At 42.1% G+C, this 72089-nt stretch overlaps 1 protein-coding gene across 2 annotated transcripts; it reads right to left on the reverse strand.

The window, feature by feature from the left end:
* Positions 1–19096: 19096 nt before the first annotated feature.
* On the reverse strand, positions 19097–46794 carry KCTD7 (potassium channel tetramerization domain containing 7). Of its 2 annotated transcripts, none has more exons than XM_063444592.1 (4): positions 46404–46794; positions 42512–42579; positions 38590–38768; positions 19097–20131 (listed from the first exon to the last, which is right to left on the reverse strand). In XM_063444592.1, the coding sequence occupies exons 1-4, from the start codon at positions 46551–46553 to the stop codon at positions 19755–19757; spliced, it is 774 nt and encodes a 257-aa protein (XP_063300662.1). In that variant the 5' UTR covers positions 46554–46794; the 3' UTR covers positions 19097–19754. The 2 variants fall into 2 exon arrangements, with proteins under 2 accessions (XP_063300662.1, XP_063300661.1); XM_063444591.1 differs by having other exon boundaries at positions 42410–42579.
* Positions 46795–72089: the final 25295 nt, after the last annotated feature.

The following is a 72089-nucleotide window of genomic DNA, read 5'->3' on the forward strand; positions in this document are numbered from 1 at the left end:
AAGACTTTTTAAATTTACCTTTTTTGCTGCCTTTCTTTGGCTCCAATGCCAGCAATTTTTGCTTGCTTTGAGTATATTATTTTTCTTGTTCTATTTTAAAAGAGAACACAGTACCGTGAATTTTTAATGTGAGATCGACCAACAATCTAAAATAGTATTTCAAATATTTGTGCAGTTATTACTTTTACTAGTAACTCTATATTTGATTAGTAAATTAATATCAGTGTTAAAAGAGAAAAATAAGCATTGATAGTGTGACGAGAGCAATCTTGCCACATTGCATTGGAGAAGCCTGGCTGCCCGCCTGCTGCCTTTGGACTATGGCCCTGGGAGATTGGGCCCTTTAAAAACCGTATTCGGCCCTAACAGAGTGCATGTCACTCATTCTGGGCCTTTAAATACAGTGGGGTCATTCGGTACTTGCCCTGAGTGAGCGGTGATACCCCAGATAGCTATGCCATGGAGCCCATTCATATAATGAAAGACTATGGGAAAGACTTTAGCTCCATGGCAATTGAACTGTATGTGTGTGGTCTGAGCACCATTCGATAATGTGCGCTCAGGCCTAAGCTATCTGGGGATATGTTGCATGTATATGGGGAGGGGGATTTGCGGGTGACACACATGTAGGGGCTGGGGCTGGGGGGGTTTGGGTGACACACATGGAGGGGGTGGGGAGTTTGTGGCTGACACACATGTAGGGGCTGGGGAGGAGAATCTGGGTTTGACACATGGAGGGACTGGGGGGGTTTGGTGACACACATGGAGGGGCTGGGGGTTTGGGGTTGACACACATGGAGGGGTTATGGGGGTTGTGGGTGACACATGGAAGGGCTAGGGAGAGTGGTTTGTGGGTGGCACATGGAAGGGCTAGGGAGGGGGTTGGGGGTGATACACATGGAGGGGATAAGGGAGGCGGATTTGGGGGTGACACACATGGAGGGGCTGGTGGGGTTTGGGGTGACATACATGGAGCAGCTGGGGGACTTGGGAATAAAACACATGGAAGGGCTGGGGGGAGTTGGGAAAGACACACATGGAAGGGCTGGGGGAGTTGGGGAAGACACATATGGAGGGTCTGGGGGGAGTTGGGAATGACACACAAGGAGTTTCCTATCGGCCACTGGTTGGCAGACTCATCTGGGGCCACTATATTATCGTGCCTCTCTACTCCTGTGTACTCCTCTCTTTGGGATGTGATCCTGGCCCTGAGTTTTCCTTAGGGACTTGCCAGATAGCTAGGCTCTCTCTCCTCACTGGTTATCGACTATATTTGCTCTCCTCTTATGTCTTGTTTCTCTCCATCAGGCCTCAGATGTATGGGTCTTTGACGTTGATGCCCTTAATTTTTTTCATGAAGGAGTTATGTTTTTGGTTTCTAGATGCACATAAAACCGATTTTTCTTCGGTGTTCTAACCATACTTTCAGAAATTGTGTGTGGTTTCCGCTCTATTCTGTTATGTGGAGGTCACTCTTTCCCTTCGCCCTTCCCGTTTGGGGGCAACTTTATCTTTTCCTATGTTAGACCTCACAAAACATTCTCTTCCACCACCTTGGCTCATTGGATTTTGTGATTGTTATCCTTGGTGGGCGTGAATTCTTCCTTTGTTGCATATTCGCTTAGAGGTGCAGTGGCTTCTGGTGCCCTGGTGGCGGGGTCGCCATGCGGGATATCCTAAGCTCTCTAGACTAGTTGAAAGAAGACACCTTATGACATTTTTACTTCTGACCGATGAACATGCTTCTTTTGCTTTATTGACCGAGTGTTAAAACAGCAAATATGAAGCCTCCTGTCATGTGATAAAGAGAGACTTAAGCAAATACTCGCCTCCTGTCAATAAAAAAATTAAGATTATAGGTACACTAAAGCTAGCATAATCTACAATTATATTGTTTGTATTATAAACTTGTCAAAATAGTTTTTTCCCATTTTCTAATTTATTAGCATAACTGCATTTTTCATTGTTTCTACTGTTCTGATGTTGTTTTTTAAGAAGTTCAAAATTGGTAAGATTAGCATCTCTCGCATTTCTTGCATTTTGAGGGTAATAAGGGATGGGTATAGTGTCTTACAATTTGGGGGAATGACATGGAACAACCAGCCACAACTGAAAATAAAATAAATAAAATGCTAAATTGCATGTGGACATTTTTTATAATTATCATTTTATTATTATACTTTATTTATAAAGCACCATCGCATGCTGCAGCACTGTCCATAGTTACAATTGGTACAGGTAAAAATACATAGTCCAGTAAGATTGGTGAGAACAGGAGCAGCGTTAGTAAAGGCTTTGTATGTTGGAGGGAAATTCAGATATGGAGCAAAGGGTCCATTTAATAGGACTGAAGAGGGGAGAATGGCAATGAAGAAGGCCAATTAGTAGGTTATTGCAGTAGTAGAAACAAGAAATAACAAGGACAAGGATGTGTTGCTTAATGGTATCAGCACCCAGAAACTGAAGGATTTTGTAAATATTGTGTAGGTGGTTTCAGCAGCATAAATAAACCAATTGGATGTGGGGGATAAAAGAAAGATTGAAGTCAAGTGTAACTCCAAGGCAACAAACTTGGCGTGATGGGGAGATTGTGATGCCATCAACAGAGAAAGAAAAGTCAGAAATCGTGGTAGAGCTAGAGGGGGGATAAGAGAAAGTTCAGTCTTGGATATGTTATTTTTTAGGTTCCAGAGGCCACCCAGGAAGAGATCAGGGTAGAGGTAGATCTGAGTGACATCAGCATAATAGTGATATTTGATACCAAAGCTGTTGATAAGGGATGAGGTATAAATGGAGAAGAGTAGAGGACCCAGAACAGAGCCTTGAGGCATTCCAACTGATAGATGCATGGAAGAGGAGGAGTGGATCCAAGAGAAAACAGAAAATTTGAATAACAAATGTTCCAAGTAGGAGTATAGACACACTTGCAAAGAGTTCCATGTGTTTGCCACTATATCTAGCATATACAAGCACTTTTGCAAGCATTGCATAACTTACTTATTAACCCACTGAGACAATAAGAGATCTTAAAAAAAAGTTGTTTTTGCTAAGGGTTTTCACAATATCCTTTCCCTATGCATCCTTGAAGGTCAAAGATGGCAGTAACACTATAGGTCCAGTCCTCCTCCTTTATGGATTGCAACTCTGATATGCAGGAAATGGCAACAATGGATGAGTATCTGCAAATCTTCCCTGCTAAAACAGGTAGGAATGCTCTGGCCACAAGGGAATATCCGGTCATACCTTCCAACATTTTAAATGGACAAAAAGTGACACTTTAATTTCAGGTGTGAGCGGTGGTGTGAAAATGGGTGTGGCTGCTCTGAAAATTTTTAGGTGATTTACTAATAACAATTTGTAATGGGACCTCCATTCGTTTGGCTCGTGAAGGGGCTTGGAGACCAGCCTCCTCCCCACAGACTATAGACCCTGTTACAGAATACCATATAAAGTACAAAAGGGCTATTCTCACCATCCCTGAGGTTTTCACCTTTTCCCAGCATTTGCTGCTTACTCAGACCAGGCCAAGGCGTGGAAATCCTAGCATAGTTCGGAACAGCTGCAGCCAGTCAAACCTTTAACCGAGTGGCGATTGAACACCGCATGTAGAATCAAGGTACTCTTTGGGTAGTGGGAAACTGAGGGGGTGAGATGGTCGGGCATGTGTTGGTTGTGGGGTTTCTATGTTGAGGAGATGACTGAGTGGGTGGGAGGGAGATTGTATTATCTTATTAACCCCAGGACTGACAGCACCAGGGAGGGTTCCTCTTTTGTTACCATAATTAACCCCTGCAGTTGGAATATACATCATGTATAAATATGTGTGGTTTTGTGCAATACAGAGTTCTTGTTTCACCCTTCATCAGGTCTTGGCTGATGTTTGGGGAAGCTGCTAAATGGGCTATAATCACTCTGGACATCCGAGCTATATGAGGGAGACTAACAGAGTGACTATGGCTGAATACAGGAGCTCTGTTACATTGAGAAAGCTTCCAGATCACCACTGGGTCATTGTCGGGAGACTAAAGGTGGGAGAGAAAGCAAATATTAAGAGGCAAGATTCCTGGATTAGGGATACAAAGCCTTACACTCCGGAGCCTGGTATGAATACCTCGGCGAGCCTAAGGTTACCTTCCCAATCCAGTGCTTGTGTACTGTGGCCCTGGGCCCTTGAGGGATTACATGCCATATGACAAAAACTATGGGGGTCGAGATAATGTGACTGGGAGACTGGGAGACATGAGGCAAACATATAGGGGACATGGGGGCTGTGGATATTCTGTAAGCCTGGAGAGAGCTGATGGAACCTGTGGTTGAGGAATTGAGGTTAGATATGGCATACAAAGAGATCCAGGGTGAGATCCAGGTAGTGGGTGCAAGCGAAATCCCTACAGTGTCAAATCCAGGGTCAGAATTAAGGCAATGGAGGTGAATGTTCTTTCAGGGGTGGATCAAGGGCTGAATATTGGGAGGTGTACTTTAAGATTGTTTTATTGCCATGTTATCAATAATTCACACCCAGTGGTAGCTCTAGACTTTGTAAAGCCTTAGGGGAAATCTCAAACAAGAAGCCCCACTAACACCTATAGTGAAAATAAATAGGGGTTGCATTGTGTGTGTATAAGGTGCTGTATTGAAGGACAAGTTTGCAGTGCTGGATTCATTGTTCAGAGGTAACCCGGGCCGATGCTCTGATTGCCTGGAGATCACTAGACACCTCAGTCTGCAGATCTGCACCCGGCAGAGGATGTGTAGGCGCTCTCCTCCCAGGGCAGACTGAGCTGGAGGGGCCTCGCATCCGGCAGCAAAATGGGCAAGCCGCCGGGCCCCCTCCTCTGTTGGGTCCTCTGTCATAGACTGAAGACTAGACATGTCAGTCTGCCCTAAGGTGATTTAGGTGGCCGCAAGGCCCCAGTCAGCATAAGGCCTTAGGCGGCTGCCTTAGGCGGCTGCCCATATCACCTAATTAGAGAGCCGTCTCTGTTCACACCCATAACACCATTTGCCCCTCAGCCGATTGATGATTGATTGAGATTGATTGTACTGGATGTATCACTTTACAACCAGAGTAGTTGCCTGGCCAACTTTATGAATGCTTTATATTTTATTGCTTTCTACTTTCCCTTTACTTTCTGCTTCTCCTTTTTATCAACCCAGCCATTAGTCACTTCTTAGGTAGCAGTTAGTTCCTTGGAGCCAGGTGGCACTTGGCAGTGTATAGCCTCCTTGTAACTTTTGTATGGCTTTTGTGTGAAATATTTCGTGATACAGCCAGTGCACGCAAAGCAAGGTTTCCTTTGTAGAGGAAAAGTGAATTGAAAACAAAAATAATCCTGCAACATCAGGAAATAAGTTTATAATAGCACATACAGTGCATACCAAACACCTTCGTAATTTGTCAGCTGGTAATTTGTCAGCTTGCCAATCTGTTATCCAGGAAAGCGCCCAAATTCCCCTGATCCCACCCTTGTTCCGACCAAAGAGATCCCAAGCAGGGCGGAGCACACCAAACCAGAGGCACATCAGGCACAAACCACGCGGCCCACAACAAAGGGAGCTAGTCCAGGGGGGAGGCAAAAGAAAATCTGGAGGTGGGGGGGAGAGAAAAAAAGGTGAAAGGGGAGGAGGAGGGTATCGGGGTTGTATGGCTTTTGTATACTGTCAGGGCCAGACTGGGAAAAAAATTAGGCCCGGACATTTTTCAATCAGAGCGGCCCCCTAAGAAGGGGGCTGGGCCAGAGAGGGTGTGTTTTGTCATCACTAATGACAAGCACGCCCCCTCTCAAAGTGAGCATGTTAGTTCAATGCGCAGAGCCCTGCTGAAGAACTCTGGCATTAGAAAAAGGCCCTGAATTTGTTCTGCGCAGGACAAAAGGGCCAGGAAAGTGCATGGTGCATATGTTTGGAGCCTGCTTGTGGGATTGCGTGTGTGTAGAGTGTGGTGTGGTATTGTGTAAATAGTGTGTGTGTGTCTGAAGGTGCTGTGTTTGTTTGGGTGCTGTGTGTGTTTAGGTGCTGTGTGTGTCTGAGGGTGCTGTGTGTGTTTGGGTGCTGTGTGTGTTTGGGTGCTGTGTGTGTCTGAGGGTGCTGTGTGTGTCTGAGGGTGCTGTGTGTGTTTGGGTGCTTTGTGTGTCTGAGGGTGCTTTGTGTGTCTGAGGGTGCTGTGTGTGTCTGAGGGTGCTGTGTGTCTGAGGGTGCTGTGTGTGTCTGGGTGCTGTGTGTTTCTGGGTGCTGTGTGTGTCTGAGGGTGCTGTGTGTGTCTGGGTGCTGTGTGTGTCTGGGGGTGCTGTGTGTTTGTGAGGATGCTGTGTGTGTCTGAGGGTGCTGTGTGTGTCTGGGTGCTGTGTGTGTCTGGGTGCTGTGTGTGTTTGGGTGCTGTGCGTGTCTGAGGGTGCTGTGTGTGTCTGGGTGCTGTGTGTGTCTGAGGGTGCTGTGTGTGTCTGAGGGTGCTGTGTGTGTGTCTGAGGGTGCTGTGTGTGTCTGGGTGCTGTGTGTGTCTGAGGGTGCTGTGTGTGTCTGAGGGTGCTGTGTGTGTCTGGGTGCTGTGTGTGTTTGGGGGTGCTGTGTGTGTTTGGGGGTGCTGTGTGTTGGGGTGCTGTGTGTTTGGGGGTGCTGTGTGTGTTTGGGGGTGCTGTGTGTGTTTTGTGGTGCTGTGTGTGTTTGGGGGTGCTGTGTGTGTTTGGGGTGCTGTGTGTTTGGGGGTGCTGTGTGTATTTGGGGGTGCTGTGTGTATTTGGGGGTGCTATGTGTGTTTGGGGGTGCTGTGTGTGTCTGGGGGTGCTGTGTGTCTGGGGGTGCTGTGTGTGTGAGTGTGAATGTATATTTTATTTAAATTAAAATATACTTTTTTATTAATAAAAAAAAAAAGTTATATCGCCCCTCCTCCCTTCTTACCTTTAGCCTGGAAGGAGGGGGGGATCCGTTCTGCCTGGGGGAGGGGGGATCCGTTCTGCCTGGGGGGTGGGGGTGATCCGTGCTGCCATCCTTCCCTGGTGGTCCAGTGGTGAGAGTGAACTCTAGCCTGTAGGCTAGAGTTCACTCTTGCGAGATCTGAGCGTTGCCGCGGTAACGCTCAGACCTCGCGAGAGGACCCGGCGGAGCTGCTGGATAGAGCTCCGCCGGTCCTCTCTCCTGCCTCCCTCCCTCACACCCTCTCCTGCCGGCGGCCGCCTGTAACTGCCTCTGGGCCGGTGAGGGAGATCTTTGATCTCCCCACCGGCCCATGGAGGCACAGAGCAGGGCCGGTGCTCGGGTAGCGCGCTGGCCCTGCAGGGGCTGGCAGGGGAGATCCTGTGATCTCCCCTGCCGGCCTCGGCCCCACGGCCATCGCGGCCCACCGGGCATTTGCCCGGTATGCCCGATGGCCAGTCCGGGCCTGTATACTGTAGTTTACCATTAAGATACTACTCTCATTCATTGGTTCACTTATAATGTGCTTTACTATAGATATATTTTTTTTTTACATTCTTTATTTTTGACGTGCATGAGAGTAACAAGCATTCTCGCTATGCCACAACAGCGAAAGCAAGATAAGAGTGAACAATAAGGTTAACAGTAAAGGGCATATTGGCATATCTGAGTGGTTTTCTCTCTCATCTGATTCCCTCTGCCGGAAGGCATCTGTATCCCTCTGGTGGATCGCGGGGGTTCGGCGCTGCATGGATACGGGTGTAGGTGACCCTCCAGCCCCAGGCTGATATGTAGGCCTGCATCTCATGGCCACAAACTCGTCTGCTTCCTGAGCATGAGTTTTCTCCTCGCATGGGAGTGGCAGCAGGCCTGATGGTGGGCTGCCGCTTGCTTACACAAGCTTCCAGATTTACACACTGATTGTGCATAGGTGACTCTGCCATTAGAGAAAGATGCAGTGTCTACTTGTTCCCACAACTCCCATAACCATAAACTTTTGCCAGTTGCTCCAGTTCCCAAACTTACTCACTGTTACAGGGGAGATATGCCAATTGCATCATATCCCTCATTCTCTGTGAAAACTATATTGGTACCTATAGCCATACATTGCCGTTGAATAGAGGTGTCAAATGCATCATCGCTAGGAAATACACACTGCTGCTAAGGTACATTGCTACAATCTGCTGCTAAGAACCCAAGTGTTCTGACCAACATCTTATGCCCCTATGTTGTGGACCTAGCTCTTCCAAATCACATACATTTTTGCTCTGGTGAGGACCCAACTCTTTTCTTGGAGCTCTGTCATACCGATCTTGAACTCCACCATCACCAGCAGAATTAACTCAGGGCCATAGAGAAGCATGAGAAGGAGAGTCCTGCTGGCTGCGATTAATGTAACAGGACTAGGGGGGATGGGCCCCAGCCTTAGTTCCATTTCCCATTGTGTTTTTCATCTCTTTTTAGCACCACGATTCACCGCAGGGATGGTTGTTCACAGGGAGTATCTTCTTCACAAAAATAATAAAAGCAGGATAACTTCTTGACATGTAGCAGCTCTCTTCCTTATTTCCAACATTATTTCCATCATAGCAAAAAAAAAAGGACCTTGGGGAATGTTCACACACAATGAACACTGAATATATCTCAGGTAAAGTCCAGCAACACATAGCAGTTTTCCAACCATTTTTAAATCCATCTTACATGAAGCTGTAGGATCTGAGGCCGCACAGGTCATACCAAAAATGTACAATAGTCTCTTGGCAAGCTTTCACTACTCTATGTATGCCATGCAGTCTTGCATTGGAAGGTGATTGAAAATTAGATAATGTCCATGTTAATACAATGTGACCGACAATGGAAAAAGTTATGGTGTACACAGAAAACTCTACAAGACTTGTATTCCATAAATAAAGTCTTGAAAGAAATGTTAGAGTAGTAGCAGGCAAGAAGTTTATGAAACTACAAAAAAGTTACAGAGAAATTACCAGCAATGGTTCAATGTTTGGTAAGTATTTTACATACAATTAGACTGAGAAGAGTGGAAGAGTAGAGTTAAAGGTGAATGTGTTATGGTTGATGTTGAAGCTCCAATCTTGGAATTGAGGCAAAATGTGAAATACCTCCAATTATGCTTTTATTATTTGTTTCTTATTAAAAGTTTGAGAAATAGGTTTGAATTGTATTAATTTAATCTTTGCCCAATTTACTATGTAGCCATGTAATCTTTTGAATGCCTGTGGTTTTGATACAGGAGATAAATTGTTAAAGTATTTTCTTTGATGGTGTGTAAAAAGTCATATTATTCTAACAAGAGTGTATTTTGGAATATTTTAGTTTATTTATGTCTACTAATGAAATGTTCTTTCATATACCAAGAGATTTGCAGAATGCAACAAGCATAATTAGTAGTTTCTGTTTGACTTCATTAACCTTAGAGGATGATTAAAACTGTATAAAAATTAAGAATGAGTCACCAGGCTCGAGTTTAATAAACATTAGGGTTAACTCTGAATTAGAGTTATACCACATTATACAAAATGATTCTGTTACATTGTGGTTAAAGGGACACTATAGTCACCAGAACAACTACAGCTTATTGCATTTGTTCTGGTGAGTAGAATCATGACCGTCAGGCTTTTTGCTGTAAACACTGTCTTTTCAGAGAAAATGCAGTGTTTACATTACAGCCTAGTGATAACTTAACTGGCCACTCCTCAGATAGCTGTTAGAGATCCTTCCTGGGTCATGGCTGCCTAAAATGCATCCAAACATTCAGTATCTCCTCCCTCTTCATGCAGACACTGAACTTTCCTCATAGAGATTCATTGATTCAATTAATCTCTATGAGGAGATGCTGATTGGCCAGGGCTGTGTTTGAATCATGCTGATTGGCCAGGCCTGATCTGCATCTTTGTCGGTCTTAGCCAATCCTATGGGGAAGCATTGTGATTGGATCAGGCTACCACTTCTGATGATGTCAGCAGACTGCTTGTTTTTCTGAATCAAACAGCATGCAGAGTTACAGCTTCAGGGTTGAATACAGTAAGATTTTGCTATTTTTATGGAGGCATGATGGGCCCAGGGGGGCTAGATGGTGGTTTTAACACTATAGGGTCAGGAATACATGTTTGTGTTCCTGACCCTATTGTGATCCTTTAAGGATCAAGAGATTCTTCTTTCACCAATTCCATTTACTCCAATTACAATATATTTGGTACCTTTTTAGCGTTTAAACATTTTAAATTTAAATATATATTGTTTAGGTTATTCTCTTTTTTTCAAAATAAAAAAAAATGGATATCGTCCATTAAATAATTTTGGCCTTGATTTCATTTAAACAGCAGAAAATGGACAATAAATATCAACTGCTTCCAGTTGAACTTTTTTTTAATCATATTTCGTGTGGATAAATGGGTTGGCTGTTCATGAAATCTCCACCGATAAATGTGATTTCGAAGTCATTGTTAGTCATTTAAAAAGAAAAATCCTTTGGGGGTCAATAAGACATTAGTACAAATTATGTTTTACACCTCCAGATGCCACCTGATGCCAGGCCATGGGTGAGGGCATGTCTACTAAACAGTGAGCAGCCAGTGGCTCTTACTGTCATAAAAGATTAGCAACTGGAAAGACATTGCGGCCCAGTCGCTTTTAACATGGGCATTGGGTTCAAATTTTAACAACATGGGCATTGGGTGGGGAGTTCAAATTAAAGAAAGGGAGGTGACCAGATTACAGCCCAAACCCCTGTGCCCATACACACAGTCAGCAGGTGGGAACTATTACATTTAAAAAAAAGTGTGGTAGGTCATGCAAAATGCCTAGTGTTATCTTCTCAGTAACATGGTTCCCACAGTCCCACAGTGTTTATTCTATTTCTGAAGTGCTCAACATACATACATGTAGTCTTGAGGATGATTGCTTTACAGCATGGCCATACATATACATGAGTTATATGTGGTAAGAGTCCACCTTACCTTCTCCTCTAATATTATTTCTGTGAATGGTAAAGTTAGTAGCTGAACTTCTGGCTGAGATTTGTTGCTCAGTATGGTAAGGATCGATGTTGGAGCATACGAGGTTGTGATAGTAAACAAGGTTTATTATACTACATTTAAACATCCATTGCAATGCAAAGAAAACCTATTATTAGCACACTGTTGACACTGAAAGAACTAAGAACAATAATGATTCATGGATAATTCTTTATTTTGTTTGGATGATTATCATGCACATGATGCTGATGGTAATGTATTCAAATTCATCATTGCTGTCTGCATAACATGTTAACCTGTCATTTTGTTGTATAGCCAGATATGAGCAGTGCATAAAAAAAAGAGTGGTATGTATAGCATCAGTTAATGTCATAACATAACACCAGATGTCAGCAGCAGTCAATGTCTACCAATATATAATTCCTCTGGTATTTCTGCTCAACATGCTAGTTAAAGGAACACTACAATCACCATCACCACTACATTGACCAGCCACAACATTAAAAGTACTGACAGGTAATATTAAATATATTACAATGGCACGTGTGGGAAATATTAGGCAGCAAGTTAACACTTTAATTTCATGTGTTGAAAGCAGGAAAATGGGCAAGAGAAAAGATCTGAATGACTTTCACTAGGGAGAAATAGTGATGACTAGATAACTTGGTCATCGTGTTCACGGTTTGTGGTTACACGGCAAACTGTGGTGCACTTTGTGATCTGACACCTTTCTATCATGGCCTGCATTATTTTATTATTTTATTATTATTTTTAGCAATTTGATTGGACCAGATGGGCTAGCTTTCACTCCACACCTGCATCAATGAGCCTTAGACCCCCCATGACGCTGACACCTGTTTAACGTTTGTCCTTCCTTGCATTACTTTTGGTACTAACCACTGCTTACCAGGAACATCCCACAAGACTTGCCTTTTTGGAGATGCTCTGACCCAGTCTAGCCATCTATATTTGGCCCTTGTCAAAGTCACTGAGATCTTTTCACTTGCCCATTTTTCCTGCTTCCAACACATGCAATTCAAAAGCTAACTGTTGACTTTCTGCCCAATATACCCCACCCTTTGAAAGGTGCCATTGTAACAATATAACCAATGTTATTTACTTCACCTTTCAGTGGCTTTAATGTTGTGGCTGATCAATGTAAGCAAACATAAATAATTGAATTAAAGGACCACTCTAGGCACCCAGACCACTTCAGCTTAATGAAGTGGTCTGGGTGCCAGGTCCAGCTAGCTTTTACCCTTTTTTTTATAAACATAGCAGTTTCAGAGAAACTGCTATGTTTATACTAAGGGTTAAGCCAGCCTCCAGAGCCTCTAGTGGCTGTCTCATTGACAGCCGCTAGAGGCGCTTGCGTGCTTCTCACTGTGAAAATTACAGTGAGAGCACGCAAGCGTCCATAGAAAAGCATTATGAATGCTTTCCTATGCGACCGCCTGAATGCGAGCGCGGCTCCTGCCGCGCATGCGCATTCAGCCGATGACATCGCGAGGAAGAAGAGGAGGAGGAGGAGGAAAGCTCCCCGCCCGGCGCTGGAGAAAGAGGTAAGTTTAACCCCTTCCTCCCCCCAGAGCCCGGCGGGAGTGGGTCCCTGAGGGTGGGGGCACCCGCAGGGCACTCTAGTGCCAGGAAAATTAGTATGTTTTCCTGGCACTAGAGTGGTCCTTTAAAGAAAGAAAGAAATAACATACTGTATATTTTATACTAAGCAGCTAACTCCCATACCAGAAGCATATCAGGAATCCAGTCATTGATCTATCATTTTTGTCTGACCATATAAATTGACCAATCTGTCAAAATAGCTGAGCTGTGAAATAGCTGAGTTTGAGAATTTTGCAGACATGACTCTTTTGCCCAGAAATTTGCAATCACTTCTTAGTTTGGTGAATAACACAGAAATGCCGCAAGATTGGAACAAATCAAGTAAGATAATTTTCCCACACTGTGTAATTTGACTCATAACTCTCTGATTGGTGGATTAAGTAACCAATCAGAGAGTTTTGAGTCAAATTACACAGCATGGGAAAATTCCAAAGAACTTTCCCACGCTGTGTAAATTGACACAGAGCACTCTGATTGGTGGATTTCAAACCATCCAATCAGAGTGCTGTGACAGGTAAATGTAGAGACTTTAACAAAGAGAAATAGAATTTGGGGTGGAACAGCGCTACAGTACTGATCACAGAGGTGAAAGGAGCTGCACACCTAAGGGGAAGGGCAACCCTCAAACCCTTCAATAAATCTGGGAACAGGAAACAACAAAAATACAGATACTTACCTGTCAGTCTCTTCATTTACCTGTCAGAGCACTCTGATTGGATGGCTTAACCCACCAATCAGAGTGCTATGAGCCTAATTGCAGGGCGGGGCAAGGCTTTATAAGCCTTCCTCCGCCCTGCAGAGCTCAGTCTGCGCGTAGCCCTCGACGGGTGAAGATGTATTATTATTTTTATTTTTTTTAATTGCGTTGGTTATTATGGATTTTTATTTGGCCTTTTATGGGGCTGAAAAAAGAAGATTTTAGAAGAAAGAAAACATCAAATGGTAAGTTTATTTTTTTACAGGTACTTAAATGGCCCCCCTCATTATTTTTAGGGTGAGGGGGGTAGGTAGGGGTTAATTTTTTGGGGGAGTGGGGTGACTAGGGGATTGGGGACCCCTAGTCACCTGGGGAGGGGAGGTTATTTTCTTTTATTAAGGGCCCCCAACCCGACCGTTGGGTGGGGGCCAGGTCCCCCCCCCTAATTAGTATTTAGGGCCCCCACCCACCGCTCAGGGGTGGGGGCCAGGGGGGAGGACATTAGGTCCTCCCCCCTCATTCTAGTTTAGGGCCCCCACCCACTGCTCAGGGGTGGGGGCCAGGGGGAGGACATTCGGTCCCCCCCCAATTAGTATTTAGGGCCCCCACCCACCACTCAGGGGTGGGGGCAAAGGGGGAGGACATTAGGTCCCCCCCAATTAGTATTTAGGGCCCTCACCCACTAGTCAGGGGTGGGGGCCAGGGGGGAGGACATTAGGTCCTCCCCTCATTCTAATTTAGGGCCCCCACCCACCACTCAGGGGTGGGGGCCAGGACATTAGGTCCCCCCCAATTAGTATTTATGGCCCACACACACCGCTCAGGGGTGGTGGCCAGGGGTGAGGACATTAGGTCCTCCCCCTCATTCTAATTTAGGGCCCCCACCCACCGCTTAGGGGTGGGGGCCAGGGGGAGGACATTAGATTCCCCCTAATTAGTATTTAGGGCCCCACCGCTCAGGTTAGGAGGGGGATGGGAGACGTGTTGTTTTTTTTTTTTTACAGTGAGCAGTCCCTACTGACGTTATAGTGAGTAGGGGCAGACTTTACTAATACTAAGTAATCTTTACTTAGTATTAGTAAATTTGTCTGAAAGACCAATTTAGTTTTTTTAGCCTTTTAGTAGATAGCTCCCTAATACCGTGGGAATTAGGGAGTTATCTACTTATTCATTCCTGTCATTACATTGACTGGCCAAGTAACTTACATTTTATATGAATGTGTGTTACTTGATTGTTGTAAGTGTTGCAAATGCTTACAGCTGAATCCTGGCTACGTTTGTATACTTTTTATTTAGAATTGTATACAGTGAAACATTCTTCTTTTTCCACTGGGCAAAACTGTGCTTCGGAACTTCGGCACTTCGGAACTTTGGCACTTCGACACTTCGGAAATTCAGTAATTTCGGAACCTCGGTAATTCGGCACTTTGGACATTCAGAAATACCCAAATGTCCGAATTTCCCGAAATTCGTCCGAATACATATTTGGCCCGAAACGAATTGCGCATGTCTAGTCCGTATAATGTTGGAGTTAGTCTACCAGCTCACCTTAGAGGAGATAAACATTCTCCAGGAGTCTTTAAAGCATTTATTATAGATTATAGGGACCAATTAAAATGCATGGCAACCATCAGACATTAATACAATAACCTCTTTTATTTATTTCCAGTTTTTAGTAGGTGTGACTCTGTGGAAGAATGAAGTATGGCTCGCATGCTTTGTCATGCATTACTCTCCTGCTAAGAAAGAGTGGTAGGATTTTCGTTTACATATTGCAGCAACATATAAACTGTAATCACCAGAATAGATTCCTCAATAATTGCAAGGCTTGAGGGAAATTGCATGATTGCTGTGTCTGTTCTCCTGGGTTCCCAGGTAAGTGCTACCTTGCTACAAGACATGCCTTTTACAGGAAAGAAAACAGTGTTACCTTGTCACAAAAGAAAACAAATTCACAATGTCTACTTCATAACAGATCATATTTATTTTGTCTTAAAAGGAACCTACATTCCAGAAAATATCCGTAATTTGGGGGGTTTATATGCTCCCGTCTGTCTATCCCCTTTTGTCTACCAGTGTTGCTATTAAAAAAAAAAAATAAGTTAAAGTATGATTCCTTACCTCATTTCCAGTGCCAGGAGTCCTCTGCTTCAGACAATTGAAGCAAATTCGAGAATGTCAGCTTGAGTCTTCCACAATCTCCTCTAATCCAAAGCTGATAGAGAAGCAATAGATTGGAAATATGCCTGTGTAGTAAAATGCAGGGCTCCTTCAATCACATTCTGCTATCAGCAGTATTTTATTCCAGGATCGAGTTTCACTCAGTTCTGGAGGAGGAAGCACCTCTAGTGGCTGTCTACAAAGTAGCAATGTTTTACACAGCAGGGTAAAAATGTTGGGACCACTGATATACATTGGCCTGGGTGACTTTAGTAGTCCTTTAATTTAATGTTAATTTTGAGAACCTAAATAAGGATTTGTCTGGAAATCAAGAGAGCAGTTAACGTAAGTACATTTTTGGCTGTGATTTTTAAAGATAGTATCTTCTAGCCAGCACATTATCATAGGCGTCATTTTTGATATCTGCTCATTTTAAATCCAGTCATTTGTATTCAGTAGCTTGAATTGTGTGCTTCCTTACATAAAATTGGATCTGTGCGTTCCTGTATTCTGTCTTCCAGTTGATATCACTATTTAAAATATAGCTATAATAGGACCAGACTTTTTCAAAGACTAACCTATAGGTATGTGATATTGCAGCAATTAGTGAAAATAGTAATATGTTATCTAGCATATGTGTGCCTATCAGTCATGGAGCATTAGATCCCTTGATCTTGGTAGATTGGCCATATACAGTACCTTCATTTCTCGAACATATCTCACTACAGAGTACTACACTAATAGTAAAAGAATAAATAATTAATTCAGAAGGAATGAGTACAAATTTCCGTATTCTTATAATTAGTTGGTGAAATTATGAAGAAGTCCAAAAGTTCATTAGGTACACACGTGTGCAGGAAAACGCAACAGTATTATCTGTAAGCTGTAATGTATATATTGGGATTCATTTAGATATTAGTCAATGATTGCATGTACCAATTGGAGCAAATTAGAGTATGCAATGGGCGTAGCTAGGGTAAAAAAAATACCCGAGACCTAAATCCAAAATATAATTTGGTTATCCTGGGAACGTGATGGTCATATTACGATATTAAACTGTGCTGCTTTCATGGAAGAGACTGAGAAGAGAGAACAAAATGCCGGCAGCAATAAAACCAGAGATTCTGGGCTCCACATGCGTAGGCGGGGCAAATGGGATTCAGGGCTAAGGAATCCTATATTTGGGTTTGATCTCCCTGAGCCCCTGTCCCAGTAATGCACCTTGTGACTGCTTAAAGAAAATATACCCAAAAAGGTCAAAATTTTATGTAAAGTATGGAATTTATCATGCTACCATATTGACGCCTAATTGCCTTCAAGTTGGCAAATTGTGAAGAGAATTCTGAGCAACCTTTTACACATTTCTGCCATTGATCTAAGAAACTTGATTTTAAATAGTTTAGAGTCTATTTAAATCCCTTAATCCCTGCCGGAAATAAATGAACCTCCACTGTTTTATTTAGCCCCTCTCCCACAGCCCCAGAAATGGGGAAACAAGCAGGCGGACACCCCCACCTCATAGATACACACAAAATAGAATTAAAAAAAAAACATATTTTACAGATATTTATTAAATAATATTAACATTTACAGATATTAACATATGTATTACTCAGAAAGTTAAAGCACTAGTAATCAAGTAGGCCTAGAATACAGTACATTATTGTGCTTTATAGTCATGTAATCAAGTATAGTCACACATTTCACCATTGCTCTATAAATGAAAACCAGTATAACCAGCAATATATCTCTTTACAAAGCTGCCAATTTGACATTTTACTAACATAACATGAAACAGTCTTCATACAATGAACAGACTGATACATTCGATGTGCTTCCAACTATATTACTACTATATCACTATGCCACAATATCAAGGACATTATTTTTGTATGAAAAATATAACATTATTAGAAAGGACATTTAAAGGAACTGTCCAAGCACTATAATGCACTGTTGTGATTATGGTGCCAGGAGTGCACTGCCATTGTAAGGAGTGATACTGTTTTAGGACAGTTTGACTTCATCCACTGGGTGATGCTCTCTGCCTCCACTGGTGCTCAGTAAGTGATGGAAGCTCCTGATCAGGATTTTCCAGTAGCTCTCCTGAGCTAAACCCTACAGAGCAGCGCTAGCACAGTGGCTGAGAGAAATAGCTGATCGTTTACAGTCAATGAGCTTGGGTTAGTGAAGAAACCTACTGGCTCTCACTGAGCATTAGTATAGGTGGGGAGGAGAACCCAGCGAAATTCAGGTAAGAAGTCCAACTATTCTAAAACAGTTTAATAACTTATGAGGATGGGGTGCCAGGGCAGTCTTGGCACCATAACCACTGAAATGTGCTGTAGTGATTATGATGGTTGGAGTGTTCCTTAAATACGCATATTATAATGATATAGGTGATAGTATAAGAGACAAGGGCTTTGAGGCTTTGGAAGAACATTAAAGAAAGAATATAACTCGTTATAGTATTAGATGAGGTGAGAAAGTGGCGTTAGAAGAATGACATCATGAAACACAAAAGACTTTGCTACCAATGAAAAGTACCGGTATAAAAATATTACCAGTGCTCTTAGGTGATGGCAGGGAAACCCACAAATAGATTTTTAGGTATCTGGGAACTTAATACAACCTTCACTTACCTCATTTGTTATAAGAGTCTGAGATCTCTAGTCTGCCTCTAAAAGCATGTGTGATAGAGAGAAGGCTATAAACATAGGAGACACATTCAAGCAAAGATTTACTGCTCCACCACTAGGCCACGAGTATATTACAGGTTTATAAGTGGTGCTGAGCCATTGTATTCTCTACGACACCTAGAACAGTGACATCCAAGCTTCCCATGAAGCTCAGCTAACCTTGGCAAACCCTGCTGCTTACTAATTTACTATAATTAACAGTAAAATATAATAACATTGTGCATGGGAAATTGGGAACAACAGACACATTGTCAACCATCCTCCATCTACACAGTTACTTAATTATGGGGAGGTTGTAAAGAAATTCTGCAAACCTGCAAAAAAAATTTGACTTTAGTGAATTAGCCTTTAGTTAGGTAAAAAAAATACACATTTAAACAATTACCTGATTCCAGCATCAATGTCCCTCCCCCTCCAGCGTCAGACGATAAGGGGGGAAACTAATATGTATGCACGGCGAGTGAGTCCTTGTGCAAAGCGTGAGGACATCCAGTGCTGTTTCATTGTGTCAAACGCTGGTAGACAGCCACTAGAGGCAGTCTTAAAGTTCTGTAGTTCTCTAAAATTGCTATGTTTTACATTGCAGGGTTAAGAAAACAAGCACCCAGACAACTTCAATGAGATGAAGCGGTCTGGGTGCCTCCTTTTAAGAAAAACTCTTCCTAAAAATGACATAGTATGTTATGACAGGGGGAAGGGCTTCAATTATTTTAGCTTACATTTCAATCAATAAAAGAAACAAGGACTCAGGAAATGATAGACTAAACATGTTATGGTTAAAAAAAAATATGGAATATATAACAAAGAATACAACAAAGATGCATAGGAGACATCATTATACTACATGCTCTAAATGAATGTACCCAACATTCATTCACTCAGTAGATTTTGACTGCAAATTTAAACTCTCAATGGGAGCCACCAAGTGCAATAACCATTTAAGGTCCAACCATAAGTTAGTAAAGAAGTTTCCTTTTTCAAAATCCCCCCTCCCCCCCACCCCCCATGCTCTCTGATGTAACAAAGAATAACCATCCTCCACCCAATACAAGATCTTGCACAGGGTATACGCACTGTTTTCAAGTACTTAGTAGTCACAATAACTTATCAACAGATACTATAAAGCAATTCATGGGAATCAAAGCCATTGACCATGTTGATTTGCAGCACCCTATGGAAATTTAGAGGGTCAACTCCAACCAGTAGACAGAAATGGAGTGACAACAGAAAAGAAGATATGCTATTAATTTAAATGCATGCACTTGATCTCCTAATTCCTATCCAATTTTACCATTATGTTCAAATAAAAACAATCTATATAATTATCCACTGCTCCTAGTTATTTTTTAATTGTCAATATGTGTTCCTCTTTTTCCATTAATCCAGAAATTACTGTGCACTTGATATTGTATGTCCAAGCTGGCTTTCAAATATACTTCAGTTTTCTATATTATCTTCCATTAGTAACACACTTATTATAGAATATCCAGTATTGATGTTTTGAAGGAATGATCGTCTTTTTGTTGCAGCTGTCTACATACTTTAGACATAATTTCAGGCTTTCCTTCATATTTCACCTTTTAGTTGTCTTCTCACAACCTAGTTTGAAACACAATCAAACTTACAATGTGAGCAGAAATTTGGTCCATAAAATATTATACCTACAATAATGTTTCACCACCAAGTAATCTTGAATTCATAGATGGGGCGCTTGCAATAATAATGATTTATGAGATGTTTGTCACATACTCCAATACATTGATGCTCCACTGTGATGCCTCTCTCGTACAAATCAGTAACTATGCAATGAAGGAGGTCATATACATCGGCAACAGCTTCCCAAGGTCCAAAGGACACATCAACATCACAGTGGTGCTCAAAATGTTTTGTCTCATTCTCACTCCTTTCAAAACGCAGTGTGTTGAATTGAGGACATTCATAAGGGGTGATTGGCATCTCTTCTTTAAACACGCAAACTTTCAGCTTTGCAAAGCGGGCCTTCCGTTGCATAGCGCGAAGTTTTCCAATTTCGATGATGCGCTCTAAGTGGTCTTTGGGTGGGTTGGTGGGGGGGAATGGAAAGAAAATATTAGCAATTTTTTAATGGAAAAACTATGAAACAACATATTTGATGTAAAATTATGTTTAACATATATGTGAAATGTATTTTTAATATAAACATATAAACAGGTGGAAATGTGATTAGACATGATGTATTATTTTAATATTGGAATCAGGTTATTATTATGACTGCGTTTCAGTACATTTTCACTCATGTTCTTCCCAGTGGACCTATACACAAGGGATCCAACAATAAGATATGTGTAATATCTCACCTGAAGAAAAAACGGCAACAGTCACAAAAAGGATATCTCCTTTCTCCTCTGATGTAATACAATGTGAAAGTAATAAATCAATTAAATGGTTGAATGGTTAGCAGTAAAAGAATGAAAGGAAGCGGTAGGAAGTGAGGGATAAAAGAATGAAAGGAGAGATAAACAGTAAGCAGTAAAATGAAATAAAATAATGAAATAAAAACGATACATAGTAAGGAGTAAAGCCATGAACGGAAATGATGCCCAGTAAGGAGGTAAAAGAATGAAAGGGAAAGATACACGGTAAGGAGTAAAAAAAAATGAAATAAGAGGGCAAACATTAATGCACTAAAAATCTGTTCTGTTCAAAGGACAAGCATTCTGGACTTCAATACAGTAAGTGAGTGTTCGCAAGATTGCTGGTTTGACTCAATGTACATCTTGTTGCATGTATGCATGCCTGGATGTACCCGTCCAGGGTCCATACCTTTGTGACGGTTGTGTGCGAGTGGCTTCTCTGGAAGCTCAGAGTGAAAATCTCGAGAAGTAAATTGCAACAGTGAGGGAGATCAACAATCTTGAGAGGAATCTGCTGCTCACTGAGCAGAGTTTAGTGGGGACAAGTAGAGGAGACGGAGGAGCTAACACAGATGGGGAACAGGCACGTAATTGGGTGAAAGTGGGCGAGGAAGCGGGGGGGAGGGAAGAGGAAAGGGCTAGCTAGTCCTGATTTTGTGCAACCTAGCAGATTTGCCCGTTTGAGTGAAGATGTGGGGAGCATCAGCTCAGGAGTAGCTGTATTAGAGGAAGATGTTACTTCTAACAGCCAAGGGAACAGCCCCTCTAGTACGGGTGGGGATGAAAATGTAAGGAAGGCTAGACAGGTTGTGGTGGTAGGGGACTCTATCATTAGGAGAGTAGATAGGACAATCTGCCACTCTGATCGGCTCAACCGGACAGTTTGCTGTCTCCCAGTGGCTCGGGTCCGGCATGTTGCTGACAGAGTGGATGGATTACTGGGAAGGGCTTGGGAAGACCCAGCGGTCATGGTCCATGTTGGTACCAATTACAATGTAAGAGGAAGATGGAAGGTCCTAAAGAATGATTTCAGGGAATTAGGTAGCAAACTTAAGAAAAGGACCTCCAATATGGTATTTTCTGAGATTATCTGTGCCACGCGCTACAGTGGAAAGGCAGCGGGAGATTAGAGAGGTCAATGCGTGGCTGAAGTCTTGGTGCAGGAAGGAGGGTTTGGGGTTTTTAGAGCACTGGGCCGACTTTGCACTTGGGTACAACCTTTATAGCAGTGATGGGTTGCACCTAAATGGGAGAGGGTCTACAATGCTGGGGGTAAGGATGGCTAGAAGGTTAGAGGAGATTGTAAACTAGTAGTAGGGGGGGAGGGTTATAGTAATCTACAATTACTAATGCAAGGAGCCTAAATAACAAAATGGGAGCAATAGGGGCAATAGCATACACTAAACAATTTGACATAATAGGCATAACTGAAACATGGTGGAATGAGACACATGACTGGGCAGTTAACCTAAATGGGTACGCACTATTTAGGAATGACAGAAAAAACAGGAAAGGAGTATGTTTGTATGTCAACCATGAGTTGAAGTCAAATCTTAAGCAAGTGGAATGTGATGAGGAAGATATGGAAGCTTTATGGGTAAATATCTGCTTGGGGCAAAAGAAGGGAAATCAACTATTGGTTGGAATATGTTATAAACCACCTAATTTTAATATTGACGAGCAACAACAGCTGTTTGAGCAAGTTGAGAAAGCTGCAAACAGTTTAATTATTGGAGATTTTAATTACCCGAACATAAATTGGGATAGAGGGACTAGTAGCTCTGCAAAGGGAATTAGGTTTTTGAACTTGTTAAATTACACCTTCATGTCACAACTTGTACAAGCACCAACTAGAAATGACGCTTGTCTGGACCTGGTTCTAACAAACAATGTTGATCTTTTGACCAACATTCAAATAGGTGAACACTTGGGAAATAGTGATCACAATATAGTGTCCTTTGAAATAAACTCAAAAAACCTAAACAAAAGCACATGGGGTATACTAAACATATAATTTTAAAAAGGACAATTTCTATAAGTTAAGGGAAGCTTTACAATATATTGATTGTCATAAACTCTTTAGTGAAAAGAACACTGAGGATAAATGGAACATCTTCCAACAAATATTAGGTACATTTCTCAGTATGTACCATTGGGTAATAAATATAAAAGAAACAAATAGAAACCAATGTGGCTTATTAGAGAAGTAAAACAAGAGATTAAAAATAAGAAAAGGGCATTTAAAACATTTAAATTGGACAAATCAGATGCATCCTATAAAAGATATAAGGAAGCCAATAATGCGTGCAAAAAGGCGATTCAATTTGCAAAACTTCAAAATGATAGCCAAAGAGAACAAAACCAACCACAAATAATTCTTTAAGTACATACATTCTAAAAAAACAAAAAATGAAAGTGTATGTACACTACAAACTGAAATGGCGGTGTTAGTTAATGAAGACCAGGAAAAGTCAGAAATTTTAAATAACTATTTCGCCTCCATATATATTAAGGAAGAATCCATGGCAATAGATGTGCAAATGACTGCTGCTTAAAACTTGCAGAAAAATTGTAATTGGTTAACTCAAGACAAGGTGCTGCAGCAACTAAAGAAAGCTAATACAAACAAAGCTCCAGGGCCTGACGGTATTCATCCACGAGTACTTAAGGAACTAAGTGTAGAAATAAGTGAACCTCTGTTTTTAATCTTTCAAGATTCTTTTCTTTCAAGAAGTGTTCCGGAGAATTGGAGGAGGGCAGATGTGGTTCCTATATTCAAAAAGGGTTCAGAATCCTTGCCTGGAAATTATAGACCTGTGAGCTTAACTTTTGCTGCTGTAAAAGTTTTTGAAAGATTATTAAGGGATAATATTCAAGAGTTCCTTGAGAAGAACATGGTTATCAGCAAAAACCAGCATGATTTTATAAAGTACAGGTCATGTCAAACTTACTTGATTGCATTCTACAAAGAAGTAAGTAGAAGTATAGATCAGGGTGTTGCAGTGGATGTGATCTATTTGGATTTTGACAAGGCATATGATACAGTTCCGCACAATAGATTAGTGTGCAAACTCAAAGAAATCAGTTTAGATGAAAATTCTTGTTCTTGGGTAGAACATTAATTTAAAAATAGAGTACAAAGAGTTGTCATTAATGCTAAATTTTCAAGCTGGACAGAGGTGGCAAGTGGTGTCCCTCAGGGTTCTGTTCTGGGACCCCCTTCTATTTAACATGTTTATTAATGATCTTGAAAAAAGCATTGAAAGTCATGTTTCAGTTTTTGCAGATGACACAAAACTCTGTAAAGTAATAAAATGTGAGCAAGATATTACTTTGCTTCAGAGGGATGTAGATAGACTGGGGGACTGGGCACTCAAATGGCAGATAAAATTTAATGTTGAAAAATGCAAAGTTATGCACTTCGGCGTAAAGAATGCACAAGCAACGTATACCCTTAGTGGAAGCGAAATAGGGACAACAACACACAAAAAGGACTTGGGCATTGTTATAGACAACAAACTATGCAACAATGTGTAATGTGTCAATCAGCAGTGGCTAAGGCCAGTTAGATATTGTCATGCATGAAAAAGGGAATTAATTTTCGGGATGAGAATATCATTTTGCCTGTTTATAAATCACTGGTAAGCCCACATATTGAATATGCTGTGCAATTTTGGGCACCTGTTCTAAAGAAGGATATTATGGCACTAGAAAAAGTGCAGAGGCGGGCTACAAAATTAATAAAAGGAATGGAACATATCAGCTATGAAGAAAAAGTTAACACATTTTTAAAACTCTTTAGTTTATAAAAACGTCGCCTGAGAGGGGATATGATAACATTATACAAATATATCCGGGGCCAATACAAACCATTGTGTGCAAATCTATTCACAAACTGGACTTTACATAGGACACAAGGTCATGCGTTTAGACTGGAAGAAAGAAGATTTTGTCTAAGGCACAGAAACGCTTTTTTTACTGTAAGATTAATAAGGATGTGGAATTCTCTGCCTGAAGAATTGGTTTTATCAGAGTCCATACAGATGTTCAAAGAGCAACTAGATGCATACTTGCAAAAACAGAATATTCAAGGATATACATTTTCAATGTAGGGCTATAGCTTCTTGATCCAAGGATTAATCTGACTGCCATTCTGGGGTCAAGAAGAATTTTTTCCTAGTTTGTTGCAAAATTGGAAATGCTTCAAACTGGTTTTTTTTTGCCTTCTTTTGGTTCAACAGCAAGAAACAAAAGTGAGGAAGGCTGAACTTGATGGACACAAGTCTCTTCAACTAACTATGTAACTATAAGTTGAGGTGCGTTACTATGGGAACTTTGCCCTCTGTGTCTTTGATGATAGGCAGATTCCTTCATGCAAAGAAAAAAAAGGGAGATTATTTAGTAGTCTGTGTAACTCTTTGCTAACATACTAACTCAATTTGGATGGTGTGTTCTGCAATTAAATTTAATGGGACACTAAAGTCACCAAAACAACTTTAGTTTAATAAAGCTGTTTTTTGTGTATAGATCATACTTCTGAAACTTCACTGTTTAATTTACTGCAATTTAGGAGTTCATTTGTGTTACTGTTTATGCAGCCCTAGCCACACCTTCCCTGGCTTACACAGCATGCATAAAAACAAAAGAGTTTCATTTTCAATTAGATGTAACTTACTTTAAAGGTTTCTACCTCCTTCTCTGTAAATTAAACTTTCATCACACACAGAAGGCTCCTGACAGGTCTAGCAAGCTATTAACAGAGCAGGATATAAGAAGTTCTCTTTTCAGGAAGTGTTTAGGAAGGGTGTTTAAGTCACATGCAGGGAGGTGTGACTAGGGCTGCATAAACAAAGCGATTTAGCCCCTAAATGGTACAGAATTGAGCAGTGAGACTGCATGTGCATGATCTATACATCAAAACTTCTTCATTAAGCTTAAGTTGTATTGGTGACTATAGTGTCCCTTTAAGAGGAGAGAAAAGGGAAGGAGAAAAACAAGGAAGAAAATAGTAATTAAGAATGAAACACAGAGAGAACATGGGTTTGACTCATTATGCACAACATATTTTTTATTCAGTTTTTGAAAATTATAATTGACTTAATTATATTTTAATACAGAATGTTTGCTAAAAGATTAATGTACTTCACTGTGACTTATTTAATGGATATATATATATATATATACGTATGTATATGACTATGCTATGTTTGTTATATTGAAGCCCTCCGCTCCTTCCCAATAAAAAATGGAGAAAAAAAAAGGTTCTCCTGCTACTTTTACTGGCCTTTCCAATTGCCTACCAGGTGTACTAATGAGAAGGATGAGACTTTAGAGAGCCGTTGAGATTATTCTCAGGTCACATCAGTGTTTCATCCCTCACAGGTAAACAAAACGAGTACCATGATATCATAATATATTATATTCTAATGCCATAATAATACATGCATATTGCTTTAACCAATAAGCCATTTATTTCACTAAATTATCAACAGCCTTATCTATTTATCCATACAGACACATTATCAAGAGATGAAAATCTCTCTGACTTTAAGAGCATTGTGAATTCAGCATGTTTTTGGTTTTTCACATAAGAGTTGTAGATTAGAACACTGAACAATTTCATTGTTTAGAAAGCTGAGGATCTGGGACACTTTTCTATACAGTTTTTTTTTATAGAATATTTTGTTACATACTGTTTTGTAATTGTTTTTTTCATTCAGCAGTCTTGGTTTGTCAAAAATAGAAGAAAAAGGGTGGCAGATCCTATCATAGGATAGAGACAGATAGAATTGGGACCACAGAGAGTTATCGACTGTTGAGTAAAAAAATATTAATGAAAGAAATACTTGCTTCTGTATCAGTTACCGGTATATTAAATTCTACGCAACCAGACATATAAAAATATCGTCCACAGTCCCACATAAGACAAGAGATATATAGATTAGCATTTGATACAGTAATTACTTGTTATAAGGTCTGAAAGGATAGAGTAGGATGGTGCATGGCCTGGACCTCTGTAAATGATACAACTAATGTTGTCAGGGATTTAACTGAAGTACTTGGTCTCTAACTCTTAATGTATTATTGAAAGAGAAGACATTTCCTAGTTTCAGAATTCCGAATCCATACTTTATCAGTATTAATTAGTGTCTGCACACAGAACAAAAACCATGGCAGATTAATTCTTCTGGGTATGGATTTGCTTCCTATATATTGAGATTATTTCCAATCAACATATGCAGGTTGAAGTAATAGTAATAGAAAGGGATTACAGGGAAGCAGTGCCTTCACAAGTGTCCTCAACTCAAATAAAGATGGAACGATATGCAAAACAAGAAGACAAATAAAACAGAATATAGTATTAGTATTTTTAATGCTGGTGATTGAAATCAGCTCCAGATATATGCGCTTGGATGGTACAATCCACATCTGTGGATATGCTGATCTGGGTCTCGGTCTTAATCTTATGTGGATAGGTATCCTTAGGCTGGTCAGCAGTGTGGTGGTCAGCGTTCGTACAAGTGGTCGCTTTCAATTTGCCAAAGCTTGGTTGCAGAAGAAGTCCTGGAAAATTCTACTGTGGCCATGACAGTCACCTGATTTGGACCACATAGAAAATCTGTGGTGGAATTTATATAGGCAGCTGCAGCCTTGAACTGAGCTGAACTGAAAGCCATTGCTCATGAGAAATGGGCTAATATTCCTCAGGAATGCTGCCACTGGTATCTGGCTATGAATCTCGTGTGCAGCAGGTCATAGCAGCGAAAGGGAGCTCTACTAAGTACTAAAGATGCTTGCCATGAAGGGTTGAATAATTTTGAGACTGGAGAAGTCATTATAAGTTGCATTTTCAGTCGAATTTGGGGAAACCACTTGAAGCATTGTGTTGCGCATTTTTTATTGCTTTTCTTTGATTTGTTGATTGCAAACAGCTAAAAGTCTGTAAATTCTGACAATAAACATGATTTTCAATGGGGGTTGAATAATTTTGATTCAACTGTACAAAACATATAAGCCGCACAGATATACAACCTCACAAAGCATCTGCCACACCCATACATAACACAAACAGAATTCCTCAACATAAATGAACTTTACTTTACAAAAATAGGCATGGTACTAATTTTGGCACTGAGCTACCATACGGTTGCTTACTTCTTGTATAGTATATAGTATTGTTCCTGACCTGACGAAAAGAGGATATTTTGGCATTAGAATGACTGGATCAACATGGCTATAGATGGATGGTCAGATGGATGGATTGACAGACAGAATGATATGTGGCTGAAAGTCCCTCTCTACATTTCTAGAAAAGCGCACAATTTTCTAAGCTCTAAGTATGAATTGAAAAAAGTATTTTATATCCTTTATTTTAAATGTAAAAGAAATGAGCATGTCATGAACAAAATATATTGTACTCATTATCTTGCTGGAGGACCCATGATCTATGACTGAGTCACAGCTTCCTGATACATCACTGTATGTTTTGCTCCAGAATGCCTTGACAGCACAGATTCCAGTGCCACGCCAAAACATCACAGGTCCTCCTCCATGTTTAATGGTAGGGATGATAGTCAATGGAGTATATTCGAAGCAAGGTATTGTTACCAGTGGGGTACGTCAGGGATCTGTACTTGGACCCATTCTATTTAATATTTTTATTAGTGATATTGCAGAAGGTCTTGATAGTAAGGTGTGTCTTTTTGCTGATGATACAAAGATTTGCAACGGGGTTCATGCTCCAGGAGGGATAAGCCAAATGGCAAATAAATTAGGTCAAGTAGAAAAATGGTCAGAGTTATGGCAACTGACATTTAATGTGGCTAAGTTTAAGATAATGCATCTTGGGCGTACAAACCCAAGGGCAGAGTACAGAATATTTGATACAGTCCTAACCTCAACATCTGAGGAAAGGGATTTAGGAGTAATTATCTCTGATGACATAAAGGTAGGCAGAAAATTTAATAAAGCAGCAGGAAATGCTAGCAGAATGCTTGGTTGTATAGGGAGAGGTATTAGCAGTAGAAAGAGGGAAGTGCTCATGCTATTGTACAGAACACTGGTGAGACCTCACTTGGAGTATTGTACGCAGTACTGGAGACCGTATCTTCAGAAGGATATTGATACTTTAGAGAGTTCAGAGAAGGGCTACTAAACTGGTTCATGGCTTGCAGGATAAAACTTACCAGGAAAGGTTAAAGGAACTTAACATGTATAGCTTGGAGGAAAGACGAGACAGGGGGGATATGATAGAAACATTTAAATACATAAAGGGAATCAACACAGTAAAGGAGGAGACTATATTTAAAAGAACAAAAAGTATCACAACAAAAGGACATACGGTAGTCTTAAATTTGAGGGGTGAGGGTTTAAACATAATTTCAGGAAGTATTACTTTACAGAAAGAGTAGTGGACACATGGAATAGCCTTCCAGCTGAAGAGGTAGAGGTTAACATGGTGAGGGAGTTTAAGCATATGTGTGATAGGCATAAGGCTATCCTAGACTTAAGATAAGGCCAGGGACTAATTAAAGTATTTTGAAGATTAGGCAGACTAGATGGGCCAAATGGTTCTTATCTGCCGTCATATTCAAAGTTTCTATGGTGATCTTTTCTTTGAAAGCTTCTTTTTTTCTTCTGTAAACATAGAGTTGTTGTTATTTTCCAAAGAGCTCTAATTTTGTTCCATCTGTCCAAAGGACTTTCTCCCAGAAGCACTGTGGTTTGACAACATGCATTTTGGCACACTTCATTTAGAGCTCAGAGTGCTGGTGCATTACAGTATTTTATTAAAATGCAAGGGTGCCAGTAAGGGTACGAATACTTTCAGTCAAATATGTATATAGATAATGTCTGCACATTAGGCACATGGCAGTACCTTTAATAAACCACGGAGTTGCACAAAGTTTTGAGGCCTGTGTAAAGTGCAAAAGCCATTGTGAATGAATGAACAGCCAGATATATTGAAACCACCTTAAAAAACTCATGGGTTTGAATCGGAAACTTCTAAATGGGACAACTCATTATTAGATGTAAAGGTGATCCCAGCTACCTGGAACATCAATATTATTTGCTGCAGTTATCTGGATTTGAAATGTCAACCAGAGATCACGCTCCAGGGTCCTTAGAGTAACACTGGGACAAAAAAAGACTAACAGAAAAAATCTAATGTTTAGAACTTGAGATTGGTAAACTGAAAATAATTCACAGGCACTGGGACTTGGTCATACCTTACAAAAGAACAAAGTTTAATAAAAGGCAAGCTAAAATTAAAAGTCCTTATTGCTTTAAGTATTATTTTGATTTATCACCAGTGAATTATTCATTATGCAGTTGATGAAAGAACAAGGAACAATATGGGCTGCTATCAAGACTGTGAAAACAAAATAATTTTTCTAATGTGACAGGCAGCTATCAGCAGGCACTCAAGAATTTAATATACAAGAGAATTTAATCTGATGAAAACTTCACCCACACATTTCATACCAAATGGATACAAAGGTAAAAGCTTATATACAAAAAAAAAAGAAAAAATACTGCAAATGATAGCACTGCAAAAAGAAAAAGTTTCTACCTGACTTGTACATAATACTATGTCTACAAATCTGATCTTGAGAAATATCAGTCGTGGAACTACCGGCGGTGGGGACGGCGGGCAGAGCCAGCGCCCATGCGAGCTAGATACATATCACAGCAGCTCTGTGTTTCTTATCCAATTGAGAAGATTTTCCATGCCTATTATTGCTTGGAGAGGCACCGTAGATGCAATAAATCAATGGGAAGAAAACAAAGCACCGCGCAGACCTCAGCCCAGGATCCTGGGATATCAGGGTTTTTATGCACATGACCTGAGCCTTTCAAGATGGCACCTGCAGAATCCTTCATAACAAACTCGTCAGACGACAGCTTGCCTGCAGGTTGTTGGAGGCTTTTGAGTTACTCTTTACACCTTCCAAATGTGCCTTTACCTTACGCAATGCGAATTAGGGATTATTCTAACTTCAGTGACCGAATAATGTACATTTTTATTAAAGACAGGAGGTGATTATTTGCTTTATCCTTCTTTACTGAACCTCCCAGCAGCAAACAAACAGTTAAACAATAGTTTAACACATCCAGTCAGTATATTGTGGCTGTGAGACTCCTCCCACTTCCTCTTTCTTGATGCAGCCGATAACTTGAAGTCAACCGTGTAAACCATAAATAACCATAGTCAACCGTACAAACCAGATAGAGATTAACCAATCCACAAGATGGGTCAAAGAAGGTGTGAACGATGCGAAAGCTTCACACTAAAACGAAAAGAAAATTTGGGAAAGTATGGTGTAATTGGTAGACTGGCAGTCATACAATAATGCACAATAAATGAGCAATTTTATATGAAAAAGTAAAATATAAATATATTGTTAGAGAATAACTAATCAATTTAAATCATGAAATAGTCATAGTCTGCAGGTATAAGACGGTGTTCTAAGTGGAAAAAAAACATAACTTACCTGCAGGGCCATTTAGCAAAAAAACAAAGGTTCTCAAATGGATGGAGAAAAGGGGAGGGAGTGAATTAAAGGAAAAGAGATAAGAAATGTACCGGGTGGGAAAATATACGCCTCCTGTGTTTAATAAAATTTAGATTATTCGGTCACTGAAGTTAGAATAATCCCTAATTTTATGGCAAGACAGGAGGCTTCATATTTGCTGTTTTGACGTCTGGATAATAACTGAGAAGATGCGTGAGATGTAGGACAGAAATAGAAGGTACGGAAGGTGGATTCCCTTCAATGCCCGCAAGTAACCATCTGATCCAGCGAGCGATCATGGGACAGGAAACTGGGTTATGTAAACGAACATAAGAGACAAAAAGAGGCCATGATGTAGCCCGGAGAGGGGAGATAAGGTCGACGTATCATTGTAAACCACAAGCGACACAAAGAGCAAGTCTATCTGGAAAGTAAGGATAAAAACAGAAGTGGACAAGACCTTTGTGTGACGGGAAATTGAAAAACAAACACCCTCAGGTGTGAAGGTAATATCATATCAAAAGCCATGATCTCCAAAACTCCTCAAAAAGAGACCAAACAGAGCAAAAGGGCTTGTTTGGCTGAGAGTTGACATAAGGAAAGTTCCAAATTATAAGGCCAGTTTTCAAGGAAAGCTAACACTCTAGAGACATCCCAAAAGTGGGTGTATCAAGGTGCCGGGGGGTCGAGGAAGATGAATACTCCGTAATTACCTACAAACGGAGGGATGTTTCCCAACCAGAACCTCACAAATCGAGTTATGAGCTGCCGAAAAAAGAGAAAATTTACAATATTCACTAAAGTAGATGAAAAGGGATCCATATACCTTTCCAAATGCCAGCTAGTCCAGAATTGCCATGCAGAAAGGTATGCTCTATGAGTTCCTGGAGCCCAAGAATCCCAGAGGAGTCCTCGAGTAGTGTGTGAAAGTCCTGAGACATACCAGGATGCCCTGAAACAGTCTAGGCTACGAGCCAAAGACGACCTTGAATGGCTAGGGGATTGAAACCAGAAGAAGTAGCGGGTAATCTACCGACATTTCCAGAAGGTTGGGCTCTCCAGAGTGGTATTATTAGGAGAATCTTGACACCAAGTGTTCTGAGACGATGAAGAATTTGTGGAATCATTGAAGAGGGTGAGAAAGCGTACAATCCTGTTAACAGCCATGGGTGTAGAACAGTGTAGACTGCCTGGGATAACGGACCGGGAAGCCAACTGAAGAAGGCTTCAGTCTGACGATTCAGCCTGGAGGCAAACAGGTCCAAAAGGAGAGGTCCGCAGAGTAGTTGCAGATGATGGAAGTTCTCCCATGAGGTCTGAGAGGAGTTTTGAACGTGAACCCCCTAAACGATTGACAGATAACAGACAGTGAAAACAGTCATAAACGTCCTTGGGGAAACTGCGGATCGCAAAGGATCCCACCAGCAGTTTGAGGCAGTTGATATGCATTGTGCGTTCTGACAGTGTCCAGAGTCCGCCTGTGGAGAGGTTGGAACAGGTTTCTGCCCCCAGCCTGGAAGGCTGGCATCTGATTCCAGGATAAAATCAGGTTGGCGTCCAAAGATAGCTTTCTCGTTCCAAGCCGGCATGTTCTGGAGCCACCAATTAAATTCTAATTTGACTTCTTCCATTAGAAAAATGTGTTGGTCGTATGACTCGGATCTGCGAAGATAATGTGTTTTTAGACGTTGTATCGCCCTGTAGTGTAAAGGGCCTGGGAAAATTGCCTGGATGTAGGCTGAGAGTAACCCTATGATTCGCGCTACATCACAAAGCTGAATGCATTGAGAGGACAGTAGTTTTCGAATATCCTTTTTGATGGACTTTATCTTTGACACTGGAAGCTGAAGGACCAAAAGGACGGAGTCGATCTGGAATACTAGGAACAGAATAGAATGAGACGGAAGAAGGGATGATTTCTCGAAATTGATTACAAATCCGAGGTTCTGAAGGAGAGATTTGGTCATCTCCGTGTGTCTTTGAAGGGTGTCTGGATCTTGAGCCATGAGTAGAATATCGTCTAGATAGACGATGGATCGAAAACCTTGAGATCTGAGAGAAGCCATAACAGATTTCATCAGTTTGGTGAAACACCAGGGGGTGGAAGAGAAAAGGGAGGTAAGTGAATTGCCAGAGGTCTTGTTGCCAGAGAAACCGTAGAAATTGATGGTGTGAGGTTGTCACTGGGACGGTAAGGTATGTCTCTTAAATCGATGCAGGAGAACCAATCTCCCTTGCAGAGAAGGCCACGAAGCATGTGTATGCCCTCCATTTTAAAGTGGAAATATACCACAAATTAGTTCAAATCTTTTAAATTGATAATAGGGCGGTATTCGTTGGATTTCTTCCGAACCGGGAAAATGTTGTTGATAAATCTGGGTGGGCAGGGAGAACGCTCGATCACACCTTTTTCTCTGAGCTTACAGAACTTTGAGTGTAGGATTGCGGTGTCTGACAGGGATATATGTAGGGGTTATGGAGGGAATTCCTAAAGTTGGTCTGATGTAAAATCTATGTGAAACCCGGACACTGTTTGAAGGATCCAAGGATCTTGAGTAAGGAGAGACCACTGTGGGAAAAAATTAGTTAGACGGCCTGCAATAGGTAGTAGAAAATAAGTTAGGTTGATTACCTGGAGGAGTGCGACCCCTGAGTAAAGCGATCAACGTCCTCTAAAAGATCCTCTGTTTGTAAACAGTTGTCTGTGGTAGGGGCAGGTATAATGTGAGTTCCAAGGCTCACAGGGTTGAGGCCTGTTACCTTTGAAGGCGGTTCTGCCAGTAGCTTGGCCTCTGTGGCGACCGGCCCTTCCACAAAAACGATGGGAGCGGAAAACTCTGCGTAGGGACGTTTGGGCCTTGTTGAGCGAGGTAAAACAGAGATGTGTCTGTTAAGATTCCTCATAAACTGGGCGCCAAATAAAAGGCCATTAGCTTCAGGGACGAGTTCTTTTGAACTCAGATCTGCCAACTTTGCATCTATTTTTTTATAATTCGTCTGTGCACCGTTCAGTGGAGATAGCTACATTGGCGTTGTCTAGTAAACATATGGCTCTTTGCACCCATTCACGCACTAGATGCGGATCTAAGGAACCCTCAGTGATTGCTTTATCAGCCAGTATAAAAGATCTGTATTAAAGGAACCTGCGATGTCAAGCAACTTGTCCTGAACAGTTTTCAGACCTTGTTCGAGGCCCTTGCCCTTGGGTGAAATTCAGGCGTTTGAGCCACCTTATCAGGTATGGTTGGACGGGGGCATTCAGCCCTCAATTTATTCCTGATTTCCTTCTGAAGTGGTTTGCGAAGTCACATCCTGCAAAACTGGGCTATGTGGTCTGGTGGTGCCCACTCAGCCGAGAGGGGATGCTTAATGATCCTGGGTCAAAAAAAGGTTGGCCACTAGAGTCTAGTAAGGCATCAGAAGATTGATCCTGGGTTTTGGCAGGATTTTTAAAAACTGTAGGATGTTTAACATAAGGAGTATCAACGTGTTGTACATCACTGGGGAAATCATCATCAGAATACCACACGTAGTATTCGTCCACGACCTGTAGGTCATAGACAGCTTCTATCAGGTTTAATTTTATCAATAAATGACGGCTCAGTCAACCTGTCACTTCTTAGGAGTTATAAACGTTAAAATATATGTGTGCCGAAGGTACGGCTAACTATCGTAATAAGAGATGAAGAATTCAAATGCGAAGAATGCTGAGGTAAGTAGATTCCTGAGCCAAGCCCCGATGTGCTTTTTGCCAGGCAGGCTCTTCAGGGGGAATGAAAGCTGTCTTTTTCATAGCAATTATAGCTACCTTACTCCTCAGACGATAGGTGCCCACGAAGGCAGAGCACAGGATACTATATATTGTATAATACAGCTCCAGATAATTGTTGTATAATAATTAGAAGCTTAGATATTCAGTTTTATTAGAATATTAGGTACTGATTAAAACACGGCTTAGTTTATCTACCCTAATACTAGCATCTCTATTAGACAGTCTTCTATCATTTGCATTAACACTATCTGGATCACTAACGCTCTAGCTAATTTGCTGTTGTACTGGTTAATTAGCCTTTTATTATTTCTTTGAATATATTCTTGACTGTTTAGCAAACTCAATGACATTTGGGCATTACATTTAAAACCTAGCCTGGCTGATTGCCAGCACTAACAAACTTCACTAAAAGCTTGCTCTAGTTTATCAGCTAATCAGAATCTCAGCTATCTTTCCAGTCAGTTTAGCATATGGGGGATACCCAAAGATGCAAGGGTCTGTGGGGGTCACCCACTTTGTATTATGGCAAGCAGACGCAATAGACAGCTATTAAGTGGTGCAGAAAGTACCACTGTAGCAAACAGGGGTCACCTGTTAATAAAGGTGGTCACCCTTTAGGCAGATAATTGTTTGGATTATACTAATCTTTAAAGGACTAGTAATGTGACCTACATGTGACAGGAGAGCCTAGAAATAAATGAAATAAAAACATATTTACAATATATATATTAATTACAGAATAAATGATCAAATAAAAAAACATAAAATGCTGTTTAGCAAGCAAAAGGACTTACCTTGGAACTTGCTTAGAAAGACTTATTGGAAAAAAAATCCTGTAGAAGGTAAACTGATATAAAGATAAACCGCTGTTTGAATTCGGAAGAAAACTACCAAGACAAAATGGCCGCCCACACAGAAATTGAGGCTTCGACTTACTCGCGTCACTGAGAGACGTGGGGAAAAATAAGTTGTGAAAAAGAGACAAAACAACTCACGGCTAGTGCGGCTCGACACAGAGCTTCGGGGAACTAAAATAAGCCGTGATCAGATTGCGGCAAGTAAAATGAGTTATAAGGTACACAAGGAGAGCTAAGTGCTGTTAAGAAACCTGTGGGCTGACAGAAGGTCGGCCCAAGGGATACAAAAATGTAAAAATATACCGACAATGTAAAATTATTAAACACATAAAAAAGGTAAGACAATTTAAATGTTACAATAGCATAAGGTAAAATATATAGTAATAAAAGAAAAAACAATGTATAATTAACTGTGAAAGGCAAATATAATTAGAATTGACTCACCTGGGAGGAAAGCAGCAAAGAAAGAGAAAGTAGGAGGTGTCTCACTGCCACAATATACCGACTGGATGTGTTCTGATTGGTTGATTTTTATACTATTGTTAAACAGTTTCTTTGCTGCTGGGAGGTTCAGTAAAGAAGGATAAAGCAGTGGCGGAATAAGGGGGGAGGCGGAGGGGGCGGTCCGCCCCGGGTGCCACCTGGTAGGGGTGTGCCATGACCCTGGTCTGAGGGCGAATGGGGGATGTGTGCGCCCCATGGCAGCTCGGGTGTCGCACAGCTCACACGGAGAGACCAGCAAGATGAACTCGCCGCACGGAATTAATAAGGGGGCGGAGCTACTGACATTTAGGGGTGGAGCCAATCTGCGAGCGGGGCGGGGCTTAACACGGCCCTTACCTGCTGCTGTTACTGCTGCACATGGAGGTGCAGCAAGACGAAATCCCTGCTCCTCCACCTACCAGGCTCCAAGGACATCAGGCCAGGGAATCCACTCCTCCAACCCACACTGTCTGTAAGTGAGTGAGTGTGTGTGTGTAACTGTCTGCCTGTAACTGTGTGTGTGTGTGTGTGTATGTGTCTGTAACTGTCTGACTGACCCTGTAACTGTATGTGTGTGTGTGAGACTATCTGTCTGTATAACTGTGTGTGTGTGTGTGTGTGTCTGTAACTGTCTGCCTGACCCTGTAACTGTATGTGTGTGTGTGTCTGTAACTGTCTGCCTGTAACTGTGTGTGTGCGTAACTGTCTGCCTGTAACTGTATGTGTGTATAACTGTCTGCCTGTAAATATGTGTGTGTGTGACTGTCTGTCTGTAACTGTGTGTGTGTGTGTAACTGTCTGCCTGCAACTGTGTGTGTGTGTGTGTAACTGTCTGCCTGTAACTGTGTGTGTGTGTATAACTGTCTGCCTGTAAATATATGTGTGTGTGTGTGTGTGTGTGTGTGTGTGACTGTCTGCCTGTAACTGTGTGTGTGTGTGTGTAACGGTCTGCCTGTAACTGCGTGTGTGTGTGTGTGTAACTGTCTTCCTGTAACTGTGTGTAACTGTCTGCCTGTAACTGTGTGTGCGTGTGTGACTGCATGCCTGTAACTGTGTGTGTGTGACTGCCTGTGACTGTCTGCCTGTGACTGTGTGTAACAGTCTACCTGTGACTGTGTGATGCTGCCTGTAACTGTGTTTGTGACTGTCTGCCTGTGACTGTGTGTGTGTGTGTGTGACTGTCTGCATGTAACTGTGTGCATTACTGCCTGTAACATACTGTGTGTGTAACTGTCTGCAACTGTGTGCGCGTGACTAGCTTCCTGTAACTGTGTGTGTGTGTGGTTGTAACTATGTATATGACTGTCTGCCTGTGACCGTGTGTGTGACTCTATATGTGACTGTCTGCCTGTAACAGTGTGTGTGACTGTGTGTTACTGCTTGTAACTGACTGTGTGTGTATGTAACTCTCTACCTGTAACTGTGTGTATGGCTGCCTGTGACTATATGTGTGACTGTCTACATGTGGCTGTGTGCGTGTGACTGTCTGCTTGTAACTGTGTGCCTGTAACTGTGTAACTGTAACTGTGTGTGAGGGGGTGCAGGGATTTTGTAGAAGGGGGCAGGGGTTTTAAAAAGTTTACAAACTTGTTCAACATTTAATTTTTTTTTTAAAAAATAAGATATAAAATGTAAAACAAAGAACACTTTTCTAAAAATTTAGAAGTTGGTTTTTTTTTTTGGAGGGGGGGGGTGGGGAGGGAGCGGGGGGGTGCCACACACTCTAGGTACGCCCCTGGGATAAAGCAAATATGAAGACTCCTAAAAGCCTCCAAATTACCATTCCTTCTGGCATTTCCTTCTGGAATGCTTCAATCAGCATCTCCTCATTGAATCAATGCATCTTTATGAGGAAAGTTTAGTGTCTCCATGCAGAGGGTGGAGAAAGTGAATGTCAGTGCTGCACAGTGTGCAGCTTCCCCAGGTAGCACCTATAGTAGCCATCTGAGGAGTGGCCACTGGAGGTATCCTTAGGCTGTAATGTAAACAGTGTCTTTTCTCTGAAAAACTGTGTTTACTGCAAAAAGCCTGCATGGACTTACTATACTCACAAGAACAAATACAACAAGCTGTAGATGTTCTGGTGACTGTAGTGTCAGCTCTAAAAAAAATTATCACCTGCTCTGCAATTTGAAATGTTCCAGAATAGGCTCCTGTAAGGTGTAGCAAGTTATTCGCAGAGCAGGAGATAGGAAATTTTAAATTAAACAGAAGTTGCAGTAAAGGAAGTGTAAACATTAGCTGAGTCTTTACAGGAAGTGTGTATGAAGGCTGTGTGAGTCACATGCAGGTAGGTGTGCCTAAGCTGCTTAAACAAAGTGATTTAACTCCTAAATGGCAGAGAATTGAGCAGTGAGACTAGAGGGGCATGATCTATACACCAAAACTGCGTCATTAAGCTAAAGTTGTTTTTGTGACTATAGTGTCCCTTTAACAAACTGTGTTGCCACCACTGAAATTGCATTTCACAAACAGAACAAATAATACCTTTATAATATGGCATCAGGTCCAGAAACGCCTGCCTTACTTTCTCCCCAGTAAGTGGCTGCAGTTTGTCTAGACTGTCCACTAGGGGACCAATTGAGTAGTACTGAGCTTCCTTGTACACTTTTTTCACACGATCTCGTGGAGGCAGCTCTCCGCAGCGCAGAAAGTTCAGGATGTCTCTAAAAACAAAATCACAAAGAACAAGAAAACTCAAATCTAACAGATTATTAAAGGAACACTATAGTCACCTAAATTACTTTAGCTAAATAAAGCCGTTTTAGTGTATAGATCATTCCCCTGCAATTTCACTGCTCAATTCACTGTAATTTAGGAGTTAAATCACTTTGTTTCTGTTTATGCAGTCCTTGCCACACCTCCCCTGGCTATGATTGATAGAGCATGCATGGAAAAAAAAACTGGTTTCACTTTCAAACAGATGTAATTTACCTTAAATAATTGTATCTCAATCTCTAAATTGAACTCTAATCACATACAGGAGGCTCTTGCAGGGTCTAGCAAGCTATTAACATAGCAGGGGATAAGAAAATCTTAATTAAACAGAACTTGCAGTAAAGAAAGCCTAAATAGGGCTCTCTTTACAGGAAGTGTTTATGGAAGGCTGTGCAAGTCACATGCAGGGAGGTGTGACAAGGGTTCATAAACAAAGGGATTTAACTCCTAAATGGCAGAGGATTGAGCAGTGAGGCTGCAGGGGCATGTTCTATACACCAAAACTGCTTCATTAAGCTAAAGTTGTTCAGGTGACTATAGTGTCCCTTTAACAGTGAACAGATTAACAGGTCATTTAAAGATAAATTGTTGTATTTACCTATGTTTATGCACTTTATGTATATTCTGGCCAGTTAAACTGCAACCCGGAATATATAAAATACAAATATAACCCTATTGACTGAACAGGATTATGAGCACTGTCAATTACAGAATAATGTATGTATTTATTAAAATCTTCCTTCTCTTCATGCAAATCTATTTACGTCTCCAATAATTGCTCTGTTTCCTGCAAGAGGTTTCATTTTACAAAGATGAGGTCACATTGACTTCAATGGGCACTTATCTCGGGAATTTGATAGGGAATTTGTTTGATATCGATCGTCCATATCCATAGTAATGTGTAGTCCAAATTAATGTATCTGTGGAGTTTGTTCAAAAACTTTGCTTGAGATGGCAGAGAATATTTTTCTAAATTAAGTGGCATTGCATAAAATGCATACCTTCCAACTTTGAGGGTTATTTAAGGACAGGAGAGGTCAGTCTATAGCATGGGAGTTTAATTCACATTACTTATGATACACGCACTACAAAGCCTGGACAGTGTGTGTTTCATGCTGACTTGAAGCCCTTAGCAGTCAAGTTCCAAGACACCTGTCAACAACTTTTCACTTTTTAAAAGGGTCTAGACTCAAAATATTAAGAATATTTTTTTTTTCTGACAAATTTGCTTGGTTTGGACAAAATAAATAATATATATATACACTGTGCAATAATCATGCTGTCTAATAAGCATCCTGATATGCCACACCTGTAAAGTGGATGGATTATCTCGTCAAAGTAGAAGTGCTCACTAACACAGATTTAGACAGATTTGTGAACAATATTTGAGAGAAATAGGCCTTTTGTGTACATAGAAAAAGTCTTAGTTCAGCTCATGAAAAATGGGGGCAAAAACAAGTGTTGCATTTATAATTTTGTTCAGTGTAAATCAGAAAACTATAACAAACCGAGTGTACACTAAATTGTTGGTTTTTTTTGTTGAATTTGGCAATATTTGGCCAATTATTCTAACAGAGATAAACGGGATCATTAGTTGTGCATCGCTCTACACAATTAAAACCCCAAGATTCGTTCATGAGTAAAGCTGGCCTCAAATTCTGCACTTTGTCAATCAGACCTCCAGTCCTGTTACTTCCTGGTTATTTAGCTCAGTGGAGCAAATAGTGGAGCTCAAGAGCAGGGGTGGGCTTGGATATAAGATTTGTTCAGCTTTCGCATGTTGTTTTTATTTGAATTATTAAATACATGCATGTTTTCATTGGGGTATATCTACTAAGCAGTGTTTTTTATTTTATTTTATTTGAGTAGTGGAATGTCCCTTTAAGACCAAGCACTGTTAAGAAATACAAGCCCCAGCAGGCCCTTCCATTGTATGTAATGAAAATAGAAATAAAATCAATTATAAGCACAGAAATAACCTGAAAGCAAAGTGGGTGGTTGAAAGGATTCACTACACTGGGCCCATTTACTTAAAATAAAAGGGGCAGGTAATTAACACTGCCACAAACAATGTTTACGTAACTGTTCTGTTGTCTTTCCAATATACAACAAACAATTTCGGCAAGCATTGTAACCTACAGTATGCAAGAGTTACAGGTCACATAAAAATTAAACATCAATTAAACTCCATGCACATTATCTTATTATAGGTAAGCACCAATAACATTGTGGGTTCCCCCAAGCACTTATTCATAAATATTTATGGGTGATGAGTGGTAAGGCAGGGAACATATTCAGTATTGCAACCAAAAGATTAAATATTAAATTGGAATAAATGAGACATTAAATATACCTTACCCTTGCAAAATTTTAAACTGTATTTGATTTTGTGTGTGTGTGTGTGTGTGCACTGTTCCTTTAATGGTATTTTGTATATGTATTCTGTATTACTTGCATTCTGGTGAGACACAAGATAAACTAGATTTCCAATGTTAATAAATTACTCTACTGGGCTGCATTTAAAAGAGAAAATACTTACCAAAGTCATGTTGTTTATTGCCCATATCACCAGTGATCAGTAGGGCTCTAAAAGGAACACTTTAGGGTCAGGAACACAAACATGTATTTCTGACCCTATAGTGCTAAACCAACCATTTAGGTGACTTGCCCCCCTATAAAAGTTTAAAATTCACCTTATTTTCAGCGACTCCACCCCCTTTGTGATATCATCAAAATGCCTGATTTTTAGCCAATCCAATGCTTTTCTCAGGGAAAGCATTGGATTGGCTAAAATCGGAACGGGGGCGGGGCCAAATGCCGTTCTGGCCAATCAGGAACTCCTCAAATCAGTGCATCTCTATGAGGAAAATTTTGGGGGACGCTGAACATCAGGGCTGCCTTTTCGGCAGCACTGACCCAGGAAGCACCTCCAGTTGCCATATAAGGAGTGGCCACTTGGAGGTGTCCCTAGAGGCAATGTAAACACTGCCCACTGCCTTTTCTCTGAAAAGGCAGTGTTTGCATGAAAAAAGCCTGAAGGGAACTATTATACTCACCAGAACAACTACATTAAGCTGTGTCCCTTTAAAGTTAACTGATGAAGCTATAACTCAAAGGAAATAAGCATTACCACTAGACAGCATTCAGCATGGGTTATGAATACAAATTGCAGTGATCCTCAACTTTATCCCCACTGACAGATAAATATGATGATCTCCAGTAATGGGAAATAAGTCTTTACAGAGGTACAAAAGGTACAGAGGCTCCACGTTTTCGAAATGTACTTTAACCCCTTAAGGACCAAACGTCTGGAATAAAAGGGAATCATGACATGTCACACATGTCATGTGTCCTTAAGGGGTTAAAGCAAACACATGGGTTTGTTTTCAACAATGGTACAGCACTGATTTAATTTTCATGACATTGTGCAAGCTAGGCTATAAAACTTCACCAACACCACCTAAAACCAATATAACTCATATCTGTTTGTACTCCATGAAGAGGGTCATGTGCTAGGACAGTATAAATATGAATTAAATGAATTAAATGAATACAACCGATCAGAAAACATTTGTCCCTGAGCATTTACCCAAAACATGTTCCATCTCTGTCAATGAAATATCTGCCTTCAGCATCTGTTGGGATATAATGGCGCCCACTGAACATGGCAGCCAACATGGTGTCCTCATACCTCTGAAGCGTCGATAGTCTAGTCGTGAAGCACATCCCTCCCACATTAAGTGGAATTACTTCAGGAAGCTGCAAAAAAAAAATACAAAACAATTAAACATTTTGTAACAACTTGGATGATGATGGAGATGATGCCAACTTGTAGTTACCACAAAAACATTTGTAGAAAAACAAAGGAATAAATAAAAATGAAAAAAAAAATCTCTTAGCTCCAAATCACTTTGAATCCCCACAAATTCATTTTACTGAATAAATCAAAGTGAGTTTCTAACAACTTTTCATTTTAATCATAGGTTTCATTTCGCACATTTGAAAAAAAAAATCTTAATGGAGTATCAGCCAATACAAACTTTCTCTCTTCCAGGTCATCGAGCCAGACAATGCCCTGTAACGTTTACAACATCTGTGAAATCTTTGTCAACGTACTGTCAGCGGAGATTAGAATCCCAGCAATAAATAATGTTCTTGCCTGTTTTCTTTGGAATATATTCCACATGCTGTTCTTCCTGGATTTCCTGAGTATTCTCATTGCATTGGTGGGAAAAGGGTGGGAGTTGAATGTATGTACAATTAATTTCGAAAATCCATATAATAAACATTTAGTACTGTTCTGCCATTAAGCAATGCAAACCTAATCTGTTGGCTTAAAATATATTTCTTGTTTAATCGGGAAGTACTGTCAATGTTACTAAATTATGTCTTATTATTAAATGATGTACCTTTATAGACACCAAATTCTATAAAACTCAGTGAAGGACATTTAAAGACCACATGTGAGAGGCAGAGATAAGCACATAAAGGACTTTGCCTGCAAGTTTACAGTGTAAAGATAACAATGTGTAGGCCTCTTGGGAAAGCATTAAATAATCCTTTAAATTGTCCTCAATACTGTACTGATACTCTGAATCTGCACTAAACATTAGTATTAAACCAATGAAAAACTGAGGGAAAAAGGTGGGAACCGAGCACCCACTTTTTCCCCCTCACTTTTTCATTGGTTTAATACTAATGTTTTTTAATTTGATTTGTTTTCTAAATTGAAGCTTATAAAATGCTGATATTTCTCACATGAACATTTTTCCCCAAGCAAGTGTATTCCTATGAAATATTGTGAATGCTTACTTCCCTTGACTACAAAGTAATTTAAAAAAATTAATATAATGCACAGGGGGGGGGGGGGGGGGAGGGCAAGTAAACGCAAAGCATGGAAAAAATGCTATAGGAGTGTATTTCATAAATTGTACCCAGGCCTCACTCAAAAATCAGTTTGTTTGTTTTTTTATCTCAAGCTTTTCATCAACTTCTCTGGCTTCCACTGTAACATTCATAATTGTAAAAGCAGTGTGAACTAATGTGCAAATTGTGAGAAATTCAGTTCAGTTATTCCGGCCTAACATTTGAAGTTCAATTCTGAAAAAGCCCAACTTTGACCCTAATTCCCCGTCCAACTACCGCCCTATCTCGCTACTGCCGATTCTCTCCAAAATCCTTGATCGAGTTGTGTATGCGAGATTGACAGACTTCCTCGAATCCAAATCTCTGCTTGAACCGCTTCAATCTGGATTCTGCGCTCTTTACTCTGTTGAAACAGCTTTGACCAAAGTATGCAATGATCTTGTAACTGCTAAATCCCATGGCCCCTACTCCATCCTAATTCTGCTCGACCTTTCTGCTCCTTTTGACACTGTTGATAATCAACAGCTTCTTCTCATCCTCTGTAATCTTGGTCTACGAGATACCGCTCTCTCCTGGTGCTCTTCCTACCTCTCTCAAAGCGCTCATTCAGTGTTTCCTTCTCTGGCTCTGCCTTTTCTCTCCAAACCCTCTCTGTTGGTGTTCCCCAAGGGTCTGTCCTTGGTCTCCTATTGTTATCAATCTACACTGCCTTCCTTGGTAAACATATGAGCTCCTTCGGCTTCCAGTATAAGTTCTATGCGGATGACACGCAAATTTATCTCTCCTCCTCTGATTTCTCACTACCCCTCTAGACTCGTGTCTCTGACTGCCTATCTGCTATTTCCAACTGGATGGCTGCTCATTTCCTTAAACTGAGCCTGACCAAAACAGAACTTCTGGTCTTCCCTCCCTCAAGTGTTGCTTCTCCCTTGTCTGTGTCCTTCCAAGTCAATAGCGCTACCATGCGCTCTACCTCTAAGGCTCGCTGCCTAGGTTTTCTCTTTGACTCCAACCTCTCCATCACCCTTTATGTCCAATCAATTGCCAAATCCTGCTGCTTCCATCTCAAAAACATAGCGCGCATCCAACCCTATTTAACACCTGATATAACAAAGGTGCTTGTCCATGCCGCTGTCCTCTCTCGCCTTGACTACAGTAATCCGCCTATCAGTGGTCTTACGTGTTCCCAACTTGCCCCGTTACAGTCTATAATGAATGCGGTAGCGAGGCTCATCTTCCTGTCCGCCAGCAATTCCCACGTATTCAAAGTAAAAATGTTTATTGTGTAATAAAAAAATGTCAAAGTAGTTTAAAATATGCTATTATCACTTCAAAAAAGGAAGAAGCATTATGTTATGGTTGGGGTAGGGTGAAAGGTGTGTTTTTTGTGGGTTCTTCCTTGTCGTGACTACAATCTCCATGATCCCAAGACACATGCAAAGGAATATATAACTGTAAATTAATTTAAGCAGCACCAAGAAGAGTACAGTATATTGGTCTTTCTATCACTGATACAAATAGACTGCAAAGGACATTAAAAAAGTTTAAAGTATAAAACAAACAGTTTTTTTGCTGAAAACGTTATATTGGAAATACATCAGGAGAGATAGCAACTTCAAAAGAGTAGGTTGTTTTTTTTTTGGATCTGTTAAAATCTTGCACTGGACTTTTTTATGTCATTTTTATTTTAGCAAGTTAAAATGGTTGGAATTCTAGAAGGAATCACAAGCATCCGATAGGTGTGCCAGGTGTGCAAGTGTCAGATGTCCGCACTGAGCCCATATAGGCTGTCCATGTTTTCTTTTTTGTTCAGTTATTATCATTTATATAATGCCAAAATTTTCCTCAGCACTTCATGGAATGGGAATAATTGGCAACAAGTAGGTGACAAAATATTAAAAGACATGAGGTGAAGAAGGCCCTGCCCAAACGAGTTTACAATCTATGAGATTGACAGCTGGCAGTTAAATAGTTTAGCCAAAGTTTTGGTGTGTTTTATTAGAAGAAATTACCCTTAGGATGATTGAGTTATCAAAAAATATTTTCCTTTTATATATAAAAAAAAACCAAATCTCTAGTGTACATTAAACCAGTGGAAAGAATTAAATGTTGCATATACTAAACAAATTTTAAAAACAACAAAACAGCTATTTATGTACAATTAATAGATGGGCTCTAAGTGTAACTCTGGGGCAACGTTCTGAATCACCATGGAAACCAATGGAATATTTATGCTCTCAATTTGTACAACTCTTTCAAATTAACCTTATGTATATTTATTTTTATATATATATATATATATATATATATATATATATATATATATATATATATATATATATATATATCAAAGAGTACCTGAATCCCATTATAATAGTGGTACCTTGTACTATAACTATATGATCACAGACAGCAGCCCCAAGGGGCACATGCAGAAACACAATGACAATGCCTGGGTTCACATGTATATTAAAACATAGTGTCCAGCAAAAAGTAGACTTTCCTTTCTGTTTGATGGGCATTAAAGGGCACCAATCCCTGGCAGCAGGCTCTGTGGTCAGCCAATGTGTGCAAGCAGGAGGAGGGATGGGACAGTCTGCTAATGGAGAACAGATGGCTGTGTCAGAGAGCTAACGGTGCAGGCTGGCACTGAGCTTGGCACTCTACTCAGCCTGGCACTGAGCTCGGTACTGAACGCAGCCTGGCACAGCCCTTACCTGCAGCGGGAGTAGCTTGCCCTGCAAGGAGAAGGTGGCACTGCTCGGGGTGGGCGTAGCAGGCTCGATCAGCTCATCCTCAGCATCAGAACTCGACATGGCATCGTCAAGGGTCCCTCTGTTTTCAGTCTGCCCCGAAACTACCACCATCCCTCTGTGCTGCTTTGCCAGGGGGCTTCACTGCTCAGAGCTGGGGGGAGAGGCTGCACAGTGACCCGAGCACTGCTAGATCACAGCCTCATGGCCAGGGGAGGCTGCTGTGTCATGTGCCTGCCTGACAGCTCTGTCTTATAAATTATATATTAGCTATGAATATATATCTATATATACACACAGCCAGGTTACTTATGGGCAGATTGAGTCTAACTGTATGTGGCCCTGGCTACAAACCTCTCTGACATCACAGGGGTGGGACCTGGTGTGTGTTTTTTTTCATCCAGTGTAAATCACGTGGCAGTAATTTATTTATTTTATTATGGCATGCCTTAGTGTCCAAAGCCAGCGAGACTTACCTCCCCTTTCCAGCACACACTGACTGCAATGCTGCTCCCCCTCTGCTAATGTATAATCACACTGAGTGCTTGTTATGAAGTTGAAAAGGGAACATCAGTCCTTGTATAATACTATAGTACTGAACAGTGTGCACCTTGCTCCACATCATATAACTGTGTGGGCATCCTTCATCTCAAACATGTTACTTTCATGAAAAGTACAGTACAGAAATGGAGCTGTTGATGCAGCACACCAAGGGTTAATCTAGGGTTATACATACTAGGTGGGGTACAGGGGACTCGCCCTCCCCACTATTCCACCAGTTTATTCTTCTTGTCAAAGTAGCTCTTAAGCTGTTTACATGCACATTCAAATCAGGTCTTTTTTTTGTAGTGAAAGGGGTTAATAATCATTCTAATTCTCCATTGCCCTTGAAATGTCAGTGTGCTGGGGCAAAAAAATGTGTTTATGTATACTAGGTCAGCAGGGGGTAGGCAACCTTTTGGTAGCACTGTGCTAAAGTAAATCTTTGAAGGCCCTTAGGAATTTGGATTTTATATGTATGGGTGCAGCAGATGCTTCGTGAAGTTATATGTGTGTTGAATGTATCGTGTGTGCGGGATGTGTGTGGAGTTATGTGAGTATGTACATGGGCTGTGTGCAGTGATGTGTATCAATTTTAATGGTAGGGGGGTGCTAGGTTGTAGACTTTTGCAGTTGAATGCGGCCTATTTGGGGTAATATGCAGAGATGTTTCTAAGTTATATATCACCATAGGGCAGAAATGTATTTTGTCCCCCATCCCGAACTGTAAAGAAAATTTAAAAACACTGGACTCCCTCTGCACTATCTTTTGCCCCTGTTTGTAAGGGAAATTACGTGCACATACTGACATTCATATACATACAAACTTACATTCATGTACACACATTGATATATAGATAGATACAGACTCATACACAAAAACACATTCATGTACAAACACAGAACCAAACCCACACATAAATGCACAAATACACTCATATACTCACACAGACATTCATATACATACTCATAATTACATCCATATACCTCACACACACTTAATTTTCATTTCAGAAAAAAATTTAAAAACATAGTATTATTATTATTAACTATACTTTTTTAAACATCCAGCCTTCCTGTTCATCCCCGGGGCCAGTTGGGTACGGTATAGATTAGTCTATGTGCACTGATAATGTCATATCCCAGTTCCATTAACAATACAGGGCATGCCAGTGAGCTGAGAAATCAGTGCAGAGTGGTCTAGCAGCTCCAATGGTGGTTGTACTGTATCCAGCTACAGGTTAGTGGCAGTGACTTAAAGATATCTGAATTCAGGTCTGTTTCACAACTTTGAATATCAGAATAGTCAGAATATCTTCAGTTAATGGGAATTATTCGCTGAACACTGGTGTAAAAATGAATTGTACTATTTAGGCTTAAAAAGGGTATTTGGCCAAACCTTTTAAAATAATGTTGTCAATTCTCTGTTTTGTAAATACACCCCAGTGACCAGTTGTTCCATCATTCACGTAGTATTATTTCAGTGATAATGTAAGAATGATGCATGGGCGTACTCTCAAAACCCTTAAAAGGTTACACCAAAACCATGACCACTTTAGTGATTTGTAGTGGTCATGGTGCCTGGAGTCTGTATGTACAGCATTTCACTTTCAAAAGTGCATACGGAGGTTAACCCCTCTGCTGCTGGAAGTGTTACTCCACCTCAGGTAGTGTCATTGGGTCGTCTTTAGCCAGCCCTTATATGAAGACATAGCATTCTAGTGTTCTTGTCCCTACCTGTAGGCTGTCATGGAAGAGGAATGGCCTGAACCAGGGTTGTCCAATCCAATGCTCCTCATAGAGGATCATTGGGGACCTAATGGGCATGCGTGGCGAGCAACGCACGGGCATGCAAGCTTTCCCATAGGAAATAATTTAATCAATGCTTTCCAATGGGGTTTCCGCATTATGTGACCGAATGTTAGTCAGTGCAGTGGAAGAACCTCTAGTGGCTTTCTCAAGAACTGCAATGTTTTAGATTGCAGGGTTAAAGGGACAGGGATACTGCACCCAGACCACTTCAGTGAGATAAAGTGGTCTGGGTTACTATATTGTCCCTTTAAAAGTTCCAGGCTGGCTAATGTCAATTCTGTAGATCATATTCTAATGCCACTGTGGCAAATACTCCCCCTGCAGAGATTATGTATAGAAATGCCAGGAAAAATAATAAGAAACAGTGTTCCATAAAATTAAATGGCTTCATTCACCACTTAGGGACTTTAAAGGCAGGATACAAAAATAACTAAAAATATAAAAATGTCAAATAACTATATTTCTATGAATAGAATGTTATTCATTGGCTAAAAAGGCCCAGCTGGCACTATCAGCCAATAAATGTCTAGTGAGAATGGCATTCGGCGTCTGGAGCCCTGCACAAGCTGAATGTCTTTACAGACAGTAAGAGAGGACCCTCAGTGCCCAGCAGGACCAAGTAAGAGGGTAAACCATTGCAAACAGGTGTGCACCATTAATGGGAAATGGGGCCAGAGTATTCCTAGCATCATCACCTCCCACTTCAGCTAGCTTAAACATTTTGGGATAAACAGAGTGTCTTCTCTTCCACACTTTATAAAGGGGAAATAGGCACTTTTATAAAGTGTCTAGTGTGCACCCTCCCAGCTGTCACTCAGAATGCCGGTAGGTTGCTTGTCTTGCTTGCTTTGTGCCCCAGCACACTGAGGAAGGCAATGAATTTCTTAAAATGAGTTCCAATGGTTCTCTATAAGATTATTTGATTGGTCAGGAGATAACTGATGTTTCGCCTGTGGTTGTAGCGCAGCTAGGCAAGGGACTGTCTTGGTGATTGATGTAAGATAATTCTTTATTTTGGTAAGCAGAAGGCCAAATGATCTAAACAGACTTTAAAACACAAATAAAGTTTATTGCATCTCATGTGTCCACGGTTTGCATCCGTTTATGTTGTATTCCATCACAGTAGTATTTAGAATGCCAAAGTTGAAATGGCACAGTGGTTTATTCATTTACCAAGTGTTTTCAAATAATGACCCAAGACACTGAAACAAAACAATCCTGTTACAAGGCCACACATTTGACATACATAGAACATGCACGTTTATTCACTAATCTCCAAATTAGTAGCCAAACTTTAAGAATGTATCTAGATCAGAAATAGTTGTCTCAGTTTTGCCATTTGGATTTTAAAATGGTACAATTTGGAGTTGAATACATTCTCTGCAAGACAACTCATAGCAGTAACAAGTTTTTTTGGAATGGAGATAGAATCCCCCTTCAGCAGACTTGTAAAAGATGTGCTGTTTTTTTTGAGGATTACTCCAAGGTTGTCATGAAAGCAGCATGCCCTTGCTATAATAGAAAGTACGGCACTGGAAGGGAACCTTTTATTATAGGAGATGTAAACAGTGATACAATCTAAAATGGGAGATGAGACAAGTCAACGAGTACTAGCATTATAAAAATAAATCTTACCCAGTTCCTCTTGTGCGGAACAACACAAGCTTATCTAATAATAAATCATCAGCATTGTGGTTTTAGTACAGAGGGCAAAAAAACTGTAGTTACTCAATATGAAAATGCCTAACATGTTTCACATTTAAATATGCGGATTAGTCATATTCATATGCTTATTAACTATAAATAAACAACGTGTCTGAGTGTTATACACATTAATTACCAGATTTTACTATTAACATGACGTACAGTCATGAGTTTTTTAATGGCACAGAGGCTCCTATTATGCTGCACTCTTTCTTTATTTCCCTCAGCAGCAAAGAAAAATAACATTAAAATCATTATATTAATACATATATAACATTCCTTTCCTTGGCGTAATAAGGTACCCAATAAATCACTCCCTCTTTCTTGCAAACAAGACAATTAACCCCTTAAGGACCTCGGACGTATGAGGTACGTATGAGGTACGTCGACAAAATACGATCCTTAACCCCTTAAGGACACATGACATGTCTGACATGTCATGATTCCCTTTTATTCCAGAAGTTTGGTCCTTAAGGGGTTAAGGACCGCGGACGTATGAGGTACGTCCAGAGGCGGCTCTAGGCTTTATGAGGCCTTAGGCGAAATGCAAACATGAGGCCCCACTAACAAAAAAGTGTCACATATACACATTGATGCCCTGTCTACCTGTGTATGTGCCTGAGAGTGTGTCTGACAGAGAGTATCCTTGTGTGTGTGAATGTATGTCTCTGTGAGCATGTTTGCGTTTTTGTCTGAGACCCTATGTGTATGGGGTAGCTGCTTGAAGTGTGTTGTGTGTATAGGGGGGTGATGGTGAGAGGGAGAGACGGGTGATGGTGAGAGGGGGGTGATGGTGTGGGGGTGATGGTGAGAGGGGAGGGTAATGGTGAGAGGGAGAGGGTGTGCGATGGTGAGAGGGAGCGGGGGTGCGATGGTGAGAGGGAGCGGGGGGTGATGGTGAGAGGGAGCGGGGGTGATGGTGAGAGGGAGCGGGGGGTGATGGTGAGAGGGAGCGGGGGTGATGGTGAGAGGGAGCGGGGGGTGATGGTGAGAGGGAGCGGGGGGTGATGGTCAGAGGGAGCGGGGGGTGATGGTCAGAGGGAGCGGGGGGTGATGGTCAGAGGGAGCCGGGGGGGGATGGTCAGAGGGAGCGGGGGGTGATGGTTATGTGAGAGGGAGGGGGTCAGGGCCGTCTTTAAGGAGGGGCAAAAGGGGCAGCTGCCCCGGGCCCAGTTACTCCTGGGGGCCCTAAGGCAGCTGCCCCATGGGCCCCCTGCAGCACCTGAGGTAATCAGGGGCCACAGCCCTTTAATACTGCTCTGGACCTTGCCCCTGTAATATGGGGGTGGCTGACTACATACTCACAGCCATAGACATTCTATGTGTATGCTCACAGCTAGCCCCCTCACACACTGCCCTGTGATCCCTTTTCTTCTCCGTGGCATGCTGGGAGGAAGGTCAGATCACTTCCTCCTCAGTGCCGCTGGGGAGGAGGCACACACCACATGGAGGAGAGTGCAAGCATTGTGAGGGAGAGGGACTGAGAAAGCTGATGGCAGACTCCCATCAGCCTGGGCCAGCAAGCTCTCACTGGACCCCAGGGAAGCCACCTTTCTGTACCCAAAAGGTAAGGAGACAGGAGGGTGGCTAAATATTGTTTGTTTTTTGTTTTGCTTATTTCTGATATCACTTGAAGTGTTGGTGTTTGTAATGTAACACACAGGGAATAAGTACATGTTAAAAATCCTAGAAGAACCTGACAGTTCCCTATTAAATATAAATTTAAAAAGTATTTATTTTAACATATTATTGCATCAAGTGTTATCAAAGGCTGTACACCATTTCCAAATGTCACTTTTGCCAAATTCTGGACCAGGGTATGAAAGAACAGAGTTGAGACATTATATTGGCCAAGGTTGCTGGGAGTTGCTGTCCAAGAGCTGCTAGAAGGCAGAGATTAAAATATGTAAATGTACACATATATGTGTGTGTGTATCTGGCTGTGTTTATGTCCTTGTGTGTATCTGGATGTGTTTGTCTTTGTGTCAGTGTTTCTGTGTGTATGTATACCTGTGTATGTGTACTTGTGTGTCAGTGTGTATGTGTACCTGTGTGTGTGTTTGTGTGTGTGTGTCTGTATGTGTCGGTGTGTGTAAGTGTGCATCTGAGTGTGTGGTAATGCATACATCCCAGCATTTTAATGCCAATACAAATACACTCCTATATTCCATCTCTAGCACTGTACACATATACACCCCTGCATTTATACCTTTATGTATGAGTGTATCTGAGTGTGTGTGTACATACCTGTGTCCGTGTGTGTGTGTGTGTGTGTATATCTCTGTGTGTGGATGTGCCAGTGTGTGTGTGTGTATCAAAGTGCTTGTATCTGTTTGTCAAAGTGTTTGTATCTGTTTGTATCTGAGTGTGTGTGTATGAATGTGCCAGTATGTGTCAAGGTGTGAGCATGTGTCAGTGTGCTTATGTGTGTATCTGCGTGTTAATGTGTATGTGTATATGTGTTATAGAAATCACACAACATGCAAACAGACACCTGCAAACACAAACATTACATACAAACATACCAGTTTGCTGAAACACCAATACTACACACGAATGTACATATGCATTTACAACACAACTCTACATTCAAACACCCCCTTGCATGCAAATACAAACATTACATACAAACACATTCCTGTAATAAAACGCTAAAATTATATACAAACACCAACTCTACACACAAAAGTACACCTGCATTTAAAAGCCAACACTACAGACAATCACACATCCCTGCATTCAAACGCAAACACTACACACAAGTACACCACTGCATTCCAATGGTAACAGTACATACAAATACACCCCTACATGAACACATACACTCTATACAATAACATGCTGACATTCAATTGCACAAACACTGCTCAAAAATACAACCCTGCAAGGATAGTATATCACCAGCTGGCTGTAACGAGTATATACCCCTACACGCAGGATCCAGCAAAACAGAAGACAGCACAGAGGAGAGATACGTCTACCGGACCTTAGAGTGGCCGGACTCGACGTAAAGGAGAAGTACAGAGTCAGGAGCGATCCGAGGTCAAGGGCACAAAGAGACAGCGTAAACGAGAACTAGCCGGGGTCTGGTACACAGGAATCAGCAAGCCGGCAAACAGTACAGACAAGGATAAAGCGAAAACGAAGTCAGAATACAAAGCCAAGGTCAAGTACGGAGAAACACAACTGAATACAACAAGCACTAAAGGGAACTGTAGCAGAAACCACGATAGGGCAAGGAACTAAGGGAAAAGGGTAAGTATAAGTAGTCTTCAAACTAACGTGATTGGCTCCTGTCACTTCCACTCCCCCAACAGGTAAGTGTATGGGGTGATTGGCGTGACAGGAGCCAATGGGAGCCTTTTTGCAATTTAGGCTCCCACTGTCTCTTTAAGAGCGCGCCCGAGATTCGCGGCGCGCTCTTAGCTGCAGGCGGGACACGTGACCGCTTCTCGCGGTCACTGCCCGCCTTCCTGTTTGAGCAGTCGGATGAGCCGCGCGCGGCTCGTGCAGCCGCAGGACCGCGCGCGGCTTGAAGAGAGGACCACGGCCGGCCCCCGGATAAGGTAAGTACCGCTACAGTACCCCCCCCTGAGGACACGCCCTCCGGGCGGGCAGGACCAGGTCTGGCAGGAAAACGCGAATGGAAAGAACGTACAAGGCGGGGAGCATGAACAGCATCCGCAGAAATCCAACTGCGCTCCTCAGGCCCATAACCCTTCCAATGTACCAAGTACTGAAGCCGACCCCTGAGGAAACGAGAGTCAATAACAGCAGACACTTCGAACTCCTCATGACCCTCCACAGAGACAGGAGGGGGAGGGGGTGTACTCCGGGTATAGCGGTTGCGTACGTAAGGCTTCAACAACGAGGTGTGAAATACATTGGGTATACGCAGATTTTTAGGCAGACCCAAGGCATAAGAAACGGGATTAACCTTATGTATAATGCGATAAGGACCAATGAAGCGGGGAGCCAATTTCATAGAAGGCACCCGGAGGCGAATATTCCGTGTGGAAAGCAAAACCCTGTCCCCCACAACATAGGAAGGAGCCGCTCTGCGATGCTTGTCAGCCTGAGCCTTCTGGCGGGCAGCAGAGTCCACCAAAGAACGCTGAACCTGCTCCCAAGTATTACGCAAACCAGCCAAATGCTCATCCAGAACTGGCATGCCCTGTGAGGAGAATGCAGCCGGAAGAACAACGGGATGCTGGCCATAGACAACGTAAAAAGGGCTTTTGCCGGAAGAATCATGAGTGGCGTTATTCCGAGCAAATTCAGCCCAAGGGAGCAGGTCAGACCAATTGTCCTGATGGTGAGACACAAAACAACGGAGGTACTGCTCCAGAGACTGGTTGGCACGTTCAGCAGCTCCATTAGACTGGGGATGGTAAGCGGAAGAAAATGAGAGGGAAATACCCATCTCCGAACAAAAGGCTTTCCAGAACCTGGAAATAAATTGGCTACCCCTATCGGATACAATAGATAAGGGAATACCATGTAATCGAAACACTTCTTTAGCGAAGATAAGAGCCAGTTCCTTGGAAGTGGGCAACTTGCGAAGAGACACAAAGTGAGCCATTTTGGAAAACCGATCTACTATCATTAGGATGACTGTGTTACCATTCGAAGGGGGTAATTCAACAATACAATCCATTGATAGATTAGACCAAGGTCTCTCGGGAACGGGTAACGGAAGCAACAGCCCACAAGGAACTCTACGAGAGGTTTTCATACATGCACAAGTAGAACAAGCACTTATATAGTCAGTAACATCCTTACGTAAGGTATCCCACCAGAAATACCGAGAAACGGCTGACACTGTTTTGGAAATACCAGGATGTCCAGCAGTCTTAGTATCGTGATACAGTGACAGAATATCCCGTCTCTCGGGAACGTCAACGAACAATTTATCATTAGGCCTCTCGCCAGGTGCCATGCTCTGTTTCGCTTGTATGGCCTGCAAGAGGGACGAGGAAATAGACAATATAGTAGTTGCTATTATCCTGTCTGGGGGAATGACAGGAGTGACATCAATCTCCTGTTTGTCAATAGTCTCGAATTGTCTGGACAGAGCGTCCGCTTTAGTGTTCCGGTCGCCTGGCCTATAGGTTATTATATAATTAAAATGAGACAAGAACAGTGACCACCTAGCCTGCCTGGAAGACAATCTTTTAGCTTCGCTAAGGTAGGACAGGTTCTTATGATCCGTAAATATGAGGATGGGATCCTTAGTGCCTTCTAACAAATGTCTCCATTCTTTGAGTGCTAAAATGATAGCAAGGAGTTCGCGATTACCCACATCATAATTCCTTTCTGCTTTGGACATTTGTTTAGAAAAGAAGCCACAAGGATGCAATGGCTTGTCAGGAGACTCTCTTTGGGATAAGACAGCACCTACCCCTATATCGGAAGCATCAACCTCAAGTATATACGGCAATGAGGGGACAGGATGCTGTAAAATAGGGGCAGAGGCGAACGTAGTCTTAAGAAAGTCAAAAGCCTGAAGTGCCTCAGTAGACCAGACACGTGTATTGCCATCCTTTTTAGTCATACGAGTAATAGGCGCTACTATAGACGAAAAACCTTTGATAAAACGTCTATAATAATTAGAGAAACCCAGAAAACGCTGGATGGCTTTCAGACCTTGCGGCAGAGGCCATTCTATGACCGCAGCGAGCTTCTGGGGATCCATCCGAAAACCCTCAGCGGAAATCAAATACCCTAAAAACTGGACCTCGGATTGGTCGAATAGACATTTTTCTAATTTGCAATAAAGACCATTAGCAAGAAGGGTCTTCAGAACTGTCGTAACATGTCTGTGATGAGTGTGAATGTCTGTAGAATATATTAAAATGTCATCCAAGTACACAATAACAAATGAGTGAATAAAGTCCCTTAAGACATCATTAATAAATTCTTGGAACACTGCTGGGGCATTGCAAAGCCCAAATGGCATGACGGTATACTCATAATGACCTGACCGAGTGTTAAAGGCTGTCTTCCATTCGTGGTCCTTTTTTATACGTATCAAATTGTATGCTCCTCTAAGATCTAATTTGGTGAATACCGTAGCATGTTTGAGCCTGTCAAACAATTCTGTTATTAACGGTATAGGGTAAGCATTTTTGATGGTGATTTTATTAAGACCTCTATAATCAATGCAAGGTCTTAAATCACCTTCTTTCTTCGATACAAAGAAGAACCCCGCTCCAGCCGGAGAAGAGGATCTCCTAATAAATCCCTTTTCTAATGATTCTTTAATGTACTCCTCCATGACACGGTTTTCTTGAACCGATAGGGGGTACACCCTGCCCTTGGGAGGTATAGTACCAGGCAACAAATCAATAGCACAATCGTAGGGTCTGTGAGGCGGTAATTTGTCAGCCTCTCTTTTATCAAAGACAGTCTTTAAAGTTAAATACTGAGAGGGTATAGCCGTAGATAAAGGAGGAACAGTAGGAACGTTAATAGAATTCACAGGCGTGACTTCAATAGTACATGACTCATGGCAGGCTTCACTCCATGATTTTATCTGCCCTGTCTCCCAGTCAAAAATGGGATTGTGGGCACGTAACCATGGATACCCTAATACCAACTGTGAAGAGGGAGAGGTGATGACCTGGAACCGAATGGTTTCATAGTGTAGAACCCCTGTGTACATGTGTAGCGGTGCAGTCTCGTGAGTAACAACTGGAGATATCAATGGTCTACCATCTATGGCCTCAACGGCCAAGGGTATCTCCTTCTCCCTGATGGGAATATTGTTTTTCTTTACAAAACCAGAGTCTATAAAATTCTCAGCTGCCCCAGAGTCAACCAGGGCGTATATGTTTTCAACTATACAACTCTCTCCCATATGTAAAGAAACAGGGAGAAGCAGTCGGTTAGGAGGCAATGTAGGAGACTTAGAAATCACACCCAAGGCCAGTCCCCTATAAGGTCTTAGGTGCGAGAGTTTTCCGGGAGCAGAGGACACTCCTTTACCATATGTTCTCTCCTACCACAATATAGGCAGAGTCCCTCTCTTCTCCTATGTAATTTTTCATTATCAGAGAGTTTGGCAACCCCTAATTGCATTGGCTCCTCTTCAGATACTTTTACACTCTCCGGTGGATTAACTCTGGGGTGAATAGGCGTAACAAAACTTCTATTCCTGTTCTTGGTATAGAGCCTGTCCCGAATCCTATTATCTATATCGATGAGGTAGTCAATAAGGTCCTCTAAGGCAACAGGAAGTTCCTTAGCCGCTACCTCATCCAATATAGAATCTGATAAGCCTTCCATGAAGGCAGTAGTTAACCCATTATTGGTCCAATCGACCTGTGAGGCAAGGGTACGAAACTGTATAGCGTAATCAGCCACAGACCTAGAACCCTGTTTAACCCTCATTAATGCTCTAGCGGCATTCTTAGACCTTTTCATAGTGTCAAAAGTTCTGCGAAAAGCTGTTAGGAAACTGTGAAAGTTATGCACCATAGGTCCATTAGCCTCCCAAATAGGGTTTGCCCATTCAAGTGCTTTGTCGGTAAGTTGGTGCATAAAGAACCCAACTTTGGACCTCTCTGTGGGAAATGAACGTGGATACATTTCAAAATGAAACTCTATTTGGTTAATGAACCCTCTGCATGTCTTAGAATCCCCTCCATACCTAGGAGGAGGCGTTAAATGTGCTGTAGCATTAGGCATAGTCGATACTTCAGGAAGCAGGGGTGCAGGAGGGTTAGGTGCGGTTGCTGGAATGGTTCTAGCTAAGAGCGTCTGGAGAGCCTGAGCTATTTGATCCATACGGTGATCCTGCTCTACAAATCTAGCCTCATGGGTCGCCATCTGTTGAGCTAAATCTGCGGGGTCCATGGCCCTATCGTAATGTAACGAGTATATACCCCTACACGCAGGATCCAGCAAAACAGAAGACAGCACAGAGGAGAGATACGTCTACCGGACCTTAGAGTGGCCGGACTCGACGTAAAGGAGAAGTACAGAGTCAGGAGCGATCCGAGGTCAAGGGCACAAAGAGACAGCGTAAACGAGAACTAGCCGGGGTCTGGTACACAGGAATCAGCAAGCCGGCAAACAGTACAGACAAGGATAAAGCGAAAACGAAGTCAGAATACAAAGCCAAGGTCAAGTACGGAGAAACACAACTGAATACAACAAGCACTAAAGGGAACTGTAGCAGAAACCACGATAGGGCAAGGAACTAAGGGAAAAGGGTAAGTATAAGTAGTCTTCAAACTAACGTGATTGGCTCCTGTCACTTCCACTCCCCCAACAGGTAAGTGTATGGGGTGATTGGCGTGACAGGAGCCAATGGGAGCCTTTTTGCAATTTAGGCTCCCACTGTCTCTTTAAGAGCGCGCCCGAGATTCGCGGCGCGCTCTTAGCTGCAGGCGGGACACGTGACCGCTTCTCGCGGTCACTGCCCGCCTTCCTGTTTGAGCAGTCGGATGAGCCGCGCGCGGCTCGTGCAGCCGCAGGACCGCGCGCGGCTTGAAGAGAGGACCGCGGCCGGCCCCCGGATAAGGTAAGTACCGCTACACTGGCATAGCATCGCAGGAGTTGTATGACAGATGGGGATCTATCTTTTCTTTACTCTTGTGCTACAGGGCAGGCCTGAATTTTTGTTTGCACCAAGGCACTCTCTACATTAGTTTCGCCTCTAGGTTGGGGTGGAGGGAGTGATTGCATGCCCAGGGGGCCCAAGCAGATGCTTGCCCAGGGTCCAATCAATATTAAAGACGGCCCTGGAGGGGGTGATGGTAATGTGAGAGGGAGGGGGGTGATGGTACTGTGAGAGTGAGAGTGAGGGGAGTGTGATGGTGAGAGGGAGAGGGGGTGCGATGGTGAGAGGGAGCGATGGTGAGAGGGGGTGAGCGTGAGAGGGAGCGGGGGGTGATGGTGAGAGGGAGCGGGGGGTGATGGTAATGTGAGAGGGAGGGGGTGATGGTAATGTGAGAGGGAGGGGGTGATGGTAATGTGAGAGGGAGGGGGGTGATGGTAAAGTGAGAGTGAGAGGGGGGTAATGTGAGAGTGAGAGGGGGTAATGTGAGAGTGAGGGGGGGTTATGTGAGAGTGAGGGGGTAATGTGAGAGTGAGGGGGGTAATGTGAGAGTGAGGGGGGTAATGTGAGAGTGAGGGGGGTAATGTGAGAGTGAGGGTAATGTGAGAGTGAGGGTAATGTGAGAGTGAGGGGGGTAATGTGAGAGTGAGAAGGAGTAATGTGAGAGTGAGAAGGAGTAATGTGAGAGTGAGAGGGGGTAATGTGAGAGTGAGAGGGAGTACTGTGAGAGTGAGAGGGGGTAATGTCAGAGTGAGGGGGGGTAATGTGAGAGTGAGAGGGGGGTGATGTGAGAAGGAGGGGGTGATGGTGAGTGGGGTGAGGCTGAGGGTGGTGACGGTGGGTTATGCTGAGGGTGGTGAGGGGGTGATTCTGAGGGTGATGAGAGGGTGATGCTGAGGGTGATGCTGAAGGTGGTGGGGGGTGATGCTGAGGGTGGTGGGGGGTGATGCTGAGGGTGGTGGGGGGTGAGGGTGGTGGGGGGTGAGGCTGAGGGTGGTGGAGGGTGATGGTGAGGCTGAGGGTGGTGGGGGGTGATGGTGAGGGTGGTGGGGGGGTGATGGTGAGGGTGGTGGGGGGGTGATGGTGAGGCTGAGGGTGGTGGGGGGTGATGGTGAGGCTGAGGGGGTGGGGGTGATGGTGAGGCTGAGGGTGGTGGGGGGTGATGGTGAGGGTGGGGGGTGAGGCTGAGGGTGGGGGGATGATGGTGAGGCTGAGGGTGGTGGGGGGTGAGGCTGAGGGTGGTGGGGGGTGATGGTGAGGGTGGTGGGGGGTGAGGCTGAGGGTGGTGGTGGTGAGGCTGAGGGTGGTGGGGGTGAGGCTGAGGGTGGTGGAGGGTGATGGTGAGGCTGAGGGTGGTGGGGGGTGATGGTGAGGCTGAGGGTGGTGGGGGGTGATGGTGAGGGTGAGGGGGGTGATGGTGAGGCTGAGGGTGGTGGAGAGTGATGGTGAGGGTGGGGGGGGGGGTAAGGCTGAGGGTGGTGGGGGGTGATGGTGAGGGTGGGGGGGTGAGGCTGAGGATGGTGGGGGGTGAGGCTGAGGGTGGTGGGGGGTGATGGTGAGGGTGAGGGGGGTGGGGGGTGATGGTGAGGCTGAGGGTGGTGGGGGGTGATGGTGAGGGTGGGGGGTGAGGCTGAGGGTGGTGGGGGGTGATGGTGAGGGTGGGGGGGTGAGGCTGAGGATGGTGGGGGGTGAGGCTGAGGGTGGTGGGGGATGATAGTGAGGCTGAGGGTGGTGGGGGGTGATAGTGAGGCTGAGGGTGGTGGGGGTGATGGTGGTGTGGGGTGATGGTGAGGCTGAGGGTGGTGGGGGGTGATGGTGAGGGTGGTGGGGGGTGATGGGGAGGGAGAGCCTACCTTTCCCTGGTGGTCCAGTGGGCTCCCTGGTGGTCCGGTGGCCACTGCTCCCGGTCTGCAGCTCCGCAGAGCTGCAGACCGTGTAGTCTCGCGAGATTTCAGAGTGTTGCCGTGGTAACCCGCGGCAACGCTCTGATTGGCCAATTCTCGCGAGTCACATGGTCTGCAGCTCTGCACACTGCGGAGCTGCAGACCAGTGTCTGCGATGGTGGCCGGGCAGCCAGGAGGGGCCTCGCACCCGGCGGCGCACCCGGCGGCATACCGGGCAAGCCGCCGGGCCCCCTCCTGGTGTCAGGTCCTCGGTCAGTGACCGAGGACCTGACACACTCTGCCAACAGGCGGTTTAGGCGGCCGCGAGGCCCCCGCCAGCGCGAGGCCTTAGGCGGCCGCCTAATTAGAGAGCCGCCTCTGGGTACGTCCGTGGTCGTTAAGGATCGTTTTTTGTCGACGATGTTGAGGCATCGTACAATTTCCCCCTCACTGCCGGGCACCCGAGTGAACGCTCCCCCCGGAGCGATCACTTACGGGTTGCCGCACGTGGCACCCGGCATTGTACAGCAGAGCATCAGAAGCCATCAGGTAGACTTCTGATGCTCTGCCTGTACTGAGTGCCTCGAGAGGTTGAGGCACTCTGTTAAAATAAATGATATATATTTTTTTTTAAATAATAAATTAATACAATTTAAAAATTTTTTAACCCTTACCCTCCCTCTCCCTCCCCATGTACTTACTGATTGCTGCCATTCCCCCGCCGGTGATCGGTCTTCTCAGACCAGACAGTCCCTCCTCTGCAATTTAAAACCCCCAGGGGCCATGTGACCGCTCTAAAAGAGCGGTCACATGGCCGCAATAGGTGTCCACAGTGCTGCCAGCAGTGGGACTGCCTGTACTGACAGGCAGTCCCACTGCGGGAGGAAATCGTTTTAAAAGAGTTTTAAAAAAAGTAAAAAATAAATAAAAATAAATTTAAAAATTAATAAATAAATATATATATATGATATATATATATACATATATATATATAAACTGCAAATGTCCCGCACTCAATGTACCGGTCTTGTACTTGCCTCGGTGCTGCCTCAGCCTTCAATATATTCAAATGGAAAGAGTGCACTCAAAGGTCTTCTTAAGGATATAAACGATTTATTTTGCCAAAATTTCAAAAGACATACAAGTCGACGTTTCAGTCCTCGTGGGACTTTTTTCAAGACAATGAAAGGCAGGAAAACAGTGATTTAAATATGCATTACAGGTGATTTGATTGGAGAGTAGATTATATGAAAGAGAGGCTGTGCAAACGTGAAGAAGATTATTCAACTTTGAAAGTAGGGATTAACCCCTTGAGTGCCTAAAGTAAAAAAAGGCCTGACAGTGTTTGTGATTACGGCCAAATATCTAATAATCTGCGCCCGCAGACATATTTTAAAATTCAAGGATAAGAAATAAGAAATAAGCAATACCAAGGCCACCTTAAAAATGGCTAAGTGTTTACGAATCGTTTTAACTATTTTTAACAAATTTGTTAAACTATGTTAGACAATATTTTACATTTGCTACATTTTTAACATTTTTTTTTTTTTTTAACACTAACATACGATGGCTGCGTATAAATTGGAATTCCCAATATAGAACGAAACTTTTTAACAAATCTTTAAAGTATGATTGAAAACCTCGCCAGGTTGCTATGTATATACTTAATTATGTTACAGATTTACGGCCGTACAGTCTATAAAGTCTAGCTGGAACCACTGTCAGCCAACATATTCTAGCAAAAAATAATAATAATAATATGAAAAATATATAGTTGAAAAAAGTCTCATGAGTAGATCACCCGTTATGGTTTTTCTTTAACTTTTAGTACAAATATATCAATGTATCAATTACTGTACTCTTCTTTATCTTTTCGGGGTAAAGCAGCTGAGTGGGTTAATTTCATTAAGTCCCCCCGGGGACAAAGTTCCTAGTGTGAAGATCCAAAAGGCTTCTCTTTGAAGAAGTAAGACATCTCTGTCACCCCCCTGTTCGGGGCCGGAACATGTTCAATGCCCATGAATTTCAATGTGGGCAGTGTGTGTCCTGCTTCCAAAAAATGTTTGGCTATGGGGGTGGTTGCCATGCCACTAGATAACGCAGTCCTGATAGTGGATCTGTGTCCCCTCATGCGCTCCCTGAGGTCATTAGACGTTTTACCAATATACATAAGTCCACATGGGCAGATGATACGATATATTACATGTGTAGTGATACACGTGATCCTTTGCCTTATCTTGTATTCTTTGCCTGATCGAGGATGGTAAAACACTTTGCCCGGGGTCATACTGTTGCAAGCCATGCATTTCAAACAACGATAGCAGCCTGGGTTTTGAACAGACTGATGTGTCATAGATATATCCGTATGAACCAGGTAGTCTCTTAGGTTCCTATTTCTCCTATAACTAATCATAGGAGTGTTTTGAAATATCGTCGGTAGTGTTTTATCTTTTTTGAGAACCTCCCAATTGTGTCTTATTTTCTGGGACATCTCTCCCGATAGTGAGTGGAACGTTTGAGGGAAAATCATTCTATTTTGGTTATTTTTAATTTCAGGACCGTCTGTGTAATTTTTAAGTGCTTTTGAATATGCACCCTCCAGCAGTTGTCTTGGATATCCACGTTGTGCAAACTTTTCAAACATTTCTTGTACCTGGTTTGCTGCTTTTGTAGAATCAGAGTTATTTCTCAGTATTCTCATAAACTGAGATACCGGTAAAGATTTTATAAGGTTGGGTGGATGGTGACTGCTGGCGTGTAGTAGCGTATTGCGATCAGTTTCCTTGGCAAATAAAGTATACCCCAGCTTGTTATCTTCTATGAAAATTCGAAGATCTAGGAAATCAATTTGTTGGTTGTTAATTTGATGGGTAAGTCTTACTGGTGAGTCCAGTTGGTTCAATGACCCTATCATATCATGGAGGCTTTGTTCATCGCCTGTCCATATGATGAGCACGTCATCGATGTATCTTAGGTATTTCAGGATATACTGACCATATTTTTGAAGTATGTGTGTCTGTTCGTATGCATGCATATATGCATTGGCATACATGGGTGCCATAGGGGCACCCATCGATGTTCCGGATATTTGTATATAGAATGCCTTTTCGAATCGAAAATAATTAAGTGTGAGGCATAGTTCCAATAACTCAAGTATATATTCAATCGGGGGCTCTATACGTTCTTGGTACTGTGTTAGTACTTGGCGCATCGCCTGGATTCCCTCCTCATGGGGAATTATGGTGTATAAACTGCTTACGTCGATGGCTGCTAAGTAGACTCCTTGTGAGGGGAGTTCTATAGAGTTTAAGGCTGCTATGACTTGCGCAGAGTCCTTAACATAGGTAGGTAATGACATTACTGGTTTTTTAAATTTTGCGTCTAACCATTTCCCTATGGGTTCTAATAGTCCCCCGATCGCCGATACAATCGGACGTCCTGGTGGGCACTCCAGATTTTTATGAACCTTAGGCACTGTATATATGATCGGGCACCGAGGGTGGGTTTCAAACAAATATTCATATTCCGTGGTGGTGAGGAAACCTGCTTCTAAGCCTCTTTGCAGCGTCTGTTGGACAACTTTACTGAATTCATAGGTGGGGTCTATTTGCGTATATTCATAGACTCTGGTATCTTTTAGTTGTTTAAGGATTTCTTCCTTATAGTCGTCATATTGTTGGACGACTATTGCGCCTCCCTTGTCCGCTGGACGTATAGTAATGGACATGTCTTTAGCCAAGCTGTTTAAGGCTTCTCTTTCGTCTTTAGATAAATTCGGACGTCTTTGGTTCCGGGTAGTTGTAACTTTCATAGTATCAAATTTTAACATTTGTGAGAACGTTTTTAATGTAGGGTTTAGATTGGAGGGGTCAAAGGTGCTTCTCATTTTGAACTTTTCCCTGTTCTCCTCACTTTGATGTTGTTGATTAGAACTTTTGAAGAAATCTGCTAAACGGAGTTTTCTATTAAATTGAAATTGCTCAATTTCCCATTGGAATTTATTAATATTAGCAGTCGGACCAAATGAAAGTCCTTTATTAAGGAGCATAATTTCTGTAGTGGTAAGGTTCCTGGTGGATAGATTGATAATAGGGTTAACTAGCGTCTCCTTGGCGGTCGTCCCCTGTGTCCAGTGCCTTTTCCCTTTCTGTCCCCTCCTGGTGTAATTTTGATGTTTGGAGGGCGCTCTGTGCCTTGGTGGTTCCCACTTGCGGTTTCTCTCACCAGACCAAGTCCCGGTTCTAAAAAAGACGTATTGTATGATGCTGTGGTATTGGAGTAAGCCCCCTCTCTTTGCGAATCCTTATAATCAGAGTCAGAGGCCGACTCTCCCGAGGTAAAGTCGACAGTAGATGCAATTGGTTTTCTAATTCTAGGCTTGTAGGTTCTATATGCGGGTCTGGAGTTGTCTCCTGATAACCACCTGTATACTCTGTGCTCTGAGTAATCAGCTTGTACTTTGGTGAGTTTTTCTCTTTTGAACCTGACCAAATCGTTTTTATATTGTTTCAGATCTTCTGTTAGTTTCTGAATCAATGTATCACAGTTGGGTGCTGTTATTGTAGTTGTATGCAGTACTTCATAATTTGAAATTTGAAATTTAGTAATTTTTAATTCACGACCTACCTCCTCGATCACCACCAGCATCAGGTCCAGGGAACACTTGTTTAGTATACCAATCCACTTCCGACACACTTCAGGGTTGTTTCTTCCAATAGTTGGAACGTTCTTGATCCGAAAACCTCTAGGGATTTTTTTCATGCGGTAATAGTCGGATAAGTAAGTGGCATGTAGTTCGAGATCAATTTGTCTTTGTTTGAGTTTAAGCAGATTTCTAATAACGTCCCGAGGTTCAGTAGATACTGGTAGGTCCGAGTCCGTTTGCGGCCATAAAATAGCTGCGGCTTCTGCTTCTGTATATTGCAATACTTCTGCGTGGTCTACGTACGCTCCGGCTCTGGTCAGGAATTCCTCCATAGATCAAATCCTTGAAAACGATATAACTCTCCTGGGTCTGGTGCGTGGATAGAGCCCTGGCTTGACGGGCTCACCGTAATCAATACAAACTGCAAATGTCCCGCACTCAATGTACCGGTCTTGTACTTGCCTCGGTGCTGCCTCAGCCTTCAATATATTCAAATGGAAAGAGTGCACTCAAAGGTCTTCTTAAGGATATAAACGATTTATTTTGCCAAAATTTCAAAAGACATACAAGTCGACGTTTCAGTCCTCGTGGGACTTTTTTCAAGACAATGAAAGGCAGGAAAACAGTGATTTAAATATGCATTACAGGTGATTTGATTGGAGAGTAGATTATATGAAAGAGAGGCTGTGCAAACGTGAAGAAGATTATTCAACTTTGAAAGTAGGGATTAACCCCTTGAGTGCCTAAAGTAAAAAAAGGCCTGACAGTGTTTGTGATTACGGCCAAATATCTAATAATCTGCGCCCGCAGATTCGTAAACACTTAGCCATTTTTAAGGTGGCCTTGGTATTGCTTATTTCTTATTTCTTATCCTTGAATTTTAAAATATGTCTGCGGGCGCAGATTATTAGATATTTGGCCGTAATCACAAACACTGTCAGGCCTTTTTTTACTTTAGGCACTCAAGGGGTTAATCCCTACTTTCAAAGTTGAATAATCTTCTTCACGTTTGCACAGCCTCTCTTTCATATAATCTACTCTCCAATCAAATCACCTGTAATGCATATTTAAATCACTGTTTTCCTGCCTTTCATTGTCTTGAAAAAAGTCCCACGAGGACTGAAACGTCGACTTGTATGTCTTTTGAAATTTTGGCAAAATAAATCGTTTATATCCTTAAGAAGACCTTTGAGTGCACTCTTTCCATTTGAATATATTGAAGGCTGAGGCAGCACCGAGGCAAGTACAAGACCGGTACATTGAGTGCGGGACATTTGCAGTTTGTATTGATTACGGTGAGCCCGTCAAGCCAGGGCTCTATCCACGCACCAGACCCAGGAGAGTTATATCGTTTTCAAGGATTTGATCTATGGAGGAATTCCTGACCAGAGCCGGAGCGTACGTAGACCACGCAGAAGTATTGCAATATACAGAAGCAGAAGCCGCAGCTATTTTATGGCCGCAAACGGACTCGGACCTACCAGTATCTACTGAACCTCGGGACGTTATTAGAAATCTGCTTAAACTCAAACAAAGACAAATTGATCTCGAACTACATGCCACTTACTTATCCGACTATTACCGCATGAAAAAAATCCCTAGAGGTTTTCGGATCAAGAACGTTCCAACTATTGGAAGAAACAACCCTGAAGTGTGTCGGAAGTGGATTGGTATACTAAACAAGTGTTCCCTGGACCTGATGCTGGTGGTGATCGAGGAGGTAGGTCGTGAATTAAAAATTACTAAATTTAAAATTTCAAATTATGAAGTACTGCATACAACTACAATAACAGCACCCAACTGTGATACATTGATTCAGAAACTAACAGAAGATCTGAAACAATATAAAAACGATTTGGTCAGGTTCAAAAGAGAAAAACTCACCAAAGTACAAGCTGATTACTCAGAGCACAGAGTATACAGGTGGTTATCAGGAGACAACTCCAGACCCGCATATAGAACCTACAAGCCTAGAATTAGAAAACCAATTGCATCTACTGTCGACTTTACCTCGGGAGAGTCGGCCTCTGACTCTGATTATAAGGATTCGCAAAGAGAGGGGGCTTACTCCAATACCACAGCATCATACAATACGTCTTTTTTAGAACCGGGACTTGGTCTGGTGAGAGAAACCGCAAGTGGGAACCACCAAGGCACAGAGCGCCCTCCAAACATCAAAATTACACCAGGAGGGGACAGAAAGGGAAAAGGCACTGGACACAGGGGACGACCGCCAAGGAGACGCTAGTTAACCCTATTATCAATCTATCCACCAGGAACCTTACCACTACAGAAATTATGCTCCTTAATAAAGGACTTTCATTTGTTCCGACTGCTAATATTAATAAATTCCAATGGGAAATTGAGCAATTTCAATTTAATAGAAAACTCCGTTTAGCAGATTTCTTCAAAAGTTCTAATCAACAACATCAAAGTGAGGAGAACAGGGAAAAGTTCAAAATGAGAAGCACCTTTGACCCCTCCAATCTAAACCCTACATTAAAAACGTTCTCACAAATGTTAAAATTTGATACTATGAAAGTTACAACTACCCGGAACCAAAGACGTCCGAATTTATCTAAAGACGAAAGAGAAGCCTTAAACAGCTTGGCTAAAGACATGTCCATTACTATACGTCCAGCGGACAAGGGAGGCGCAATAGTCGTCCAACAATATGACGACTATAAGGAAGAAATCCTTAAACAACTAAAAGATACCAGAGTCTATGAATATACGCAAATAGACCCCACCTATGAATTCAGTAAAGTTGTCCAACAGACGCTGCAAAGAGGCTTAGAAGCAGGTTTCCTCACCACCACGGAATATGAATATTTGTTTGAAACCCACCCTCGGTGCCCGATCATATATACAGTGCCTAAGGTTCATAAAAATCTGGAGTGCCCACCAGGACGTCCGATTGTATCGGCGATCGGGGGACTATTAGAACCCATAGGGAAATGGTTAGACGCAAAATTTAAAAAACCAGTAATGTCATTACCTACCTATGTTAAGGACTCTGCGCAAGTCATAGCAGCCTTAAACTCTATAGAACTCCCCTCACAAGGAGTCTACTTAGCAGCCATCGACGTAAGCAGTTTATACACCATAATTCCCCATGAGGAGGGAATCCAGGCGATGCGCCAAGTACTAACACAGTACCAAGAACGTATAGAGCCCCCGATTGAATATATACTTGAGTTATTGGAACTATGCCTCACACTTAATTATTTTCGATTCGAAAAGGCATTCTATATACAAATATCCGGAACATCGATGGGTGCCCCTATGGCACCCATGTATGCCAATGCATATATGCATGCATACGAACAGACACACATACTTCAAAAATATGGTCAGTATATCCTGAAATACCTAAGATACATCGATGACGTGCTCATCATATGGACAGGCGATGAACAAAGCCTCCATGATATGATAGGGTCATTGAACCAACTGGACTCACCAGTAAGACTTACCCATCAAATTAACAACCAACAAATTGATTTCCTAGATCTTCGAATTTTCATAGAAGATAACAAGCTGGGGTATACTTTATTTGCCAAGGAAACTGATCGCAATACGCTACTACACGCCAGCAGTCACCATCCACCCAACCTTATAAAATCTTTGCCGGTATCTCAGTTTATGAGAATACTGAGAAATAACTCTGATTCTACAAAAGCAGCAAACCAGGTACAAGAAATGTTTGAAAAGTTTGCACAACGTGGATATCCAAGACAACTGCTGGAGGGTGCATATTCAAAAGCACTTAAAAATTACACAGACGGTCCTGAAATTAAAAATAACCAAAATAGAATGATTTTCCCTCAAACGTTCCACTCACTATCGGGAGAGATGTCCCAGAAAATAAGACACAATTGGGAGGTTCTCAAAAAAGATAAAACACTACCGACGATATTTCAAAACACTCCTATGATTAGTTATAGGAGAAATAGGAACCTAAGAGACTACCTGGTTCATACGGATATATCTATGACACATCAGTCTGTTCAAAACCCAGGCTGCTATCGTTGTTTGAAATGCATGGCTTGCAACAGTATGACCCCGGGCAAAGTGTTTTACCATCCTCGATCAGGCAAAGAATACAAGATAAGGCAAAGGATCACGTGTATCACTACACATGTAATATATCGTATCATCTGCCCATGTGGACTTATGTATATTGGTAAAACGTCTAATGACCTCAGGGAGCGCATGAGGGGACACAGATCCACTATCAGGACTGCGTTATCTAGTGGCATGGCAACCACCCCCATAGCCAAACATTTTTTGGAAGCAGGACACACACTGCCCACATTGAAATTCATGGGCATTGAACATGTTCCGGCCCCGAACAGGGGGGGTGACAGAGATGTCTTACTTCTTCAAAGAGAAGCCTTTTGGATCTTCACACTAGGAACTTTGTCCCCGGGGGGACTTAATGAAATTAACCCACTCAGCTGCTTTACCCCGAAAAGATAAAGAAGAGTACAGTAATTGATACATTGATATATTTGTACTAAAAGTTAAAGAAAAACCATAACGGGTGATCTACTCATGAGACTTTTTTCAACTATATATTTTTCATATTATTATTATTATTTTTTGCTAGAATATGTTGGCTGACAGTGGTTCCAGCTAGACTTTATAGACTGTACGGCCGTAAATCTGTAACATAATTAAGTATATACATAGCAACCTGGCGAGGTTTTCAATCATACTTTAAAGATTTGTTAAAAAGTTTCGTTCTATATTGGGAATTCCAATTTATACGCAGCCATCGTATGTTAGTGTTAAAAAAAATGTTAAAAATGTAGCAAATGTAAAATATTGTCTAACATAGTTTAACAAATTTGTTAAAAATAGTTAAAAAGATTCGTAAACACTTAGCCATTTTTAAGGTGGCCTTGGTATTGCTTATTTCTTATTTCTTATCCTTGAATTTTAAAATATGTCTGCGGGCGCAGATTATTAGATATTTGGCCGTAATCACAAACACTGTCAGGCCTTTTTTTACTTTAGGCACTCAAGGGGTTAATCCCTACTTTCAAAGTTGAATAATCTTCTTCACGTTTGCACAGCCTCTCTTTCATATAATCTACTCTCCAATCAAATCACCTGTAATGCATATTTAAATCACTGTTTTCCTGCCTTTCATTGTCTTGAAAAAAGTCCCACGAGGACTGAAACGTCGACTTGTATGTCTTTTGAAATTTTGGCAAAATAAATCGTTTATATCCTTAAGAAGACCTTTGAGTGCACTCTTTCCATTTGAACATATATATATATATATATATATATATATATAATATATCTATATATAATATGTATATACATTTTATATATAATGTCATACTAAGTGTAATTTTTATTAATACATACATATATTAATATAAGATCACCATGATCACATCGCCGCAATAGGACTCTAGGAGCTGCCAGCAGGGGGACTGTCTGAGCTGTCAGGCAGTCCTTCAGGTTGCTAAAAAGTAAAAACAATAATTAATATATAAATATATTATATATTAGAAAATAATTAAAGCATTTTATAATATATTATACATGTATAATGCATATGTATGATTTCATTATAAGTGTAATTATAAGTGTACTTCTGAGATATATATATACATATAGGAAAAAGTCGGTTGAGCCAGTAAATAAAGTGGGCCTACACTAGAAGATTGTGGTGAATAAAGGGAGTGGAGGGTGGAGCAGCAGCTCGTCAGACCAATCAAGGTAGGGTAGGGAAGGGGGAGTCCCTTTTAAAAGTAATATAAATTGGGAAAAAAAACATTTATAAAAAACAAATACAAATGCTAATTTAAGTGGCTACTACAAAAGACTGGACATACCCCATTTTGAATACCCTGGGTTGTGTACATTTGAAAATGGTATGCCGTGATGGGGTTATTTCCAGTGGTGTATTTAGGATTTGTGCTGCCCTAGGCAGAACGGTGCTCGGGCACCTCCCCGCCCCCACCAATTTAAATTTTCCCCACCCCTTCCTGTCAAGGCCGCACTTTGACTGACAGACGCACACTCATTGACAGACACACACTCTCATATACACTGACAAACAATGACATACACACACACTCACTGATTTGATACACACTATTACTTGGACACACACTGACAGACTCACACTCACTGACAGACGCACACTCTCTCTGACAGACGCACGCACTGACAGACCGACACACACACGCACACATGTTCACTCACAGGCACACACACACTCTCAGACACACACGCGTACACACTTACAGACACACACACATATACACTTATAGACACACACTCACTTAGACACACACACTTACAGACACACATTCACTTAGACACACACACACACTTACATACACACACACACATTTCCCCCAACACTCGCAAATTATTATTTTAATTATTATTATTTGTATTATTTAAAAATAAGCTGGAGAGAGCTGGAGTGGATTCCTTACCTGCGGTCCAGTGTGACTGCTGGTCGGGCAGGCAGG

This window comes from Pelobates fuscus, chromosome 1, assembly GCF_036172605.1.
Source record: "Pelobates fuscus isolate aPelFus1 chromosome 1, aPelFus1.pri, whole genome shotgun sequence".
Classification (NCBI taxonomy): domain Eukaryota; kingdom Metazoa; phylum Chordata; class Amphibia; order Anura; family Pelobatidae; genus Pelobates; species Pelobates fuscus.

Coding starts and splice junctions, on each gene's coding strand:
- KCTD7 (XM_063444591.1), bottom strand. CDS start 46,553: ATGGTGGTAGTTTCGGGGCAGACTGAAAACAGAGGGACCCTTGACGAT. Junction 38,769..42,409: donor AGAGATGGAACATGTTTTGG/GTAAATGCTCAG, acceptor TTTTGTTTTTAG/AGACATCCTGAACTTTCTGC. Junction 20,132..38,589: donor CCTGATGCCATATTATAAAG/GTATTATTTGTT, acceptor ACCCACCCAAAG/ACCACTTAGAGCGCATCATC.